At 46.5% G+C, this 71,598-nt stretch overlaps 2 protein-coding genes across 3 annotated transcripts in view; one reads left to right on the forward strand and one right to left on the reverse strand.

The window, feature by feature from the left end:
- Positions 1-26,310: 26,310 nt before the first annotated feature.
- CCDC190 (coiled-coil domain containing 190) lies at positions 26,311-33,806 on the forward strand. Its single transcript, XM_029933192.1, has 4 exons — positions 26,311-26,403; positions 27,457-27,655; positions 32,192-32,315; positions 32,568-33,806. Exons 2-4 carry the CDS (start codon positions 27,469-27,471, stop codon positions 33,097-33,099), a joined length of 843 nt encoding a protein of 280 aa, XP_029789052.1. The 5' UTR covers positions 26,311-26,403; positions 27,457-27,468; the 3' UTR covers positions 33,100-33,806.
- A 24,976-nt stretch (positions 33,807-58,782) lies between these two features.
- The window catches only part of HSD17B7 (hydroxysteroid 17-beta dehydrogenase 7), a 17,276-nt gene continuing 4,460 nt past the window's right edge, over positions 58,783-71,598 (reverse strand). The window contains exons 3-7 of one of the 2 annotated variants that reach the window (XM_029935701.1): positions 70,914-71,108; positions 66,576-66,680; positions 65,793-65,849; positions 62,359-62,457; positions 58,783-59,815 (exon numbers count right to left, since the gene is read on the reverse strand). In XM_029935701.1, the coding sequence (XP_029791561.1) occupies positions 59,714-59,815; positions 62,359-62,457; positions 65,793-65,849; positions 66,576-66,680; positions 70,914-71,108 (558 nt within the window). In that variant the 3' untranslated portion in view covers positions 58,783-59,713. The remainder of the gene's footprint in view (positions 59,816-62,358; positions 62,458-65,792; positions 65,850-66,575; positions 66,681-70,913; positions 71,109-71,598) is intronic. The other variant, XM_029935702.1, reaches the window with a different exon arrangement.

Below are 71,598 nucleotides of genomic sequence, written 5' to 3' on the forward strand. Positions count from 1 at the left end.
GTGAAGCCTGCAGGCTTTGGACCCCCTACCCCTTACCTACCAGGTGTGTGACCTTTGGGACAGTTACCTCTCTCTAGCTCAGTTTGCCCATCTGCAAGATGGGGAGAATGATAGTCCTATAGAATTAAATGAATACATAGAACATTCCTCAGTGTCTGGCACATAACAAACACTTGTAAGCATTAACTACCATCATTTAATCTGTAAAGGTGAACAGCAAGTCCAGTTTTTCATCAGAGCTCCCCAATCGCCCTATGTGCCTAGCAGCACAGAGAGCAAGATCATCAGTACCTCCTCCCCCAGCTCAAGTAGAGAGCCCAGATGCTCGCATAGTCCTTGTGGGGGAGAGGGGGTGGGTAGGAGCAATCACCCCAAAGTGGAGGCCCTGCACTACCCCCTGCCAGTGGCCTGTCGGAACCACCCCCTCCGTGCCTGTGACATCGGGGAGAGAACGCTGCTCCCACCAGACAGCACCATCCCAAATTCAGCCTACACTCACCGAGCCACAATGCCTTCCCTTCTCCAGGGCGGGGAGCGATTCCGAGACCCCCAGCGAATGCCTGAAACAGCGGTTGGTACCAAACCCTATATATGCTATGCTCTGTCCTATACATGCATACCTAGGAAGGAGTTTAATTTATAAATTAGGCACCGTAAGAGACGAACAATAATAACTAATAACTAATAATAAAATAGAACGATCACAACAATATACTGGGATAGACGTCACATGAATGTGGTCTCTCTCTCTCTCAAAATACGTTACTCTACTGGACCCACTCTTCCTCTGGTGAGGACGGGAGATGGTTAAATGCCCATGTAACGAGATGCAAGCAGGGGAGTGACATAGGAGACAGCAGTAAGCTACTATTGGTGCCACATCAGAGGGAGGAGCCTCTGGGGCGCCTGGGTGGCTTAATTGGTTAATCATCCAATTCTTGATTCAAACTCAGATCCTGATCTCACAGTCATGGGATCAAGCCCTGCATCAGGCTCTGCTTCCAGACAGTGGTTGAGCATGGGTAATCAAAACCACGGAAAGCTAACCCATGGAGAAGAGCCACAACTATAACCTACACTTAGACCTGCACAAGAATCCCTTAGTGGATTCAGCCTGTCCCTGTCCCTGTCAGCCTACCATGCAGTGGGAGCCATTACAAGCTCCCTGACACTCTCGCATCTATTTGTCTACTTCTGGCCCAGATTGAGGCAGACACCCAGCCTGCCTCTTTCCATCCTAAGACTAAACCCTGCCAGGACCGACTTCACTGGCATGTGACCCATGCAGAAGGGCTCTGTGCTTGGGACATAGAAGGCTCTGTGGTGGCCATCCCGAAATTCTTAATAATTTTACCTTTGAATTTATGTTTTATAAGTGAAGTCCAACAGGACCGTGGAGCATGTGCTATGACCTCCCCAGCTCCGTGGGACAGGCTCTTGGCCTCCCTCTCCTCACCCCTGCCCCATGGCTACTGTTGTCCTCTGCCCAGGTGACTCAGGGTCATCTGGATGGGGGCGAGGTGGGGTCCTACATATGACGTCTCGAGTATGACATCATGTGAATGAGGGTGAAAGTGGTCCAAGGTATGATGTCATCTGGATGGGGATGGGGGTGGTCCTAAGTATGACATCTGAATGAGGGTGGGGGCGGTCCAAGGTATGACATCACCTGGATGAGGGTGGGGGTGGTCCCAGGTATGACATCATCTGGATGGGGGTGGGGTGGTCCTAGTATGACAGGAGAGTAAGGGAGGGTCTCCGGGCCAGGGCAGCAGGCCTCCCTCCACACCAGACTGGCAGCACCGCAGAGCATTTGGCAGGCAGACGGGGGATAGGCAGGGCCTTGGTGGGGAGTTCTTGCCAAGTGTCTGCACCAGGTTGCAATCCCTTGGCATCCGCCTGTCCACCAGTGTTTGAGGAAGTGGGGGGCATGGAAAAGGCAGGCTGATTGCCCCACCCCTGTGCAGGGCCCGCATTTTCATTCTGCACAGGTCAGCAAATTATGTCGTGAACCCCAACACTTGGCAGGATGATTGGCCATGTAACACCAATCACCTCTCAGGAAAACTTCATTTCTTCCACAGAAATGTGGTCAGACCCCATGACCCCAACAAGCCAGGGTTCTTGGCTGTTGTCTGTGTTTACTGATAATAGATACAGTGCTGATAGGAAATCATGTTATACCACAGGATTTTGCGTATTATTAAATTCCAGAGTGTTTCCCTAAAGGTTTCCATCCTTTCAGGGCTCCTTTGGGATAATAATAATATGGGAGGCAGGCCTGAGACCCATGGACAGGCTTGATTTGCTACACAACTGGAAGCAATGAGAAGAAATAATTGTTCAGGAATGTTCTAATGAAAGCAAGGGCTGAGAATACCCAGGAAAGACCTGGTAATGCAACAAATCACACAGAGCCTTAGGAAAACAGGAGAATCATCTTCTAAACACAAAACGAACGTCATCCAAGCCGACTTTGGGGGTAATTTCTTTGGCCATGATGTGTTGGAGGCAGCCTGTAGAGCCATGAGGACATCACCTCCTATTCTGGAAAACAAACACGACTCAAGACTGTGTCTCATCTCACCTGACTCCCCAGAGCTCCCCTATAGATATTAAGGCTCCTGTTGTCAATCAGGACACCTACATCTAACAATGTCTATGACCGGGGGGGGGGGGGGGGGGGGGGGGGGGGGGGGGGGGGAGCCTAGGTGGCTCAATCAGTTGAGCATCTGACCTTGGCTCAGGTCATGATCTCACGGTTCATGAGTTCAAGCCTACCTGGAATTCTCTCTCTCCCTTCTCTCTCTCTGCCCCTCCCCCACTCATGCTTGCTCTCTCTCTCTCAAAAAAAGTAAATAAACGTAAAAAAATAAAAATGAAAATGTCTGTGAACAAAGGTAGCCGTCCCCAACAGGAGGGCACAAATGGAGACATATCTAAGGAATCTTGCTCTTTCCTAGGAGAATTATAACTCACACAAAGCCATCTCATCCCACTCATTCCCACTCATCCAAGAGGTAAATATTATTACTGGTTACATGAAAGCAAATAACTCCCTGTGATGCTTGGAATGGTCTTGCAGGTTGCTATCACGGTGTTTACGTGTTGTCCCTTTTACATGATTGTCAAGTTTTTGATGAGGTAGGGTGGCCACCTGCATTATCTACTTTTTCTGTAGCTTTTGGCCACCTTGGACTGCAGTGGCCACCCCTCCAAAAAGAAAGTTCCCAAATGCCACCTATAAAGCAGTAGAAGTCCTAAGCGTCCTCAAGAGATTGTGGTCCCAATTCACCTGTGAGTCGAACCCTGTGCCCCTCAATAGTAGGGAATGTGTCTTGTCCATCTCCATGACATGGCCCAGTGTTGAAAAACATCAGGTGCAGAAAGAATGTGCAAGGAAAGAGTGATGAATGTGGGGTTTTCCCTCCACTAGCTGTATAGAATTCTCTGGAAATGTATTTTGAGCACAGAGATAAACATGGTAATAACTGAAGGCTGTGACCCTCTTGAGGTCCAGCATGTTTAGAATTTCACTGCTGAGCGTGCCGCCAGATATGTAGTAAGGGTCAAGAATTATTAGTGAATTGAAAATATGCCACTTTTAGTGACTGCACTGAGTCAGGTCGGCCACCAGCCCCTCTTGTGGTTTTTTTTTATATATATGTAAGCTTTTTTAAAGTGTATTAATATATTTTGAGAGAGAGAGAGGAAGGGACAAAGAGAGAGAATCCCAAGCAGCAGATTCCACGCTGTCAGTGTGGAACCTGACTTGGGGCTTGAACTCAAGAACCGTGAGATCATGACCCAAACTGAAATCAAGAGTTGAATGCTTAACCGACTGAGGCACCCAGGCGCCCCCCACCAGCCCGTCTTCAGCCCGTCTTGATCACAACTGGACCTCATTGTTTGTCCAAGATCTTGGATGCAGGACAAAGACCAAATCACAGAGCCTTTGTGAAGGTCAGAGAAAACTCTGCACTGGGAGGGGCTCCGTCCGCCTACCTCGTCGGGAACTCCAGAGGGCTCCCCACGTTGGTGAATCTGGCAGACCCCTCCCTTCTTGCTAGCTGAATGACAGTGAGAAGGGCCCACGAGCCAGTCAGGACCCACCTGGTGGGGCAGGGGCCAGAGGACCCAGCAACCTCCCTCAACCACTTACTTCCCACTCTCCCCTTGCCCTGGGGCCTGAATTACAAGGTCAGAGGAAGTTAAACAGTATAATGGTGTGCTGTGCTCCATGGGAAGGACACCTGGCAACCATGCATGTCTGCAAAGCCCTAATCAGGAAAGGTTCTACTGATCAAGCTGGTAGACTCTGCCCAGCCGCTGCCTGCTTGCAGAAACTCTCCCGATCTGCACCCACGAAGGGCAGCTGCCTGGCAGAGTTTCCTTCTGGCCTGTTGGGGAAGAACACAGAGCTGACCCCCCTACATCTGGGGCTGAAATATCCCTGTCGCCCTCAGGCCATGACTGGAAGATGGATACGATCCATCTGATCTAGTCTGTTTGCAAGAAACACCAAAATAGAAACGAGAAAGGAGCAAGGGTCCAGGTGAACCTCCCCCTCGTGATCCGGGCACCAGAACAGAATTGTTGTGGATAAACTTCTATCAAACCCTGATGGAAGTCTCCTGCCGCCCACCACCATGAGAGAGAAAACCAGCTCCCACCCAGGAAAAATCCAGCCATAAGCCCTCTATGGAAAGAACTCTATCAAGATTCTCGAAAACCTAACAAGACGTCTAGTTTTAGAAAATATAAACACTTTCCTCAGCACAAACGCAACACTGTTGTGTAAGGGGCAATAAACCGGCTGTTGGAAACACCAGCCTATAACACGGACACTTGACTGATCTCTCGCCTTGAGGGGAAAATGCATGCAAGTTGGGAAAGCGCAGTTCTAAGTTTCTCAAGGTCATGCTTTTCCTCAAAGGGGCATGTGTATTTGTTACTGCCTCACAGATATAGAATAGGTAAGAGGTATGACTGATTATTTTTGGTTTTGGTTTTGGTTTTGCAAAAATATTCACCAGGCAAAAGGCATAAGGATAGGCATCAATTCAAGGTAGGGGTCATCCATCAACTTCTGATAACAACAACGTTATAAACAAAAAGCGCCTTTGCTTTTGAGGTGCAGAGTAGCTCAATGGTCCTCACACTGTGGCCCCTGGATCAACATCAGTGTCACTTGAGAGCTTGTCAGAAACACAGATTTCTGGGGACACCTGGGTGGCTCAATAGCTTACGTGTCCCATTCTTAATTCCAGTTCAGGCCACGGTCTCACAGTTTGGGTTCGAGCCCCGCATCAGGCTCTGTGCTGACAGCGTGCAGCCTGTAGGGAATTCTCTCTCTCCTCTCTCTGCCCCTCCCCTGCTCGCTCTCTCTCTCAAAAATAAACTTTAAAAAATGCAAATTTCTGGGCCTTGCCTCAAACTCACTGAGGGTGAGAAATTCCGAGGGTGAGACCCAGCTATCTGTGTTTGAACAATCCCTCTAGAGGTGCCTGCCCCTCCCCCCTAGGAATATTCAATTTAATTCATATAGGGTGTGATCGGGATTTTATAAACTCCCCCAGGATCCCATGTGCAGCAAGTTTGCGAATCACCAAGATAAGAGTCAAAAACTGATCCCTACCCAGTCCTGAGAATTCCTTTGCGTCTGGTTTTTGCAGCCACTTCAATTTTGAAGAATAACTTTTCCAGGAGTTACTTGCCTTTTCAAACGTTGATGGAGAAACTTAGGTAGGCAGGCTGCCCCCCGGGGAGAGCACATTCCGTGGCCCAGCGTTCCTCAACTGAATCTCACTTACTGAGTCAGGCAAGACCCTACGCTCAAACCCTGCAGTTAGGTTGCCATGAACTTGCAACTCCTTTTTTAAGAATAAAAACATATTTATCAAACCAGGTAAAACCGACAAATATTCAACAACCATCAGTTTTGGGTTTTTTTTAATTTTTTAAATGTTTTTATTTATTTTTGAGTGAGAGAGAGACAGCATGAGCAGGGGAGGATCAGAGAGAAAGGGAGACACAGAATCTGAGGACAGGCTCCAGGCTCTGAGCTGGCTGTCAGCACAGAGCCCGATGCGGGGCTTGAACCCATGAACCGTGAGATCGTGACCTGAGCTGAAGTTGGATGCTTCACTGACTGAGCCACACAGATGCCCCCATCAGTTTTAAAAGCAAAACTTTAGAACAAAGTTTAAAAGTCTTTTGTGTGCAACAGTAACTTCCCCACTGAGGTTTCACTCTTGTCAACCCATCCCAAATCATTTTAGGTTCAAAAACTGTCTTAGTAGTTTAACTGTAACTTCCAGGCAGCTCCGCCTGAAAGTGATACCCTATTGCTTCTCTGTAAGGATGCTTATATGCCTGGCTTCTGTGAGAGGCGGTCCAGCTCAAGCTCACAGGCCTTGAGTTCAAGGAAGGGATGTCCCACTTGGCCTTGGGCAACAAAGTGGAAGCCTCTAGGAGACGCTGGACCTGGGAGTTAGATGGTCCCGGAGAAGCAGGGGGTCATGGGATGAGTGCAGAGGCAGAAGGCGACCCCCGAGCAAGTAAGTCGGGATCAGCGTTTGGGGAACAGCGCAGCGCCAGTCAGCGATACGAATCAGGGATCTAGATGATACGCTAAATCAGAGAAAACTTAAATGGCGATGGGAGCTCAGGCCTCAGCAGACAGAATGACAGGACTCAAGAGCTCAGCAACAGGCCAAATCCAAACACCGAATGACGACAAGACATAGATGTTTGTAGTATAAACATCCCTGATCCTGATTCGGTTTGAAACCAAACGTGGCTTCTACCAGGACAAGAAGACTGCAGAGAACCGAGTCCCAGAGCCCTGGGCCACCAGGGGAGCAGAGGACTGCAGACAACAGATCTATTCAATCAGGTTTATCAAGTAAAGAGAGTTTCAAAATCATTCCGGGTTGTGCTTGCATAGTCTTCTCTACCCGTGCCCGTGGTGTGTCTACCACACTCTCTGTCAGACCTGAATCTATCACGGGGGCATCTGGGTGGCTCAGTAGGTTAAAAGTCCAACCCTTGATTTCAGCTCAGGTCATGATCTCACAGTTGTGATTTCGAGCCCTGCGCTGACAGCTCAGAGCCTGCTTGGAACTCTGTCTCCTTCCCTCTCTACCCCTCCCCCGCTCACTCTTTCTCTCTCAAAATAAATACAAATAAACTTAAAAAAAAAAAAAGAAAGAAATGAAACTATCATAGCCGCTGGGGGGCAGAAAGCAAGTTCAGGTGTGCTTTAGGGTAGAAAACACCAAGCTATGGGCCAGGAAATCTGGATTTGGACCCCAGCTCTGCTTCTAAATTTGTAGCTTCCGGCAAATTCTTTTCTGCCTCTGCCTCCCAGATCCTCTCGCAGACAAGGAGGCAAGGGGGACGGGAATATCTACTCCATGATCTCTAAAGCATGTCGCGGCTCAAACCTCTGGCTTCGCACACCAGCGACATTCCTAAAACCCCGTATCGAAGACTGATCTGTGGCATCTGCTTACATGGGGCGCCTGCCTCGTTCTGGCTCCCGGTGGCTGGTGACCTTCCACGCATTCTCAAGGCCTCCATGGTCAACGGGAAGTAAACCTGACCTCTTGGCCGGGAGGGGAGGGTGTTCATACGGCCAAAGGGCAACCCTGTGGATATCCTGACGCCAGCCTTAGAGGGCTTTGCTTGGCTGCGTTTCACTGGAAGCCCTGCAGGGTTTGCCTAAGCAAGGCCCCTGCAATCTGCCATCACAGGGCAGGGGGGCAGGAATCAGACGTCTGGTTTCAGCTCTGGTCTTTGCGCGCTGGGGTCAGAGGTCGAGGTGGGGGGCAGCAGGGCAGCGGGGGAAGCATCCCAGACGCCCGGAGGGCATTCTTCCTTCCCTCACGTCCTCCTCCGGAGGATCAAGCCCGCACCCGGGCCAGTACGTGCTCGGCCGCACTCACCGCCAGATGCGGGGCAGGGGGGGCGGGGGCAGCCATCTGGACTGGAGAGCCAATTATAGCCACAACCGGCAGCTGAATCTCGTTATACACGACAGCCTCTCCCAGCCTGCGCGTCTCAAGCTGGAAATCACACACTTAGGAAGCATCTGCTTGGGACACGAGACACCGCTCCCGTGGGGACCGAGGGGGGAGGATGTGGGGCCATGGACGCGGGCTCCCAGGCTGCCCAAGCAGGTTCTGGGCAAGGTGTACAGGCTCCTTCCCCCGCTCGCTCATCTTCTCTGGCCTCCCTGGAAGGAGCACGGACGTCCAGGACTGTCCAGCAAAGAGCACTGGGAACAGTCACATCCACAAACCTTAGACGAGAGGAGGCCGTTGTGGGGCTGCGGACGCCCTCAGAGGGGGAGCAGAGAAAACCCCGGGGTGTAACCTCCACAGCTCTTTCTCCGAGAACCTACAGAGGACCCCATGCGGTGTCCGAAGCCTGGTGGCCGTACAGGGGATGGGACGTGCAGGAGCAAATCCCACCTTCCTCTGCTCCAGGCGCCATGGGCCCCAATGGGCCTCCCTTCCCCAGGATGGGCCAGGGTTCCCCCCTCAGCCCAAGTCAGCCTGATGTCCAAAATAGAAGACCAGGACAAGCGTCCTGAGAAGCCCTGAGTGCCCCCAGCCCCCGCCTCCCATGCCTGGCTGGGTCCTGCCCCAGTTAACTGGGCTTTGGTGAAGACAACCCCCCTGCCCAGTCTGTTCTCCTGCCTCCACGACCAGCACAGCCTGAGCTCTCTTCCCAGAATGTCCTCTGCTCCACCCCACCTCTTCAGTGTGCTGGAGGCAGGAGAGGGGGCAAGAACACCACCTCTGAGTGCCAGACATCCTGGGTTCAAAACCTAGCTCGGCCACCCTGAGTGGGTGCCTCCGTGGCCTCTCTGCCCCTTCCTCTCCTTCCCCGGAGCGTGAGGATGATGACGACACAGCAGTTACTTCACACGGCTGCTTTGACGGCTAGATAAGCCAGGGCGCCTGGCCGGCTCGGTGGGTGGAGCATGCGATGCTGGATCTCACGGTTGTGAGTTCGAGTCCCACGTTGGGTGTACAGATTACTTAAAAAAACAAATCTTCAAAAAAATAAAGAATTAAATAAGCTAATACCTATAAAAGGTTGTTTTAAGTTTATTTATTTGAGAGAAAGAGAGAGCACGGACAAGCAGGGGAGTGGAAGAGAGAGAGAGAGAGAGAGAGAGAGAGAGAGAATCCCAAGCAGGCTCCATGTTGTCAGTGCAGAGCTTGATGCAGGGCTCAGTCTCAGGAACCTGGAGATCATGACCTGAGCTGAAATCAAGAGCCAGACGCTTAGCCAACAGAACACCCAGGCACCTCCTATGAAAGATTTAAAACAGCATCTGCCCCACAGGAAACACAGGATGGCTTTTTCCTGGACTTTTTCCAGGAACACCCTCCTCACGCTCTCTCGCCACCTTCCCCAACAATTCCTAAGTAGAGCGATCACACTGTTTCTCCATCATTAGTTCAGATGCCTGTCTGCTGCTCTATGAGTCTCTCCGGGAAAGAGATGGTGACTTATTTATATTCCCATCTCCAGTACAAAGGATGGGCATGAAGCAGAGATTTGAAAGGCAGCGTATTGAGTTAAATTGAATGGGAAACTACTACTAATGCCTTTCATTCAATGGGTGGTACCCACACTCAGGACATGTTGCTAACAAGTTTATTTGTATTGATATGTAGTTCCTTTCAATTTCATTTCCTATGTTCTCCTAGCTCACAAGTTCGGCTTTCAGAAGCGTGACGAAGCATTACTATTATCAACCAAAATTTGAGGACCTAAGGGGAAAGAACTAGAGAAGCAGAAATCAGGATACAAAGTGCCTGGGTGGGTGGCTCAGTTGGTTAAGCATCTGACTTTGGTCTGAGAGCAGGTCATGATCTCGCAGTTTGTGAGTCTGAGCCCCATGTTGGGCTCTGTGCTGACAGCTCAGAGCCTGCCTGCTTCGGATTCTGTGTCTCCCTCTCTCATTGCCCCTCCCCCTCCCCACTCACACTTTGTCTCTGTCTCTCAAAAGTAAACATTAAAAAAAATTTTTTTTAATAAAGATACATAGTGGCCCTCTATAGAGAGAAATATGCAGCTGAACTGTCCCCTTGGAGTCTATTAGCACGAAAGAGGAGATTCTGTGTGGCCAGAAAAGCAGACTTAAGTCGAAAAAAGACAAATAAAATAATCAGTCATATATCTAAAAAGATATAATAGAACATTGCATAGAAACAATTCAAAATAATAGAAGAATAAGTTCAGGGGATCAGCACAAGATAAACCAAAGTAGATATAATCTTATGTAATTATTAAATATTAATAGAATGATCTATTATGTGTACACATAAAACAATAACACTATAAAGTAAGGAGCCACAAAATGGAAGGCGCTCAGGCTCCTGCACGATGGCCTGGGGCTGTGAGGACAGGTGCGGCAGCGAGGCGGACTCCTGGAGGAAGCGGGAAGCCGGGGCAGGAGGAACCGGCTTAGAGACCAAAGAAGGCTCCTTTCTGAGTCGGGTGCACGGCCAGTGTTCCAACAAACAGAAAAGAGGGAGCGCAGCTTGGGAAGGGCGTGTCTGGGCGAATGATGGGGACCTGCGTGTGTCCCTCTCAAGCACTGGCCACTTAGGACCTGGGGACAAACCTCATGAAAAGAGCTGATGACCAAAAGAAGTGAAATGATAGTAACGAAGTCCTCAGCGATTTAAAAGGACCCAAACCTCTTTTCTGGGGCCAATTTTATACTGACGATCATCATTTTCTGACTTTTAAAAAGTCCTGTCTGGGGGCGCCTGGGTGGCTCAGTAGGTTAAGCCTTCGACTTCGGCTCAGGTCATAATCTCACATTCGTAGGTTCGAGTCCTGCGTCGGGCTCTGTGCAGACAGCTCAGGGCCTGGAGCCTGCTTCTGATTCTCTGTCTCCCTCTCTCTCTGCCCCTCTCCACTCATGCTCTGTCTCTGTCTCAAAAATAAAACATTAAAAAATATATTTAAAAAAATAAAAATAAAAAGTCCTGTCTGTTATTTGATGACTTTAACTTCAAAATGGCTTAAGTGGTTCAGGCTGAAGAGTTGAGGTGGCCTGTGGCCGGGGCCCTGCAGAAATAATTCTTGGTCACAGAAAAGTCGTCTTAATGTCTCTCTCACAGGAGAGTATCCAATCACGTGGCATCGATTTACCTTTTAAAACAGGTTTTTTTTTAATGTATCCCAACTTCTACCATGAAAAATAAAAACATTGCTGCAGCAGGTAGCATTAAAAAAAAAATGAACCGCACCCCAAAAAATGAAAACCATTTCACGAAACGGGATCTGGAGGACCATTCAATGCAGGGGAAAGGTGGAGGGAGAGTCCCCTGCTGGTGGGAACCCGCCCCAGCCCTGCTCCCGCCTCCCCGCACCCGCGGCGGGTCCGTAGCCCAGAACGCCGCCGAGCGAGTGGGTTAGCAGCGCCACCGCGTGTCAGATTCAGAAACCACAACAAGTTTTCACGTGAACGGCTGTCACTGGAGGCACTGGCCTGAAACTCGGAGCAAACACGAAGTTCTTGCCTGGGGTTATTTCTGGAGCCCATGCAGCCTAATTCCAACACGCACATCCGTGCAGGATGCTTGGCAGAACTGTCTGAAGGCCACATAGGGACCGGCTACCATCATCATCATCGATCATGAAGTGCTCCATCATCATCATCGATCATGAAGCGCTCCCTTGGCCACGCAGGCAGGTGGCCTAAACATCCAGGGGTCTCAGAGGAAGCCCTCTCATTTGCTGTGTTAATGTCCCTGAGCCTTGTCTCCAAACCCTCCCCAACCTTGACACCCTACACTGAGGGAACAACAAAGCCTCACCCTAAACCCTTCTTGCGTCTTGAAATTTCTGCCACCTCAGACGTCAACTGAATCTCCAAGACATTCCTTCCGGTCCAAATTTTGCTGAATTCGGAATCAGGAAAGGATGAGCCTTGGTCCTAGAGATGGAGAAAGGAAATAGAAGATGGCTTATGGGTGTGGGCGGGGATGGGGGGCACACGGCAAGGGGGGCACACAGCAGGTGGAGCAGGGCCTGGAGAGACAAACAGGTGTGTCAGCATCAAGGCACCTCTCCGTCATAATCCCCCCAGATTCACCTAAAATGTTAACCACTTGGTGCCTCAGAACTTAATTTTCTTCCAATGACCGTCTAGATCAACCACTGTATTCCTTGTAAAAAAAAAAAAAAAAAAAAAAAAAAAAAAGAGGGGCACCAATCAGTTAGCTCAATCAGTTAAGCGTCAGGCTTAGGCTCAGGTCATGATCTCACGATTGTGGGTTCGAGCCCCACGTCAGGCTCTGTGCTGACGGCTCAGAGCCTGGAGCCTGCTTCGGAATCCGTATCTCCCTATCTTTCTGACTCTCCCCTGCTCATGCTGTTTCCCTCTGTCTCTCAAAATAAATAAAAAACATAAAAAAATTTTTTTTGTAAAAACAAAGAGTCCTTAGCTCTACTTGCAAAATTGTAACCCTGACCTTATTATTGTGTCCAAAGTCTCACTTCTCCTTTTCTTGGTTTTAATTACAAATGGTCCCCGAGTTAACTCAGATGCTTTGGCTGATTCCAGAACAGATGATTCTTGATTCCCGTCATTTCTCTTTGGTCATAATTTTCCCAAACATGTGACCTGTTTTTTTCTACAAGTTCCTGGTACATAGAATACCTTAAAAACATGAACAGACTTATTTTGGAGCCTCTTCATCTTTCTACCTGCTGCTTCCTCTAACTTGATTTTCACTTCCTCAAGGCGAGATTTATTTTATGTTTCTCCACAGCTCTCCCACTACTGAGCACAGGGTAATGCTCAATGCTTGTATATGTTGAACTAACCCACAAAGAAAGACAGTTGATGTGGAAGAGACTTCTTTTTTAAATATTTTTTTAACATTTATTCATTTTTGAGAGAGACATAGAGTGTGAATGGGAGAGGGGCAGAGAGAGAGGCAGATTCTGAAGCAGGCTCCAGGCTCTGAGCCATCAGCACAGAGCCCAATGCGGGGCTCGAACCCAGAGCGGTGAGATCATGACCTGAGCCGAAGTCAGACGCCTAACTGACTGAGCCATCCAGGCGCCCCTAGAGACTTCTTGATAGTGGCAGTGACAGAACTCCAGAATGAGTGGCCAAGGGCAGGAGCAGAATGTCCCCCCGCCTCCCTGCTGCCGGTTCTGGGACTCCTTAAGAAGTAAGCAATGAGAGGGCAAGAAGTGCAACATCTCAAGAAAGGACTCTAGCTTCTCAGATGGATAGCCCAGGAATTTACAGCCTGTGAACCGCTGCCCAGTGCGGAGACGGGGGAAATGAGGAGGGGGTGGGAGTAGAGGAGGAGACGTGCAGGGAAGAACCTGGAAGGTGTGTCCATCTTCTGCATGTGGGGAGACTCTGATACACACTCTGCCATGGTCGTTTCCACTTTCCTCCGGGAGCTTCCAAGTTCAGCTGCTTGCATCCCCAAAGCCATTCCCAGGTTTCTCTTCTTAGTGAAGAAGAGGTTGAATGGGTCTTCCAAGCCAAGGACATCTTTCATTTGTCCATTTCAGGGACTAGGTCAGATGGAATCATAAAAAGAGGGACATCAGCTTCTCTGCACTGGGTAGTTGAGTTCAGAGTTGAACTCAACTTCCTAGAAGCAAGAAGGAAGGTCAGAATGTTTGGAGATGCCTGTGGGTCTCGATGGGGAGTGGCCAGAACACCTCCTCTCTCCTGCTTTTGCAGCCCATTCTGGAAGATCTCGTCTGGGAAGGTTCACAGGTGCTGCTGGTCTGTAATCACCTTACTTCCTTTCTCTCCAGCAGGTGGCGCTGGAGAGTCAAGATGGTTTGGAAAATCTTCAAAACCCCAATTCCTCTGAAGCTTGGTTTGGGAAGAAGCCTGCACTCAGCTTTTAGACAGAGAAAAGAACGTGTGGAAAACACTGAACATGGAATAAGCATGTATTGGCTAAGGAACATGGAATAGGCATGTTTGGCTAAGTTAATCCAAGACTGAACAGGTAGGGATAATAAGAGAGGGTATGGAGGTTCCGTGGCTGCCTGGATAGAGAAGCATTTGATTAGACAGTTTTCTTCCTTCAAAACTAGACAGAAGCATTTCAAAGTGTTAATACGTTGATGAGACCACAGGTTGTTTTTCCGCTCTTTTACCTACACAGAATTTTCCAAAGTTTCTTCACAAAGTACATCTTAATTTCATACCTACCAAATATTAATATTACAAAAATCTCTTTTATATCAACATTGATTCAATATCTAGGTTATACCGATTCTACGATTCAATATCTAGGTTATACCGATTCTATGATTCACTCGCTTGTACGTAGCGAGTGACAAAATCCGACTTTTCTCAGATGACCGGGCCTGTCGGAGATCGTTGTGTCCACTGCTGTGAATGCCGTGAGTGCTGGCGTCCCGTCGGCAGACCTACCGAACTTGAACCCTCTATCACCCACATGACAGAGTTGTTCCATGTCAAGCTTCTGATTCGCCCGGTTAAAGCATTTCTTTCATTTATCAAACAAAGACATAGTCTAGAAAGGTTTTAAACAATGGGGTCACATAAATACTAATCCGATTATGAGGAAAGACCAAGGCTGGGAAATCAGTCAGGAGTCTGATATCATGGATTAGGCTTAAGGAGTCAAAAGCCTGATGGCCGTGAGTGTTAAGGAAGAAATGGAAGCAAGAGATATTCCAATGGAGCAGTGCAGAGGGTTTAGTAACAAGCAGGTCAGGGAGGAAAGAGGAATCAGTGATGGTGACAAAGCCAAGCAGCTGGAAAAATTAACGTATTGGCTACAGAAATAAGTAAGTCAAACGGTGAAGATGGTGCATTAAGACACGTATCATGTTACTGGAAGTTTTAAAATAGATTAACAGGTTATGTTGGGTCATTAAAATACTGTAATTCCCAGTAGTGAATATAGTAAACATTAAAATTACAGCAATTTTGGGCGGGCGCCTGGGTGACTCAGTCGGCTAAGCATCTGACTTCAGCCCGGGTCACGATCTCACAGCTCATGAGTTCAAGTCCTGAGTCGGGCTCTGTGCTGACAGTTCAGAGCCTGGAGCCTGCTTCAGATCCCATGTCTCCCTCTCTCTCTGCCCCTCTCCCTCCCCTGCTCTGTCTCTCTCTCCTTCAAAAATAAATAAACATCAAACAAAAATTTTTAATTACAGCAATTTTTTATTTTAAAAATATACAGGGTGCCTGGATGGCTCAGTCAGTTAAGCATCCAACTCTTGATTTGAGCTCAGCTCATGATCTCACTGTTCATGAGTTCGAGCCCCACATGAGGCTCCCTGGTGAGAGTCCAGGTCCTGCTTGGGATTCTCTCTCTCTATCTCTCTGCCTCTCTCTCTCAAAAATAAATAAATAAACATTTTAAAATTATACGTTTACAACTTATCTATTTGTAAAAATTAGAAATAAAAAATTAACTAACATTGGCCCAAAAGAAAGTTCCATGGGACTCCCCTGGTCCCCATGAATGTGACCTTACTTCAAAATAGTCCCTCTGCAGATGTACTCAATTTAAGATGAGTTCATATGGCATCAGGTGGGCCCTAATCCATTGTGGCCAGAGTCCTTATAAAGAAAAGACATTTAAAAAACCCCACAGACATAGAAGAGAGCCAGCCAGCAGAGGATGGAGACAGAGATCAGCAGTATATGGCCATGAGGGATGTCCGGAGCTACTGGAAGCTGGGAGCACCCTCCTCCAGAGGCGTAGGGGCCAACAGGGCCTGTCTGCACCTTGATTTCAGACCTGTAGCCTCCAGACTATGAGAGAAGGACTTTCTGTTGCTTTAAACTGCCTGCTTTGTTATGGCCGTCCTAGAAACTAACACAGCCCCTGGAGAGCCCTCCGAGCACAGGAGGAGAGGTAGATGTTTAGCTTTGCAGGCGGGGTGGATACTCCGGGATTCTGTCACTATGGAGATCCACACACCGGGTAGAGTTACCCGTTCAACAGATGGTGAGATTAGGAGTGTGTTAGTTCAATAACTCTGTGTACTTTTTCCTTGATAAGCGTGGCCGCGGCTGTTACACTGTGTGATAACGGCTGAAGCCTCATTACCAGAAATAAAGAGGTGTTTGGCCAGCCCACGTCCCCAGCACATCCCATCCCCACCAAAGAAACATCCCAGGAGCCTCAGTGGACCCCTTCCTCCCTGGTGAAGGCTGCTGGGTTCTGGAAACCCAACAAGCTCACAAGATGTTCCAACGTAACACAGGAAGACAGAAGACAAGACGCTCAGCTGTACATCGAGAATGAGCCAGTTGTGGGAGACAGAAGGGGAAAAGGGGAAGATTTTCGATAACACGAGATGACCGTTACAAGCACAGATGTGCCCAGCAAGCTGTGATCTTCCGCACTCAAAATATTAGTAAGACATTTGGCGTTCTCCTAAAAAAAATTACTCTCACTTTTTCAGTTTGGTAAGAGAAGCCCTAACATCCTCTTGGTTATTAATTAACAGGAAAATTTGAAGTTTGAGTTGTGTACTTGTCCAGGGGAGATTATTTAACTTGCTGAGTATTTTTTTTCTAATGAAGTTTTCATTTACAAACACGCTCTGAACACGTATCATGAGTCAGGCACTGTGCTACATGCTGGAGACGCCAAGAACTTTTTTTAAGTCTCTTCTCTGGAGGAGGATGCACACCAGTGGGAGAAACAGACAAATAACTAGAGGAGACTGACGCTTTTAAAACCTTGCAGTGTAATAATGGCTCCCATTGGAAGATGTAAGAACAGTAACAATAATGATGATGTGGAATGTACTGTATGTTTTACGTGTGTTAAGGGAGCAGAGAGAAAAGTGTGCCCAGCTCCCTCTGGAGAGACAAGGGTGCCTGTCTGTTCGGGTGTCAGACTCCTATTCCTCCAAGGGGGACAAAGCCAAGGGAGGGAGAAATGGGCCAGTGAGAGGCCTGGAGTCACGAATTCATACAGCCTTTAAGGCAGAAATGCAGACAGCACAGGAGAGATGTAGGAGGATGGGACATGAGGCCGGGCCGTATCCTGAAAGTCTGTGTGTGAACCTCCTTCCCCGAGCCAGGGGTTTGCAAACTGGGGTCCCTAAACACACAGAGGAGGGGTTTTGAAACTCTGTCAGAACGCACGCGCGCATATGATCATGCTTCGTTTCAAATATAACTTAAAGAATTATATTAACATATTCTGACCATCTGGATAAACCACCTTATAAGAGAGCACTGCTGGTGATTTGAGGCTTTGCATTTGCGTTTATAACGTTTGTACCAAGTAGTGCTAATTTGATCGTAGTTTGTCACATATCAAGAGAGGCGGACATTCAGTACCTCTTGGCTGTCTGTGTCTGTGTAGTAGAATTATCTGGGGCAGAAAGCACTGGTTGTCTCCTAACGTGAGCTTCTCCTTCTTTCAAAGTAACGAAACCACAAAGACTTTGTGCACACAGCTGTCCAGAAAAAAAAAGCAAAAAACAAAAAAACAAAAACCACATTGCCCAATTCTTCTTGAAGCTAATTCAAGTTCAAGTCAACAAGTTAGTTGTAAGCAGAAGTATCTTGTGGCAGCTTCTGGGAACCTTTCTTTAAAAAATGTTTTTATGTATTTGTTTATTTGAGAGAGAGAAAGAGAGAGAGAGAGAGAGAGAGAGAGAGAGAGAGAGAGCATGTGAAGGACGTGCAAAGAGAGAGGGAGAGAGAGAACCCCAAACAGGCTTTGCACTGACAGCACAGAGCCTGACGTGGGGCTCAGTCCCACAAACAAAGAGATCATGACCTGAGCCAAAATGAGGAGTCAGCTGCTTTACCCACTGAGCCGCCCCGGCACCCTGGGGAACCCTTCTTAACAGCAACGTGATCTTCTCTCTATGTTCATAAGTTTCAGTTTACCGCTGTGTTGTTCACATGCCCCGTGCCCTTATTGATTCTTAACTGATCCTGCTAATTACGGATGCAGGTGAATTAACCTTTCCCACTGCGATTCTGGATGTCTGGTTTTTTTCTTATACTTATTTCAGTTTTTACCTTATAAATATCAGGTTCATGTTTGGGGGGGCGATATTAAAATATTTGGATCATCTCAGGAACCATCATTTAAGAGAGAAATTTCACACGATTTCCTCCTTTCCATTTGTGTTTACATTTATAACCATTTCGGTGCCAGGAGTACTTCTTAAAAAATACTCAGTCTTTTAATGAGAGCATTTAGTCCTTTATATACACAATTCCTGATAATTCCTGAAATTTCCACCTTACTTTGTACATTCTGCTTTCCCTATCTTTCTATCTCCCTTTTTAGATTGTTTTTTCCACTGTGGTTCTTATCCTGTATGTTTGTAAATCATACTCTCGTATTTAATCCTTTTAGCAGGGATTTCAGACCTGACGACATGAATCTTAGTTTACGGGCGTGTAATGTTAGTGTTTTTATTCTTCTGCTGGACAGTGGAAGAAACTCAGAAAACTTCAGCACCCTCCTCCTTTGAAAGCCCTTTATTACTGTGCATTACGTATTTTATTTTCCAAATGTGTTTCATACAGCCTGTGTTCATTCAGATGTGCCCACATATTTCTTCTCTGTCCTCCTTTCCTTCCTGCATCTTGGTCCTACACCTCAGAACATTTCCTTCTGCCTTCAGTACACCCTTTAGAATCTTATTTAGCGCAGAAAAAGTCTCTGTTTTGTTTGTCTGAAAATATCTTTATTTTACTGTGCCTAGAATTTTAGGCTGAGGGTGCCTGGATGACTCCGTCGTTAAGCATCTGACTTCGATTCAGGTCATGATCTCACAGTTGGTGAGTTTGAGTCCCACATCAGGTGAACACGATCCCTGCCCGGGTGAGCCCTGCCTCTCTCTCTCTTCCTCTCTCTCTGTCTCTCTCTGTCCCTAGCTCACTTGTGCCCTCTTTCTTAAAAAAAAAAAATGTTTTTAGGAGCGCCTGAGTGGCTCAGTGGGTTAAGCATCCGACTTCAGCTCAGGTCATGGTCTCACAGTTTGTGGGTTTGAGCCCTGCATCAGGCTCTGTGCTGTTAGCTCAGAGCCTGGAGCCTGCTTCCCATTCTATGTTTCCTTCTCCCTCTGCTCCTCCCCCACTCATGCTCTGTCTCTCAAAAATAAGTAAATATTTAAAAAAATTTTTTTTTATTTTTTAAAAGAGGATTTCCGATGGACACGTCTTCTCTTTCAGGATATTAAAGATACCCCCCCTTTCTGCCTTCCATTATTGCTGTTTAAAACTCAGCTAATGCTCTATAACGATCCCCACTTCAGACAGCTGTGAAATTAGGTGATGAACTAGTTGTTACCTAACCTTCTAATTTCTGTATAAGTCTAATTACATGAAACAGAAGTTGGGGTTTTGATTTTTTACTTTGCTTTTCTGTTTGGAGTGTCATTGCAACTACTGTATTGTAAATGTTGGAAAATAATTGCATATGTTAAAAAAATATGAAACTTTATAAAGTAAAAAAATAATAAAATTTTTAAATTAAACAAATAAATAAATAAATAATTAAAAAAATAAAACTCAGCTAGAAGTGTACCCATCACTCCTTTGAATATAATAAGTCTTCCCCTGAATCTGGCTGCCTCGAAAAAAATTGTAGCTACTTATTATGGAAAATTTAAAACATGTTCATAATTAGAAAGATTCATCTAATAAACCAAACCTTTCTGTGTTCATATCCCAGCTTCAATAATTGTCATCATTTTGCCACTTTTGTGTCATCTCTTCCCACATATTCAGACACTGAGGCACTTGTTTTAGGATTTTATTTTTACTGGCGTATTTTAGAACAGACACCAAAAATATTACCTCCCGTCTTTTCATCTGTAAACACTTCAATGCACACCTGTAACTGATGAGGACTTTATTGACATAAGAACCACACCATTATCACAACCAGTCAAATCAACAAAACACCTTAACTCTTCCAACACCCGTTTTCTGTTCAAATTTCCCACCCAAAGGTGCTTTTCAGAGCTGGTTGGTGGGAAGCAGGATCTAAAGATGCCCACACATTGCCATAAGATGGTTTTGTCAGAAGCGGCCTTCCCTTGATTGTTTTCTCCCCTCGATATACGTTTGTCAGAAGAAAAAAAAACAAAAACAGAATTCTTTAGAAGGACCCACATTATGGATTTGGTTGCCTCAGGTCATTGGTTCACTTCTTCACATTGCTATGAATTGTCAGTCAGGCCGACACGTTTGATTGGGTTCGGGTTCCGTATATTTCAGGCCAGTGAGTTTTTTCAGTGTATTCATGAAGAAAATTTTGCTTTCCCCTTGGTTTAGCGGCTCTAAGACTAAACAATGGTTTCAAAGCGCGTTAGCTGATGCCTTATGAAGTCCCCCCTGGACTTTCCATCCCAAGGTTCTCGAACCACGGAGGACTGTGGCTTAGATCCGTGACTTCAACAGAGATGAAAAGCAATGGCCTTCTCACGGCCGGCATCCCTTCTGATCAAGCAGCTGCAGGTCTTCTAAAAAGCCTTTCCTGCATCCACTCTTTCATCATCCTAGAAACATCGGTTGTGCAGGAAAAGGAGCACAGATGCTGGACCCTCTCCCTTTTAATTTTCAGGATCAGGACACAGTCGCTGCCTGAGCCATCGAACCTGGTTGGTCTCTGGAGCCTGCTCATAAGGATGCTTGGGTCTCCTTGGTTGTTGTTGAAAACTCAGCTTTACTTCAATGTTCATTCAATAAAATTCACCAGTTTGAGGAGTTCTGACAAATGAGAATATTTATGTAAACACACCACAGTCACGACAAAACATCTCAGGGCGCCTGGGTGGCTTAAGCGTCTGACTCTTCATTTTGGCTCAGGTCATGAGATCACGATTCATGGGATCGAGCCATCAGGCTCCGTACTGACAGCACAGAGCCTGCTTGGGAGTCTCTTTCTCCCTCTCTCTCTCTCTCTCTCTCTGCCCCTTCCCCACTCTCTCTTTCTATATATTTAAAAATATTTATATGTCTATATATTTTTAATATTATTATTATTATATCCATGTATTTATTTATTATTTTAAAATATTTATTATTATTTTGCTGTCTTTCTCTCTCTGCCCCTCTCTACTCTCTCTTTCTATATACTTTTTAAATATATATGTATATTATTTATTTATTTATTTATTTGTAAGTAAATACTTATTTATTTGTTTGCTTGCTTTTTAAAAGGTTAAAACATCTCCAGGAACCCCCCCCCCAAAACTTTTCTCTTGTCCTTTCAAGTCAATCCATGCTCCCCATCCCAGCTCCAAGCAGCCTCTGTCTGCTTTCTAGCACATTGTCTACCTTTTCTAGAATGTTCTGTGAGTGAAATCACCCAGATTTATCCTTTTCTATGGGCATCTTTCTCTTAGCATAACGCTTTTGAGATTAATCCACGTTGTTTTATGTATTGGTAGTTCTTTTTATATGAAGGTACCCCATTTTCTTGATTAATCCATAGTTTTGTTGGACATTTTATCCTTGCATGAGTAGATCCATACTCCATCAAAGACTCAGAGGGACCCCTCTCAGATCTCCAGACACCCTGCCCCCTACCATGTATTTACTTCCTATTTGGTACTCTGTTCTACACATCCCCCCTCCATAGACTGCCCAAGCTCCATCGTCTGGATGCCCACCTCAAGGGGACAGCTGGGCTCTGTTTTGGTTGCCCCTTCATATACCGCAGTCTGAAAACTGTTTCCAGGCACTAATCTGGGGCAGTTACAGAGTTCACCTGGTCTGTATCTGATCTCAGGGGGATCACAAACCTGCATTGCCTGTCGTCCAATGTCTGAAAACAGTGGCTTTATATATTTCATTTAGTCTTCCAGTTTCTAAGGGAGAAGAACAATTCCCATGCAAGTCAGTCCTTCATGGCAGAAGCAGAAGTCTCCTGAATCTTCTTGACAAGTTGAAATTATTTTTTCACTCAACTATACTGAGGTATAATTTATATACTTCAAAATGCACAGTTGACATCTCCAGGTTGTTGGTTTTGACAAATGTATGCAACACATAATCACCTCTGTCTCCCTCAGAAAGTTCTCTCATTCCTTTTTTTGCAATCAGTCTTCATCCACACCTCTCAGCCTAGCCAACCACATATCTAATCTCTGTCACTACAGAGTAATTGCATCTGTCCTAATATTTTAAATATGTAGAATAAGTTTCTCTTTTGTAACTGGCTTCCTTCACCAGTATCATGTCTCTAAGATTTACTCATGTCGTTGTATGTATCAATGTTTGGGTTTTGCTTCTTTTATTGTTGGGTACATGGTCTCATTTCTTTTGGTTAAATACCTAGGTGTGGACTTGCTGGGTCTTACGTAAGTATATGCTAAATTTTATGAAAAATTGCCAAACTCTTTTCCAAAATGGTTACACAATTTTACATTTCCAACAGCAATGCCTGAAACTTTCAACTGACCTGTATTATCACCAAGAATGCCATTTTTTAAAACTTCAATTTAATCTAAACACTGAATATAAGTGGTGAAGGTAGACATCTTTGCCTGTTCTGTGATCTTCTGAGAAACAATTTAATCTTTCACAATTAAGCACGATTGCTAGCTGTCGGCTTTTCCTGGATATCCTGTATGAGACTGAATAAGTTCCCTCTTGGTCTTGGTTTGCTAAGAGATTTTACCAAGAAGGAATTTTGGATTTTGTCATATCCTGTTTCTTTATCTAAGGAGCTAATTATAGACTTTTCTTTTTTAGTCTATTAATATAATGATCCACATTTATTTTTCCATGTTCATCACCCTTCCATTCATGGGGTAACCACATTTGATTTTAATGAATTATTCTTTTTATATATTTTATATATTTGATATGATAGAGCTTTACATTTATGACCATGAAGAATGTTGGGGTGCCTGGGTGACTCAGTCAGATGAGTGTCCAACTTCAACTCAGGTCATAATCCCATGGCTCATCGGGCTCTCTCCTGACAACTCAGAGCCTGGAGCCTGCTTTGGATTCTGTATGTGTGTGTCTCTCTCTCAAAAAAGGAATAAAAATTTTTTAAAGACTGTTGTTCTACAGTATTCATTTCTTATAATGTCTTTTTCTGGTTATAGTATCAAAGTTAAGCTAACCTCATAAAAATAATTGGAAAATAATGCCTTCTCTTCAATTTTCTGGAAGAGTTTCTGTAAAGTTGGTATTAGTTCTTCCTTAAATGTTTGGCAGAATTGCCCAGTTTACTTTGTGGGAAGGTTTTAACTACAAATTTAGTTTCTTTCATCTGCATAAGGGTATTTGGTTGATCTATGTCTTTATGAATAATCTTTGGCATTTTATGTCTTCCAAGGAATTATCTTTTTCATCCAATTTGTCAGGTTGTTGGTGTAAATGTGTTTAGAGTATTCTATTAGCTTTTTACGATCTATAGAGTCTGTAGTGATGTCCCCCTCTCTTTTTTCTGATATTGGTAAATGTTTTCTTCTCTCTTTCTTTATTCATTTTTTTAGCAGTTAGATTTTGTATACTTTGGAGTCAATTTATTTGTGTTTCTTTTGCTTGGGAATCATTGAACTTCTTGTATGTGCTACCCCGCCCTGCTGATCCTAACTGCCTTGTTATACTGGATTTCTAGCTCTGTCTCCTCAACTCAGGGAAGCCACTGCCTGTCTGCCCAGCCCTATGATGTGGCCTGAAACCTCTTTCCAGCAGTGGCCATGGCAATAAGGGAGATCCCTGGTTTGTTTCTGCTCCCAGGGACTGCCATTCTATCTGTCTGATGGCCAGTGTGACAATAAAAAAATTTCATGAATTTTGTCTGATTTTTAAATTGTTTTGTACAGAAGAGTAAATCTAGTTCCTGTTTCTCCATCTTTGTGGGAAACCAGGAACTAACTTTCATTGAATATTTACTATGCACAAACACTTTTTATTGATTCTTTCATTCAATTCTATTACAAGTCCCATGCTGAGCACACACTGTTAATCCTTTTCACAGAGGAAGAAACTATGGGATATGACAAATTAATGAATAAAGTCATACATCCTATTAAATGGCAGAACTAGGGGCACCTGGGTGGCTCAGTAGGTTAAGTGTCTGACTCTTCATTTCAGCTCAGGTCATGATCTCATGATTCATGGGACTGAGCCCCACGTCAGGCTCTGGGCTGACAGCAGAGAGCCTGCTTGGAGTTCTCTCTCCCTCTCTCTTGGCCCCTCCACTCCTTGTGCTTTCTCTCTCTCTCTCATAATTAATAAATAAATAAATAATAGAATTATTTGATCGCAGATGTGTTTTACTATGAAAGGATGCTACTCCATATAAAACAGAGAGACAGAACAAGTGCATGAATGCAAATAAATAAAATCCACCTTGTAAAATTTATTTTAATCATAACTGTTTAAATGATCAGTTGAAACTCCCCCTTTCCCTAGTGGGAATAGCAGAACATGATCTAAGAATGACAATTTTATATTTCCAATCATTATCTTTGTTGATTTTCCTTTCTTGTCCCTTAATGGTATCATGGGCAGATTCCCCACATTTCTGGCCAACTTGGCTATAAAAAGGCCAGTCCACTTTGAAGTTCCAATCCCATATACAATTTAAACCCTTCCCTCACTAGACTCCAAGGGACTTGGAGAGAGGGGTGGATAATGTGCTCTACGAGTCTTCCTTCTCCAACCCCTTGGGTGGCATGGGGAACATGGTCTTGTTTGTATACCTCCCTCCCTGTCTTCTCAACACCTGACCCCTCTGAGGTTGTGGGGTCAGAGGGGACAGAAGAGGCAGAGCTCTCCCATGTAAGAGCTGCTTGGGTGGTGCTGAGCCATCGCTAGTCTGCCCCTGACCTGTGATGTTCCTGTTTCCCTCTGTCCTCTGCCCTTAATGTGTATTTTCATGACGAAGTTCACCCGCAGTCAGATTTCTCTGTCTCTGCTCCTTTGGCCATGCCTGTGGTTCCACACCGATTCACGTGAAGGATTACTTTTTGTGACCTAGAGTCTTCTATGGTTTCTGCTTCCTTCTGTCACCCCTCTGCTCCCTCACATGGAGCCAGGAAGCTGCCGAGGTCCTCTTTGGCACTCTCAAAGGACCAAGGGGAGCTAGGATGGCTTTGGCCACCATTCCCTTCCATACGCACCACACTAAGGCTCATTCCCGTCCTCAGCCTTGGACCATTTCTCCAAGCCTCCCTTCTCAGCTCTGTCTCAAGATGACATGGAGTAACCAGTTTTTCTGAGAAATCCCTCCACATCCTCAGCCCTGGCTGCAGCAAGGGGACACTTCTGAGGGTCAGTGGGTCTTCTCTTCAGCTGGGAGGGGGAGCTGCCAGTTCCCCCCCCCCCCCCCAATGTTAAGCTCTAGGCTGGGATTCTTGGAACCTCACCCCTTCATTTGAATTCTGGAGGTGAGAGAATTACCTCATGGGAAGGGAGGGAAAGGAATTACCTCCTACTGAGAGAATAAGGGATTTCCCTCTCCCTCTTTCCAGTAATCTCTTCATAATAACCTGTTTGCTAGGTGATGACTGAGGTAATAGGGCTGTTTAGCTCCTCTCAGTCAGCTCTGGGGGGTTAACAGGCCCTAGTGTTGGCGGTTCTCTTTAGACCCTGGCACAGGAGTGCCTCTTGTTTTCCAGTGAAGCTCCCCCCACCCCTCCACCAGTAAAATCCCACTTAATATCCTGTTCTATAAACAGTAGTTCAACCTCCTGCTGCACCTGTCCAAACTCTGATCACACAGGTCAACATCAAGTTCAATTTGCCTAATTCTGTGGTCACAACTGAAAATCGTAATAAGCTATGAAGTGCACAACATGGGTAGAAGCCCGAGAAAAGTCAGCAAGGTGTGCAATAATGCAGAATGAAAAACTTAAATACTCCTGTCCACAAAATGTGCACAATCTGACCAAGACAAAAACAAAAACCAATACTGGGCGCCTCTCTGGAGGCGTAATTTCCAAGTAGAACGGATTATGGTGGGTAGGGGGGAGGAGTGGGTATAGTGAAGCAGGAAGAAAAAGAGAAGGGGGGTGGGGAAGAAGAGAGACTGTGAATAGGCAAGACACTCTTTGCTTTCATTCTTGGCTCCCATGGACACAACCGAGAATGAGCACTGTAGGCCCCTCTCTGGGAGGGCTGGAAGCTGGCAGCCTTCCTTAACTCACAGAGCTATTTAGAGCCCTGGGATTGGTGCCCATGTCCGAGGACTTAGCATTCCTGCCTAGGGGAGGTGGCACAGGAGAGAGCTTTCAAGTGTATTCAACATTCTCCCCCATGCCTCTCCCTCCCGACTCCTCAACACCACACTGCTAAATTTTCCGAAGGAAAACAAGCTCATTAATCCAGTCTCAGCCTGACATAGCCAAAGATACAAGCAGCATTCTCCCGGGAGCAGCCTGGCTTTGTAGGTAAGTGCCACTCACCTGTCCTTTGGATAAGGTTCAGTCTACACTTAGCCTATAAAGCAAGCTGTCTTAATATGTCTTTCCTGGGTCCTGGCCTTTTCCTCCCTTTCAAGGTTAAGCTTTTTCTCCCATTATCATCACCAAATCTCCATCGATAGCAATCCACTTATATCCTGGGTACATATTGGGCTCTAGGCACTGGTACGTATTGCGAAGTAAAATAAGTATTGTGAAGGACTCCAAGACGAGGAAAGGGTGTCCTGCCTCTGCGTGTGATCCAGTTCCCCAGAGAAGGGAGCCAGCGTGGGCTTGGTCATCAGGGGACAAGAAGGGCAGAGACCATGGAGCTCTGAAAAGACCGGCAAGGGCGTCCAACCCGACTTGTCTCACCAGTGCTGCACAGGAGGCTGGTTTGGGATGCCTGCCCTGTTTTGTGACCAGTAGGCGCCCACTCTTCCCAAATTCAAAATGTTGATGGTTCAGATTTGGGGTGCATCCTTTGACTCCACAGTCTGAAAGCCCCCTGGGGAGTGGACACTGGGACTGAGTCACCACTACCCTCAGCACTTAGCACAGCACCTAGCACGTGGTAGGCTATGGGCTTCATGGACCCATGCATGTGTGTGAATGAAGGAACAGAAGGGGCCTCAGAGTGGCTCTGCCCTAGCTCCCAGATCCTCTCCAGACCCCCGAGCAGGCTTTGTGGGGAGGCTTTAAGGAATAGAAGGGACTCTTTTATTAGGTGCATAATGCCTTATAGATGTAAAGTGTTTCTATTTTTTTCCCAAAGGGTTATTCATAGGCTTGATCTTTATGGCAGTCTGACCAGGGCCCTGTGGAGGGCCTCATCTATCACTACCTTATTGACAAGGCCACTGAACCTCAGAGCAATGACTTTGCCCTCAATCCTCTGCATCCCTCTAGGAATCCATTAGTATAGGGCAAATTTTCCCAGTGGTGTGACTTCATCAAACATTGAAACCTGATTCAAAGCCCCAGGTCTGCTCTATCAGGTGAATCGTGGGGCCTGGGAGAATCTTGTTTTATTGTCCCTAGATCGTGAAGAGGATGGAGAGGCACGTGACCAGGGGGCCTCTGTATAAACACTTTGAATGGGAGAGGAAGAGTGCCAGGCAGGCCGAAGCCAGGCTCGGCCAAAGACTGCAGAGGCTGGAGCACGTCTGCCTGTACCACCTGCAGGGGCTGAGCCGCGAACAGAGGCAGCTCCAGAAGAACCTGCAGAGGCTGCAGGAAGGTGAGGCCTCCGGCTCTGGGGGGACGCAGGACGGCCGGCCAGCTGGCTGAGGCCAGAGTGATACCCTCACCTCCTAACGAGGGTTCTTTTAAAGACCCGCATACCCAGGAAGCAGGAACCTGACCCCACCTGGATTCTGGGCTGCCCTCCTCCCGCACATACACAGCTCTCCAGAGAGGCTCACACAGGTGCCTCTCTGAGCCCACACCTCTCGGGCTTCCAGTCACTTCTGTGGCTCACGTGAGCTCTCCCTTGTTTAGCAAGTTCTTCATTTCTTCTTTCTTACGTTTCCTTCTGCTCATGTCCTTCCGCTACCTCTGAGTGGATTTGGTTTCACATCTTTTTTTAACACCTGGTTGACAACCATTGATTGAGCAACTGTTAATGTGCGAGTCACCAGGAAAAGGAAAGTAAAAACAACCCAAAAAACCCAGGTCCCCGGGATTTGTGACCATGGATGATGGCCACCTTCTGATTGGGCTGGAACAGAGCATTCGGCCATTTTCAACACTCCCCAGTGAGACCGAGGTCCTCCCGGCCTTCTGTGCAAAATGAACTTCTCAATGACCCTTATTGTATTTTAACGTGTTTTCACACTAGAGCCTGCAGATCCGACTTAGATGAGAAAATTTCAAATAAGCCATTGTAGTGTATTGACACTGGGTTTTCTTTGACTCCATAAGAGTGAATATTTTTGTCATTTTCCCAAAGAGGCCTCTTTACCCATAAGATATGTGCTGATATTCTTTATAACATTGCTCTTCCAAAACACCTCCGGTCTGCACAAAATAACCCTTTCCAAATGTATACATCACTTAGAAGGCTAGCCAGTTAAGGGAGACTAGAGAGTTAAGTAGTGATAATGAAAAGAATGTTACTAACTTCAAAAACTAGTTTCTAGATAGTAGTTACTGGTCATCACAGAATGAAGGACTACACAGCGGTGTCCAGATTCTCAGACCTTCCAAAGTTGTCTACACCATTCAGTGAAAACTGAGAAAGAAAACTCCTTTCTCAATGATCCCATTAACACACATGGTGTCTTGGGGTGCCTGGGTGGCTCAATCAGTTAGGGATCCGACTCTTGATTTTTGGCTCAGTCATGATCTCACGGTTGGTGAGTCTGAGCCCTGCATTGGGCTCTGTGCTGATGGCTCAGAGCCTGCTTGGGATTCTGTCTCTCCCTCTTTCTGCCCCTTCCCCTGCTTGCTCTCTATCGCTCTCTCAAAATAAATGAAAATAAACTTTAAAAAGATCATGGTGGCTAAGGACACAGACTCTGGACCCAGACTGTCGAGGTTGAAATCTTGACTCTATCACTGACTAGCGGTGAGGCCTTGGGTGCCTTTACTGACCTGCCTGTGCCCCCCCTTCCTCTCATGTAAAATGGGAAGGATGTCCCCACCTCGTGAGGTTATCTGAGGATTCAGCAAGCCTTGGAACAGCACCTCAACACAAAATCAGTGTCATGAATGTTTGCTATTATCCATTAATCAATCAGGCAATAAAAGACAGCTCCAGGATTAAACATTGTTACTGCTTTGTTGAAAAGTTTCACCGTTGTATAGTTCATAGAAACCACATCCATCCTTAAAATAATTAGATTTTGGTATGACTTCAAAATTCAGCATGGGAAGGATCCACCCCAGCTCGGCAAAACTACAACCCATCCTCGCTGAGAGCAGGTGCCGGAACTCGGAAGCTCTGAGAATTCTGCAGCATTTCCAGAGGAAAGGCACGTGTCACGAATCAATGTAAATGTGTTGAGGTCTACACCGCTAATATACAGACCCAGCAATGAAGAGTAATGTCCAAACGGCTGGCCTGGGGATGATTTCTAACCTCCAGCTTTGGGTCTGAAAGATGATTCTGAGCAAGCATTCCTAGTTCCCTGTCTGCAATAATGGTTACAACAAACTAGAATAATAGCTCACACACTAGAAAAGAATCTTAGAAGCCATCTGGCTGAATCTATTCTCAGAAAGGACCCTGAAGGCCATATACCTATTTTCGGGGGGTGGGGGGTGGGTGGTGGTCATGCAAAAGTCCAGGCCTGAGGTAGATAGAAGGCCGTGCTGGCTGAGTAGGGAGTTTGCCTCGTTGGCAGGTGGTGTGGAGAAAATCTGGACCAGGAGGCAGGAAACTGATTCAGGGGCCTCCATCTTTATGTCCTTTAGAAAGCTATATCCTCTCTAACTTTCAGACTTCCAGACAGTAAAATTAAGGGAAAGGGGAAGAAATAATTCACATTAAGTCTCAGTATTTCTCAGGCACTGTACTAGGCAGTATTTTCCCATGATTCACTTACCAAAATTGTTACTGAGATTCAACTATATGTTAGCGGATGGATTGTTTAAAATGCATATTCCCAGCCCTCATCTGTCGAGATCTGAATCGGCAGGTTGGGAATGAGGCTCAAAAAAATCTACATCCGTAACAGAGGTGACACAAAGGCAGATCATTCTGGGACAGGTTCTTTGTGGACCAGACTTTACAAGACACTGTGATGCTTCTCTAACAGATGAAGGAAAGTAAATGTGAAAAAACATGGTCTGTGTCCCTTAGATGCTCACATTCGATTTGGAAGGTAGCTGCGCTTGTGAAAAATTGTGATGCGAAATACTAATTGTTAAATTAGAGTTACTTGCATAGCAGGGAAGGAGCGTAAGATTTCTGTGTCCATCGAAGGGCCTGAGGTAAGGTCTCCCAAAAGAGGCAGTGTGTGAGCAGAATCTTGGAAGAGGAGGAGGAGAATCAAGGGGTGGGGGTGGGGTTTGCCATGAGCACAGGTGGCCGGAGGCCACTCCTGCAAGGAGGAAGAGCACATGCAAATGCGTGTGCCTGAGCCGGACAAATAGCCTGGCACTGAGGAGGCTAAGGGGCGGGGAGAAGATGAGGCACTGAGTAGAGGCAAAGTGGTGTAGGCAATGTCTCTGGTCACCAAGAGCATCATAGATTTCACCCTATAGGGTCTGGGAGTGGGGAGGTCACATGTTCCCTCTGTCTGCAATGTTTGGGAGAATTCCAAAGTCCACGCCTAAACTAGGGAATTGGCCAAGCGAGGAAAAGGGGTATTTTGAGATATTCACAAAGTGGAATTGCCAGAGCTTTGTGATTAATTATATGTCCGGGAGAAAATAAAACCGGAGCCAAGATTATGTTGCCTGGAGCAGACTAGGTGGCCAAACGTCCTTGTGGGGTTGGATAGCTGGATGTGGGCAGGGGCCCCGCCTCTGCAGGAGAACACGAGAGAAAGATTCAGTTCCAGAGAAAAGATACATTCACTTCTGATTCTGTTGGCGCATCAGGTCTAAACTGCAGAAGAACGGCCTGGCTGGGAGAAGAGGCTTGAAATCGTTTGGCTTATAGGAAATAGATGGAGTTCTTACGTGGATGAAACCCACACGCGGGCACACTCACACTCAGGCAGGTACCGGCAGAAGAAAGGCTCACGAAAGAGGGTGTCTTGTCTGGAATCCTCACAAGGCAAGCATCACATGAAACAGGATCAGGAGGTTAATGGGAATTCTCGTCCCCTTATCTGGACCTTATCCTCTCCGCCTGGGGCTGTCCAGCCCCAGTGCAGATGCAGGAAACTCACTCCCATTAAAGTGAACCAGCGCAAGACTTTCAGCCCCAAGCAACTGACTCGTGAGGTGTCTTGAAAACTAAGTGGGTCCCCACAGCCGCCGCGACTACAAGATGCCGAAACATTTACTCCGAGAGTGAAAACCCCACTTCATCAGAGCCAGCAGTTGCCACTCATGGTTAGGCGAGTGGGAGGCCACATAATTGAGGGAGAGAAACAACCCAACACCTTCACTGGGCATCGCTCACATCCAGCTCTCTTGCCTTGAAAACATCACGCTTTGCCAAACAAAACATTCAAAAGCAAAACCTCCATGGGACTCATGACCAGTCTAAACCTCTGATCTCAGTGTTTCTAAATCCTTGTTGACATGTTCTAGGTCACCCCACACTGGGGAACCGCTGTACGTTTTTCTGTCTTCATCCCACAGGGCAGATCAACCTCGTGTGTGTGTGCTTGGAGCGTATTCACACGCTCCTTCCTTGCCCAGCGTCCAGCATCCTTTCCCTTCTCTTACTAGGTCGGTTTTTAGGGCTTCCGTAAGACAGAACTACTAACTGGGTGGCTCATTCATTGCCACAGGGCTCTAGAGGCTACAAGTCTGAGATCAAGGTGTCTGGAGCATTGGTCCCTTCGGAGGCTGTGTGGGAAGGACTTCTCCCAGGCCTCTCTCCTTAGACTGTCGATGGCTGTCTTTCCCCTCCATCTCTTCACACTGCCTTCCTTCCCTCTGTGTCTCTGTGCCCACATTTCCCCTTTTCTTAAGGATACCAGTCCTATGGATTAGGACTCCCCCTAATGACCTCATCTTAACTTGACTATCTCTGCAATGGGCCTATTTCCCAAGAAGATCACCTTCTGAGGTGCTGGGGGGGTTGGACTTCAACATGTGACATTTGAGGAAGACACAAGTCAACCCATAACACTTATTTGTTCACTCAAAGCAGATGTTCTCAAGAAAAAGCTCTCCTCTTCTTTGGGGAATGGAATTCAGAAGAGACCAGAAGATGCCCTGGTGGCCTCACCACCAAGAGGGAAGAAGCATGGACGTCCACACACTGATAACATTCGGTGAGAAAATGCTGCCTAAACTCATGGAGATGCCATTGAATCCCTTTTCCCAACTGACCTCCCCAAATCATCCTCCCTGAGAAAATGCTTAAGGAACAAAACACCTCCCCGTAATGTGACCACCCCCACTCAGCCACTTCATTATCTCAGCCGTTAACACCTGCAGGGGACCATGGTCTAACGGGTAACTTCAAAATATGAGCCTTCTTATTGGTATTTATAGACCTTTCTTCATTTTACCTCCTTCTCCAGAGCACTGGCCACCGACATGACCCACGAAATATACAGAACCAAGTCCCAGAAGGCTCTTTTCCATCACGCTGACCTCAAAGACCCCACGAAAAGCAAAGAGCAGTCGCTACCTCAAAATTACAGAGCTCCTCACTTCCCAGCAGAGAAGCCACAAGCCCAAAAAAAAGATCTTATGAGCCCACCAGAGGGCAAAGACTCCCACAAGGGGGTCTCTATTCTATGTCAACATCAAGAAGTCTCCATCGACACCCTAGACCAAGGCCATGGCTCCAGCCCAGCTTGTGAAAGTGGAACCGCACCCATCGATGAGACCAGACCAAAGGATGCCAGCCTAACGCCAGACCCCAGCGCTGGGAGTCAAAGCCCCCCGAATCCCACAGAATGTGCAGGAAATTTGAAAGGCGAGCCCCTAACACCTACCCTCTTAGAGCTGTTTGCTAAGGTCAGAAATGCCCACTACCTTCGGCACAGGGTCCCCCCTGAGTCTGAGAGATTGCTTAGCATTGGGGAGATATTCGGGCACAAGGAATAAATCTTTACAGCCCAGAGCAGGACAGGAGTGTAAGAACAGGGTAAGTATCTAATTTCCTTCCTCTCTAACCACCTCGTATAACCTCACAATAACTTACTAAAAAGATGCAGTCCTCAAGTAACTGTATATACACATACATGTATAGGTACACACACATACACACACACGTATATCCGTAAGTATATGTCAATTTTATTTTAAACCCTCAGGTTTTCCTTGTTTTCCTTTTACAGAGATATAATCTCTCACTGAATGAGCAATACAAGTATATGAAAAAGGAGAGGAGAGATGAATCATCTGAGAACACTTTAAGAAGTGCGCATTTATTGCTGATTTTATAAAAAATATGAATCTACATTGATGACTATGCTTTTTTTGAAACAAGTTATGAAGGGGCCTGCTTACGCGGGCCACCCTTTTCCTATAGGAAGTTCTTACAGTGCCACCTGCTGGCCAAAGGACATAGCTCTCCTCTCAAGGTCACAGGTGACATCCAGGCAGGAAGAGGAACTCAGCTGGCAATAGGTACCCTCTTAACGGTCTATCATTAAAGCCTGCTCTCTCCTGCCGCAGCCCTGGGCTCTTCCGGAAGTCCTTCCCTCCCCTCCTTCCTTTCTACCTGGCTCCATTTTAGTTTTCTCGTTCTTGCTTTCCATCTGCTCATATCACACTTTTTGGATCCTAATAAAAGAATAATAAACAATTTACAACATTTCCTCTAACACCTAACATTTCTCTCCGGAAGCAAAGCACCAGAGGAAGGCGGGCCGGGCCGGGGCGCCAAAACTGAATCGTGGATACTTGTCGTATTCACACTGGCCCGCGGTCAGAGGAGGGGTGGAGACAGGGTCACGTGGTCACAGACCTGCTCTGCAAAGTGCCCCCAGGCCTTTCGTTTCTGTCCTTCCTCCGTTCCTCCTCCTTGTCTTCTGCCTCAACCCCATCTGTCTCCACTACAGCCACCTCCAAGGGTGAGTTTCCAAAAATGATTTATCCTACTCACACGTGAGCCTTCTCTCTGGCCCAGCCACTGGAGGCCGGGCCACCAGGACCACGCGGCCGGGAGCGTGGCCCCGGCCTGGGCCTTGGCTCCACACGTGACAGCAAGCCCTCCACTCCAAGTGCATACACCGCAGTCTGTGAAGTCTGTGAGCCTGAGAAATCAGCATTCCGCACTTTCCTCCTCATACTTGTGCTGATGTCTTCATAGATCTGACGGGCCCGGATCTCTCTGCGCTTCTGACGCCGGTATTTTAGACACTCTACTTCAAACGACATGTCATGCATTGCCACAAAATTGTGCATTTACAGGGGCGCCTGGGTGGCTTAGTCGGTTAAGCATCCAACTTGGGCTCAAGTCATGATCTTACGGTCTGTGAGTTCAACCCCTGTGTTGGGCTCTGTGCTGACAGCTCAGAGTCTGGAGCCAGCTTTGGATTCTGTGTCTCCCTCTCTCTCTGCCCCTCCCCTGCTCACGCTGTCTCTCTCTCAAAAATAAATAAAAAAGATTTTTTTAAAAAAGCATAATCAAAAGCCCTGTCCTTCACGAGGCAAATTGAGTTCCAGAATGGCTGGCAAGCAACCAGCTTAAAGTCATTCGTCCGGACCCCGGTCTCAGCCGGGGACACAAGTGCTCCCCAAAAGACACCCGGCAGTGTCCAGAGACAATCCTGCTTGTCACAACCCAGGCGAGGGAGCTAAATAACCCAAACCTCTATATCAACCCATTAAATCTTTGTGAAACCCTCTGAAGGGTAGGAAATCTGTGAGGTGACTGCCTCCATTTTACAGAAAAGAACACTGAGGCTCATGATAAGTCAAGCGACTCTCTCCATACGAGAGTATGAATGAGGTGCAAAGGCCGGGTCGCTGCTTTCCTGCCCTACCTTCTCTCTCAAAAAAAGAGTCAGGGAGAGGGAGGGAAGCAAATCATGAGAGACTCTTGAATCCTGAGCACAAACGGAGGACTGAAGGGGGGGGAGGGGAAGGGGATGGAGGAGGGCACTTGTGGGGAAGAGCACTGGGTGTTAAATGGAAACCAACTGGACAATAAACTATAAAAAAGGGGGGGGTTGTGACACAATTGTCCAATGGCCTGTATCCTCATCTTCACTTGGAAACACTTTCTGACCCTATAAATAAACATCTTAAACAATAAAATTAGAAAGAAATGGTGAAAAGGAAAACTCCATCCTCCAATTTTGAGGGAATGTGACACTTTGTACATTTATTTCACTTATATTTTTTATTTTCATTTATGAATGAATGAATGTCATCTCCATTTAGTCCCCCTTGAGGAAAAGGGGGCTTTCATCTTGATACCTGAACGCATCCAATGGGCAAGGGACCTATGCTTTTCCAGAGGCACCTGAAAACGCTGAGGTGGCCACTCAGCCTCTTACCCAGGGTCCCAAGGTTCTAGAGGCTATTGATAGGGACCCCAAAGGTTCCCACAACCCTCAGTGATTAAGCTGCTACCAGTAGCTCTGGGGCAACAGCCCCCCTGAGGGTGAAAGATTCCCGAAGGCAAGGCACAGGGAGGAGAATTTGGAGGGTGTCGCCCACCCCCCACACCAGGAACCCTGGGACAGTGGAGGCTCAGTCCCAACCAAACAGAAGTCAACAGTCCTACATCACCAACGACAGTCACCAGCATAGCAAGAACTGCTGAAAATCAAAGGAAAGCCAGGGTGCCTGCGTGGCTCAGTTGGTTGAGCGTCTGACCCTGGAGTTTGGCTTGGGTCATGATCCCAAGGCCGTAGGATGGAGCCCTGTGTCAGGCTCAACGCTAAGCCCAGAGCTTGCTTGAGATTCTCCCTCACCCCCATTCGTGCTCGCTCTCTCTCTAAAATAAACTTTCAAAAATTAAAACACAAAGGGAAGCCAGAGACATGTGAACCAAGTCCTCCCCTCGCCTGACCCGACCCCAGCCCTGCGAGGAGGGGAGGGAGACGGGGAGGCCCAGCTTCATGCTTGTGTTGAGCCCCAGCTGCCCTGGGGTGGGGAAGGAAGACTTTGAACTGGATAAGGACGCTAAATAATAATACCTAATATGGTTGAAGAACGTCTACCAGAAATAAAACTTGTAAAACAGAAGTCACCGGAAGTTGTTGGATCAGAGGGAGATCGTAGTAAGCCAAGTTGGTAGCAGTTACCGGGAGAAAAGCACCCCGCCCCCATCCCATGGTGACACATCATCAAGCCCGGATTTCTCCATCTAATCTACACGGAGCAGCATCGTGCTGAGAAATATTCACTACAAGGAATACAGGTGCTTACTATACAACCTCATCTCGGATGGCGCTGGGGATGCGGCTCATCTGAAATTTGTAAGAGGAGATTTGCTAATTAGATGTTATATGAACTAGACACCAGTTCTCCGTCATCCCGCCATGCCTGGGAACATGCTCTGGGTCCCAACAGTCAGCATCACTTAAAAACTGTGGATGAGGTTTAGTGTAATTAGTTCAATTACTATGAATCACTCAAGTTTATTTCCTTTCAGATTGTACCAGGAAGCAGGGCAAGGAAGAACCTTCCCAGTAAAAGGAAAACATGTATGACTCTACACGTAAAGACTCCACAAACGTGCTTAACAAGTGTTGCTTGGAATCAAACCCAGTCATAGCAAGGAGCTCCTCAACGCAAAACTGTTTGGGGTTTTTTTTGCGGGGGGGGGGTTATTTTTATTTTTTTATTTTTGAGAGACAGAGAGACAGTGTGAGCAGGGGAGGGTCAGAGAGAGAGGGAGATACAGAATCTGAAGCAGGCACCAGGCTCTGAGCGCTGTCAGCACAGAGCCTGATGCGGGGCTCGAACCCATGAACCATGAGATCATGACCTGAGCTAAAGCCGGACGCTTAACTGACTGAGCCACCCAGGTGCCCCAACACAAAACTATTTGTAATAAAATATTATTCCAAAAGTGTGGGACAAAGAGAAAATGGAGGCAAGCTATCTATAAGGATATCTAATTCTGCACTACTGGGAACTTTTTTAATGTTTATTTATTTTTTAGAGAGAGTGTGGAGGAGGAGCAGAGAGTGAGGGAGACAGAAGCTCCCAAGCAGGCTCTGGGCTGACTGCAGCGAGCCCAACATGGGGCTCGAACTCAGGAACCGTGAGATCATGACCCAAGCGGAAGTTGGAAGCTCAACCAACTGAGCCATCCTGGTGCCCCGCCACTGGAAAATTTTTGAACACTCTTGCCAACAACTATTTGTTCATGTTGAGGCAAAAGAAATGAGACAACAGACAACATGTTCAAAACAAAGGATAAAAGCTAAGACTGCTGGAGAGAGTCTGACAGTGCTGGAGAAGCCACCGGAAGTGGGAAGTAGGCTCCTCGATGGCCATCGCTGGGGCCTCCGCCTGTTCCCTGTCAGGCTAAGCCCTAGCACATAGGATAGTATGAGGAGAACAATGAGCAAGACCAACGGTTATCTTAATATTATTACATAAAAGATGAGGTAGAATGTTGTAGAATATGTGTAAGCAATCATATTTGAGAGATATTTTCTGTAAAGACTTGTCCTTCATTTTCTTAGTGGGGAACACACTCACACAAACACTCACACACAACACCCTCCTCACCTGGCCGTGAAAGCCAGGTGCGCCATGGTCTCAGGGCACCTGGGCTGGTTCACTACAAACACTCTTGCTAACAACATGGCAGCTCTGGGCATGCACGTGGGAGGCGGTGGTGGTTCAGGAAGCTTCATCCTCAGTTTGGGATATGAGATGTGAATAGTCGACCTAATAGGTTTTTCACATGCTAGCAAATTTGGTAAACGTTTTCAGCAGTGTCTTTATCTGGTCCATCTGGAAATGAAAGCAAAAATAGATGTAACGTTGGTCTTCAAATTAAAGGAAAATGAGGTTAATAAAATTTGGGTTAAAAAGGAAGGCATATAGAGGAAGAGTGGGAAGCTACGGATGGAAGAGACAAGTGAGTTGGGCTCCTTCTAGAAGTTACTGGTAAATTGAAGACCTGTGATCTCATAGTCCTAACCCTGTCCTTTACCAGACCAACCAGGACCCTCCTAAGCAGAAAAGCTGACAGATCTGAGCTTCGCTGTCCATAATGCCCTTGTTCTGGGGCAGAAGCTAACTGCTGGTGTCATGACCCAAGAAGAGACAAGCCCCTGTATTAAAAACGCAACAGGGACCTCAATTCTAAAATCAAGACTCGCTCATCATTATCTGATAAACAAACTTTTTTCCTATTACTACTGATTCTCAACAGATATTACTTGAGTATAGAAAATGAGCAATAATTGTTGGGGTGCCTAGGTGACTCAGTTGGTTAAGTGTCTGAGTCTGAATTTCGGCTCAGATCTTGATCTCTCTCTTGGATTTTATGGTTTGTGAGTTTGAGCCCTGTGTGGGGCCCTGGGCTGACAGCAAGGGACCTGCTTGGGATTCTCTCTCTCCTCTGCTCTCTGCCCCTCCTCCCCATCAGCCCCCCCAAAGTAAATAAACACTAAAAAAAGAAAAGGAGCAATAATTGTTCATCCATATCTACTATACTTCTGCCTCAGAGGCAGCCCTGCAGAGGCTGTAAATGACTCACACTCAGGAAATAATTCGCACTCTCTGAAATCCAAGCCAGTGTGATCAGAATCCCTAGGTTGAAGGGTTCCATAGCTCACTGGTACTTCACTGTTTAATCCTAAATATCACTTAAAAAAGAAAGAAAAAGAAAACAAGCCTGTATTTGACAAAATAGAAGTAACCATCTTATTTATACTCATCTTGGAGTTTTTTCATAGGATATTGGAGTTGGGAAAAGCTTCGGGCATGAACCAGTTCAAGCTCAGTCCAAAGGTGTAAGATGACTTCTTCAAAACAAACAGAAAATGAAAATACTTGCTTCAGTGAATTTCCCACCAATAACTTTGGTCTAGAGTTGTTCTAGAGTTTTGGCCTAGAGTCTGTTACAGAGTCTAGAGTCATCGAGTCTAGACTCTGTGTACCCCAATGACTTTCCCTTGTGGGAAAGATGGGAGGAGGTCTGAACACATAACCTTGAGAGCCAGAGATTTGGTTATTGGACTAATATGCTTTCCTAGAAGGTATTCCCAGAGAGGTTGCTGAGTGCTAAAGGAAAAAAGGACTCTGGGCTAAAATAAGTTTGGGGGAACATGAGATAAACAATGAAAACAAGTCTCTCTTCAATGGGATCTAAGTCTTTTTAATATGCTAAGGTTGTGATGGATGTCTGAGGGGAAATTATGTCATGTTGAATTCCCCTAAATGATACAATCATGAAATTTTTGTGCATAAATCATCTTCAGGTGCTATGATCATTCGCTAACCACACTTCAGAAATTGTCTTGGAATAATAACTAGATTCAGAGAAGAGGGTTTTTTCTCAGGTTGATCAAATAGTCAACAAAAATCTTACAAATTTCAAATGGCTGTAGCAGGAATGACACTTTTTGTAGAGACTATTTTCCTTTTAGGTATCCCTGCTTGTGCACATGTGTGCATGTGCACACACTCACACACACACACACACACACATATATGACAACAGCCTCACTCAAGAAATTTCTTCGGGGACAATGACAAAAATGGTAAGAAGGCGAGGCAATGTTTGTGGCTGTTCCAGTCACTTTATACAGGTTACATGTGTTGGGCAGTAATCTTTGCTTCATTTCACAGAGAAGAAATCTGAATTCTGGATCCTGCATAGGCAATAAATACAGAACTGGGATCAAGCCTCTTTCTGTCCACATTACAGAACCTTGCTCACTTTCATCCAAAAGTTGAACAACAATAATCACTAACTCCAAGCACTGGGCTGAGGACACCACCACTGGCACCGGTCTTGTGGAGTTTGCGGTTGAGGGGAAGGAACACACCCAAAGGCAAGTTCAATGAAAATCGGTGTTGTAGTCACAACTGGGCTCTGTTCTCCAACATCTATTCTACCCCACATGAGAAAACAAAACCAATTATGGTAATTCCATTCTGCCTGCAGGGAAGTCATTCAGGACAGGGCATGGGACTTGATTCTTGCCAATCAGACAGGGGGGGGAAGTCAGCGAGGGCTCTGGAACAGGTCTCCCCAGTCCCCAGAAATCTACACAGAGAAAACAATGATGCTCATCTTTTAGATGTTGTCATTCCTTGAACGGCTGCCATCATCCTGCTCCAGACCAAGGAGGCAGCCCGAGTGGGTAGGAGGCAGAGCATAAAAGGCTTTGTGTTTTCGGTGATTATATAAGTTACCATCCAACCTGGAGCACTTCTGAGAGTGAGCTCAGGGATGTGACTACTAAATGTGTGAGCTAAGAGACAGATCTTCTCACATCCCATGCCAAGGAGTGTGGGCTTTGCCTGGGTCTGGGCACTTCACAGTTTTTAAGGAAAGAAAGGTTGTATCGCCATCTGCAGCTTAGTCACACCTTTCTGGCCACCATGGAGAGAAAAGGTTGATGCAACAGGATGAGAATTGGAATAAAACTGGAGCCATGGTCCATAGGAGAGAGGCTGAAGGGCTGCCCAAGGGCAGGTCGTAGGGATGAAAAGGATGAAAAGTGTTCAGAAGGAAAATAATTAGGAGAACCTGGAGGCTGAGTAGCTCTGAAGGAAGAAGATGGGATTCTGAGGATGGAGTCCAGTTCTTGGCAAGGACGTCAACATGAAAGAAGGTGCAACTTCCCAGGACTGGGGCCACACGAAGGGCACAGTCCTCACATCACCCCAGGGAAAGCCTCAGTGACCAAACTATGAAGACTGGGGTAGGTTGAGCTCACCTCAACCCCCTGAATAGGCTTGTGCAAGAGACCACATCTTGATGGGAATCGTGAAAAGTAAATTAAGGGTAGAGGAAATTGTTTATCCTGACAAAGATGAAGAGTGAGAGAGAAATTTGAGAGATGAGAACCAACTAGTGGCTCATCTATGGGACCTTCAACAAGAAAAGACTGAGGGCAACACCTCTTAATGTGCCCGAGGCCCAGGACACATCAAGGAGACCAAACCTCACTTCGTGCCTGGATTTTAGATCACATGCTGTGGCTCTGCTCAAAGCATTCCCTTTGTCCCAAGAATCAATCCGTCTCTCCCTCCTTTCCCTCCTTGTTATCTTATCAGTTTTAATACAACTAGGGTGCTGGCTTTCATTAAGCATTTCAATTCCTGGCCGAGGCAACATATGCGATGTGGTGGTTACCAGCCAGGGGATAAAACATCCATTGTCCTATTGCTTGGGAATTTATCAATTCATTATTCATTCATTTAACAAATACCTCTACTGAACACCATTATATGATAGGTCTTTCCCTTCATCACAGAGAACAGAAAACAAGGCACGATTGGTGCATGAGCAGCCAACTTCCAGGCTATTTGTTCACGCTTGTAATCTAATCCAATAAAAACATATGATAGGCTGGTGTTTGTCCAGAAAACACACCCTTCTCTCTCCTCCCAATTTTCCATCCAAATTGATGACCTTATGACATACTCTACAACAGCCAAAGGGAAAACATGAAGAAGCTAACTGAAGTTGGCCTTGTGTGTGACCATGATCAAATAATACACAGTTTTTGTAGGCTAATGATGAGTTTTCTCTTTTCCTATTATAGCTCGTTTTGCAAAAGACCCTTCAGAGACTAAGAATACCTTCCCTCTTTCTGTATTCCGTCTTCAGTGCCTTCAAAACCACAGCATCTATCACAAACTATCATGGCTGGTAGTGCTCAAAGTGAGTGCGGCCTTAGGATGCCTTAAAAGTAGTTCACCTCTTATGGGAAAACTACTCTCAGCTAATCAGAGCTCTCCTTATTTGGCCATTCATTCAATGCCTTTTCTATTGTCTACTCTATATAAAGTCCCTGTCCCAAGTGTTGGGAACACAGAAAACACCCATATATAACCCTCCCTCTTGGAGCATTTACTCTGGCAGAGAACCAAACAATAAGAAAGTAATTATTCAATTAATGTTTTAATCACGATTATGATGAGGGCTAGGAAGAAGTACAGGGACTGAGAACAGCTGGAACTGGGGACCTGACCTCATCTGGAGAGATAAGGAAGGCTTCCTTGAGGGAAAGAAGAAGCTGCCAAGGTAAAAGGGGAGGTGAGTTTCTAGAAGGAAGATGAACCTGAGATAAGGTCCTTAGATGAGAAGAAGCATGGGATTAGGGGGTCCTGAAGGAAGAGCAGTGTGCCTGGAGCTTAGAGAGAAGACACAGAGAAAGGTCTAGAAAGGTGTCTGAGGAGGCAGGGGCCTTGCTACTAAAAGTTTTCAGTTGAATGATGTTCACATAACTTACAGTTGACCCTTGCACCACACAGGTTTGAGCTTCATGGGTCCACCTATAAGGGATTTTCTTCAATAAACATGTACAGTACTGTACATGGATTTCCTCTTATGATTTTCTTGACATTTCTTTTCTCTAGCTTACTTTATTGTAAGAAGACAGCATATAAAACGTATAATGTACCAAACATGTGCTAACCGACTGTTTAGTTTATGGGTAGGGCTTCCAGTCAACAGTAGGCTATTGATAATTAAGTTTTGGGGGAGTCTAGATATATGTGGAATCTCAATCGCTTGAGGGGTCAACGCCCCCAACCACCGTGTTGTTGCTCAAGGGTCAACAGTACTTTGGGGGGATTGATATCAGTGTCGTGAAGACTTGTGATATTGATGAGTGGACCAGGAGACTCAGACTTCTGCCGGTAGAGGCACAACCAGAAAAGAAATAAGAATGGGTATGACTCATACCTACCCAAGCCAAGGGAGGCTCTGGTGCTGTTCACCTAGCACCTGACACTGAACAGCCTTACAAGACCCTTATGCTTATATGTGTTATCTCTCCAGGGATCGCATATACTGGAAAGTAAGCCAGAGGAAGGAAGTAGGACAACTGATGAGCAGCATCCTCACAAATTACTTCAACGAAAAAAGTCCCATTACAGCTGTCTCCTTCCCACAGACTTATGGAGTACAACTCAGGACAGCCTGTGTCAACACAAGATACAAATCCCTAATCTCCTGGGACTTGAAAATGAGTTGGTAAGACATGGATCTAAACAGACCCTTCAACCATAACTAATTCAACATGTGTTATAGACACTGCTTGGAATAGAATTATTATTCTGCTAGTTTCCCAAATAAAAATGGAGACCAGACACATCCAAATGCAGGTTAGACAGATAATAAGGAGCTAAGCCTCCTATGTACTAGAGCAACTCATCCATTCCAAATCACCAAAGAGGACAGCAAACTACATCCCTAATACAAGCTCAAACACTGATGTGAGTATAGACATACATATGCACAAGCATGTCCATTTATACATATGGAAATATGTCCATAAATATTCATTACCATATTTCATCTGACCCAGGATCCCATATTTCATGACATGCACCATTATTTTCTAGTAAGAAAGAAAAAAACTACTGCCAATTAAACTGACATCCTGTTGACTGGAAGACCCACCACAATTTCAAAGAAGTTAAAATATGAAAATGTAAGTGTTTGAATTGAGGAAACAAGATCTATCTGAGTGTGTATATTGGGTGCATGACACACCTACTTTTTTCATGTCTGTTACCTGTCCTCAACCAAACATTATGTTAGAATGTAGTCTTGGGTGATAGTCTCCTGTTACCCAAATCCTAAGAGATCAGAAAGAGATCACATAAGCACATTTCAGGTGTGCTGAAATCCCTTGATTCCCGCTGAAGTCCCACCTGACGCATGAAGCCTTTCCCAACACATCGTCCTTCCCATCACTGCTGAAACACCTGCTTTCATACTATGTGATCCCAAACTTGATATAGAAAGTCTGATTTTCACCTCTCACCATTTCCATTTTCAGTGATGTTCCAGGATCAGGAATAAAGGTCCCTGCAAGTGTGTGTGTTTGTATGTGTGTGTGTGTGTGTGTGTGTGCATGTGTGCAGTGGTGGTGGGGGATTACTGAGGACCCCACTTTCTGTCTATCCCCTGGAGCTTTAGCCAGAACCTCCATAGATACCCATGCTCTTTTTTTTAATAGTTTATTGTCAAATTGGTTTCCATATAACACCCAGTACTTCTCCCCACAAGTGCCATCCTCCATGACCATCACCCCCTCCCCTTTTAGTCCATGGTTCATTTTCAGTATTCAGTAGTCTTCCTTGATCTGTGTCCCTCACTCTCCCCCGCTCTCTTTCCCCCTTCCTCTCCCTATGGTCCCCTGCCAGGTCTCTCCTGTTAGACCTATGAGTGCAAACATATGGTATCTATTCTCTGCCTGACTTATTTCGCTTAGCATGACACCCTCGAGGTCCATCCACTTTCCTACAAATGGCCAGATTTCATTCTTTCTCATGGCCATGTAGTACTCCATTGTATAGATAAACCACATCTTCTTGATCCATTCATCAGGTGATGGACATTTAGGCTCTTTCCATGATTTGGCTATTGTTGACAGTGCTGCTATGAGCATTGGGGTCCATGTGCTCCTATGCATCAGCACTTCTGTGTCCCCTGCATAAATACCCATGCTCTTAACTTGCTCTCCCAGCGCTCTAAAATGCAAAGTGTGAGTGCTCCCACAGGTGGCTTATTAGTATTTCTGGCTCTTTTCAAAAGGAGAGAAAGCCTCACAAGAAAATTGATATGGGCACCGGGGTGGCTCAGTCAGTTGAGCAACTGACTTTCGCTCAGGTCATGATCTCACAGTTTGTGAGTTCGAGACCCACATTGGGCTCTATGGTGACAGCTCAGAGCCTGAAACCTCCTTTCGATTCTGTGTTTCCTTCTCTCTCTGCTCTCCCCCTTTAGCATTCTCTCTCTCAAAAATAAATAAATGTTTAAAAAAAAAAAAGAAAATTGAGTACGATTTCTCACTCAGACTACAAATCTCCCTTTCAGTAAATCCTTCACTTAGTTTTAATCCAGCCACCAGTTACAAAGGATTAATTAGGAATAGGCACTACTGAGCTGCTGGCAGAGATACAAAGAGAAGAGCCAGTGCTCTTGGACCCACCCTCCTTGGGCCAGACGAGGGGCCTGGGGCCACTCACAGAGAGGCTGTGGGGGGCAGACAGCCTGTGATACAAGAGGCATATGTCATAATGCACATGACACAAGAAAAGTTTGGGCCATAATGGTAGCTGCTTCTAGGAGGTAGAAACTTCCTGAGAAGGAATTTACAAAAACCACAGCTAAGCAAAGAGTGATAAGTCACTCGCTAACAACTTGCAACATTTTGGTCATTTAGCCAGGGTCCCAGAGAAGCATCGCTGTTAATATGTGAACATGCTTCTTTCCAATTTTTTCTAAGCATCATCAAACAGGAGAAACATTACAACAACAATAAATGTATACGGTGGACAGCAGTTTCCAAAGTGTATTCATAGGGCATTCCGGCCAGGACAGGCTCTCAAAAAAGGATTCTGTGTTTAAATGCGTTCAGGATACACTGCGTGGCATCGTGGAGCGGGGGGGAGGGCCCAAGGTAACATGGTACTAGCAAAGCGAAGATCCTGGGAAGTTTCAGGGTAAAGGAATGAATTCCCATGGAAAGTTTCCTATTTTTCTTTCTGTCTTCCTTCCATCCTTCCTCCCACCTTTTCCCTCTCCTCTCTCCTCTCCTTCCTTTCTTTCCTCCTTGTTTTTGTTACCAGCCAGCATCTTGCAGCAGAATAACATGCCTACAGACCATGCTCGGGAAATAGATTCTCCGTTGACATTCCCACACTGATATGTCTCCCAGAGCCAAGCAGTGAGGGAGGCGGGCCTTTCTCATAAGGTGACAGGTGCTACAAGCCTTCCCCCGCACGTGGATCTTTGCCTCGGAAGACCCTGCGGGGCTGAACTAGACCGTCAGATAAAACCCTACCGGGCCGGACCCGCTGGAATGGGTAGAATAAAGGCAAAGTGAAGAACCAGTAAACTTCGAAAACTCTTAAAACTTTCAATTTACATAAACACCTACCATCTTCATTTCCCAGGCCTGAAATGCATCTTCTGTGATCCATTTTTATAATTAGGACATACTTCTTACTCACCAACAGTATGATAGGCCTCAACAGCATCCGCACAAAAGGAGACGGGGGGGATTCCAAATGTCACGTCGGCCATCAGTGTCCCTGCACGGGGTTGGTGAGGATCTGGAGTCATCACATACACACTCAGTCGTCAACATCTGCTAATTACCACCCTAAGTGAGTGATCTCTTAATTTTCTGTGAAACCGAAGATCGGGTTTGACCATCACATACTGAGTGTCCACTATAAGAAAGGAGTCTGCAACATGAAAGAAAGCCTCTACTCCCCAGAATCTTCTAGGACAAAAACACTGCCAGGTACCCTGTGCTTTACCTAAGAAATGGCTGGGGGATGGGCAGTGTCCCCAGAGGTGGGAACTTCTGCCCCAGAGAAGCCTCAAAATGAGAGGCTTAGCCAAGGTCCCCTCACTCCAGAAAATTCTGCCACTGTCATGAACATCTCAGTCTGCATAGCATTTTATGTGGGCTTCTACTTACCATATTTCATATAAAGGCACGATTTGGGGGCACTTTGGTGACTCAGTCAGTTAAGCGTCTGACTTCAGCTCAGGTCATGATCTCACGGTCCGTGAGTTCGAGCCCTGTGTCGGGCTCTGTGCTGACAGCTCAGAGCCTGGAGCCTGCTTCAGATTCTGTGTCTCCCTCTCTCTCTGCCTCTCCCCTGCTCACACTGTCTTTGTCTCTCAAAAATAAATAAATGTTAAAACAATCTTTTAATAATAAAAAACAATAAAGGCATGACTTGATTATCAGCAATTTTACCCACAAATTGCTCTATTTTATCTAGTTTAATTTTTTTAATGTTTATTTATTTTTGAGAGAGAGACAAACAGTCAGACAGAGCATGAGCAGGGGAGGGGCAGAGAGAGAGAAGGAGACACAGAATATGAAGCAGGCTCTAGGCTCTGAGCTGTCACCACAGAGTCCAATGTGGAGATTGAACTCACAAACTGTGAGATCATGACCTGAGCTGAAGTCACACACTTAACCAACTGAGCCGCCCAGGTGAGCCTATTTCACCTAGTTTAATTGTGGGTGATTTATCATAATTACTGATAATTTATCTTTAAAACGTATTTATTGTCATCTTAGTTTTCATTCATTTTAAACTTGAATTTTAATCTATTTTTAATAGATTAAATAAATAAATAAAAATTCTGTTATATGTTCATAGTCCATATGATTATACCTAATTACAAAGCACTATCATATATGACCTTCTAATTATTTTCAATAACAAATTATGTTAATCTTCATTTTTTTCATCTCAAGTCTATTCATTTAAGTGAGGCGTAGAAAATACTGACATCTGTGAGCTAGCCCACATTTGGCCTCCGCCCCAAATAAGAGAAATCTGTTGCCTTTCTTCCCTAATCAGCGGTTCAAAGGTCTGTCATCTCTGAAAGCCCAGCTCCTACTGAGCTCCTTCTGTGGTTAAATGAGAAGCTGCTAATGCCCTCTGGGGAAGGTCAGGTAAACAGACGCCACATCATGGCCCCTGGCATCTCATTATTTATTTATTCTTTATTTATTTTAATGAACACTAATACAGCAACAGCTACTGTACGCCAGATACTGTCCTAAGCATTTTATCAATATTGACCCAGAACTTCCCCCCAAAAGAGTAATGAGCCCCGTCCCCCAGAGCGCTCAGAGGAGCTGAGAGAGCTGTGTGGCCGTGTTATTTTTAGAACTAGCACTAAGTCCCCAGGTGAGCAAATCTCTGAACGAAAACCCAGTCTCCAACACATAGATCGGTATTAGACGAAAAAGCGTAAGAGCGGTAAGTCACAGCCCAACGGGCCCCTCCCTTGTTATAATTTCATCACACCCACTGTTCTGGTCCCTTCCAGAACCTTCTGGGAGCAAACGTTTACCTGAGGAACCTAGGGAAGACACCAAGAAGCAGAAGCTGGTGCTGGAACAAAGTTCCTGAAGTGTGATCCAGGAAACTCGTGCAGAGAGCGCACAAGGTCAAGAGTATTTCCTTTGTAATACAGGCTTGCTTGTCCACTCTTTCCTCTGGCGTGTATATACCAAAGTTCCCGAGAGCTCCGCGACATTGCCCAGAGGTCTCTGGCCCTCCGACCACCTCTGCTGGCCCTCCCCGTGGAAGGAGGGGTGACCTACAGGCGACAGCAAACAAAGGGACCGAGCAGGCGCACTCACAGCTCTGTCGGAGTGGCCTGCCCGCAGGCGTGGAAATCCTCTTCCCTGCATCCGTAAGGCGGGCCCTGCCACCACAGGCAAGGCTGAGGGCAGGCATCCAGGCAGGGTGCCCTCAGTTCACAGAGAAAGGACTAGCAAAATCCGCTTTGAGCCTCAGGTCCAGGTTGCCAGAAATAAGCGGATCTGGCAATCCCTGGGTGCCCGTGAGGCAAACCGTGCTCGCACTGGAAGGGAAAGGGCAGCGTGCCTTACCCGCCGACCTCCGGTGACTAGTGTCTTCCCCGTGCCTGTCACCCCTCTGGAATACGGAGATATCGCGGCCACCTCGCGGGCTTCTGAGCTGGTACAGGAGGCGAGTCCAGTCCCAGAACGGATAGCGAGGGCTTTGCTACCATCCACTAGACGCACGAGAGGCCCCAGAGAGCTTCAGAGCCCGCAAGAACGAGCTCCATGTAAGGCGGGGGGGGGGGGGCCACGAACGCCCACTCACTGCTCTAGAATGTTCCTTCGCGCCAACAAGTGACACTTGGATTCTACCTTGTCCTCACGGCAATCTTGCTGGAGTGGCTGTCATGGACTTTCTGAAGCGATGGTGATTATCTGGTTGCTGTTCTCATCGTCAGGAATTAAACAGTAAGAAGGAGACTCTTTCCCCCGCCGTTTCCGTGTCACTGAAGCAGGCCTCCCGCTGGCTGGAGCCGCACTCAGTCCGCGGTGTACACGGGAGAGCTGCAAGGTGCCGGCCTTTGCTGCGCTGCGCGTGCGTCCTCGACGTGAGATTTCAAGGCACCGCAGGATGACATCCATATGAGCTGCGATGGATGCGCAGGGTGACAAAGGACACACAACCGACAAAACCGCGTCCTTTTTTTGTTTTTAATGTTTATTTTTGAGAGAGAGAGATTGACAGAGTGCAAGCAGGGGAGGGGCAGGGAGAGAGGGAGACACAGAACCTGAAGCAGGCTGCAGGCCCAGAGCCTGATGTGGGGCTCGAACTCACGACCTGAAGTCAGACACTTAACTGACTAAGCCTTCCAGGTGCCCCCAAAACTGAATCTTGAAAACCAGCTCACTTGTGGACGCATTATGGTGAGACTGTAATAAATAATAGGAAATACACATTTGGTCTTTGCTCCCCATTCCTGGCGCAAAGCTCCTAAACTCCTCGGAATTTCCCAAGTGAAAGGCAAGAAACAGCAGACACCAGACTGCAAAGAGACCTGTGGCTGTGGCCTTCAGTAAAAGTAGCCTCTTCCCAACTTCAGCCCAGTGGAGGAGACCCTGGGAAGCAAATACCCCGGTCCTCCTTTTCTGCCATCTTGCCATCTCTCCTCCTCCTTCCATTGGCTAAAAACAACTGGAAGCCGGAGGGCGGGGGACCCTGGTACATCTTTTATAACAACAGCATCTCCAGCCACACAGCACAGTGGATCAAGGGGCAGTGTGGGCCTTGAGGTGTATACAAAAAACAAGGACTAAGAATTGCACCCCAGAGAACCCCAACATTTAGACGCCAAGGGAAAAAGGAACTTGAGAAGGAATAGACAGCAAGGTGGAAGGACCATCAGGAAATCACCCTGTCCTGGAGGCTAAGTGGGAAAGTGTTTCCCTTGGGTAGAAGTGATCCACTGAGTCAAATGCTACAGATCGCTCCCAAATGCCAAGAAGCAGTGAAGGTCCTTGTTGAGGGTTAAGAGCTGGTTTGGTAGCGGGGTGAGAGCCAAAGGCTGAAGTGGATTTAAGAGAGGAAGGGAGGGGCGCCTGGGTGGCTAAGTCAATTAAGCGTCTGACTTCGGCTCAGGTCATGATCTGACAGTCGTGGATTCGAGCCCTGCATTGGGCTTTGTGCTGACCACTCAGAGCCTGGAGCCTGCTTCAGATTCTGTGTCTCCCTCTCTCTCTGTCCCTTCCCCACTCACTCTCTGTCTCTCTCTCTCTCAAAATAAAATAAAAACATTAAAATGAGCTAATGTTTCGAATCATTGTTTCACTTGTTCTTTCGCTTCCTTTTGAATGTAAAAAGTGTGTCATTTTCGTGTTGACGTTCCAATCCAGCATCGCCTCTCCTTTCCCTCCATTGCCATGACACTCCCATTTGCAGTCACCTTCCAGAAAACTCTCCATGTGTCTTGATTTCCTTGATTCCAGGCTGAAGCGGCAAGTAATCTGGGCTTCCGTAAGGAACTGTGTATCCTCTGACAGGAGACGTGGTTTCATGATGTAGAAGAGGTGACCCACGTCACCAGCCTGCGGTTATACCTGAACGTCTATAAAATATTTCCATTTCATTTTTTTTTCTCTGCTACTCAGAGCCATCTTCCCAAGTATCCACCCTCAGAGAGGTGGCAAGGTCTGTGCCGGATACCTGGAGATAGATCTGAGCCAAGTGTTTATTAGTATCGTAGAGATTTTCTCTTTTTGAGTAATACATGCTGCCAATTAAAGATAAAATAAAATATATAAACTACAAAGTCAGTGGAAGAGAAAAGCAGAGCAAAGCCCCTGTCTAGTGATCTTTCCAGAACAACCAGTCACTGTCACGAAACACTGGGTTTTTTTCCGTCCTTCGAGATTCTGTGTGTGTGTGTGTGTGTGTATGCATGCGTGTGTCTCTGTGTGTGACACAAATGGAAGCAAAATATACACACTTCACAACATCTTTTTATTCACTTAACAACACCAACCCATATATACCTCCTTATGGTCTCCTTTTTACTTACTGGTTTTTAATACCTTTCTACTTTAAATATTTTTATTACAGGGCACCCGGTGGCTCAGTTGGGTAAGTGTCCGGCTTCAGCTCAAGTCATGATCTCACAGTTGGTGGGTTTGAGCCCCACATCGGGCTCTGTGCTGACACCTCGGAGCCTGGAGCCTGCTTCAGATTCTGTGTCTCCCTCTCTCTCTCTGACCCTCCCTTGCCCGCACTGTCTCTCTCTGTCTCTCAAAAATAAATTTAAAACATTTAAAAAATTTAAATATTTTTATTATTTTAATGGCTATAACATCACTCTTTACCCAGTACCCTCGTGGCTAGATAAAGAGGTTTAAGTTCTTTCTACTCTTTTGCTGTCACAGGACCCAAAAAAAAATATGCTGCAATGAATGCTCTTGTCTAAAATCCTTGTCTGCAATTCCAAAGCCCAAACAGCTTTAAAAAATGAAAGTCTTTTCAGATTTTTGGTGCACTCGTCTGGCAGCTAAACTGTAGCTTGAACGAACGGGAGGCTATTTATAGTCTTTATATTACTTAATGTGAATTCATCTATCTTTTCGCTGACACGTTACTGAGTTTTTCATTACAGGCTCTTATCCCAACTCCCACAGGAGATTTTGCAAAAACATACCGTGTTGTGTGCACAGACTTCTCTTTCTAAAATGCAAGCAAGTTTAAGTTCTGAAGCACATTCAGCACTAACAGCTTTAGAGCAGCGGTCACGGCGCTGTATCGGTATCTTTGTACATATTTATGAGTTTGCGTCTTTAGGATACATTTGCAAAAGTAGAGTTGCTAACGTTATGTGCATTTGAAACGTTGACAGATACTGTCAAACGGTTCTTCAAAGGCGTAAACGATTTACATCACAAACAGGATTAAATTAAAATGCCTGTTCATTCAGCCCCCCATACAAAAACTTTTTGATATTTGCTCATACGATCCGTGAAAAGGTAGTAACTTCTGTAGTTTTGAGTTCATTTTATGATGGGTGAGATTAGGCATCTTTAGAATTTACCTTGATTTATGTACATACTTTAAGTATGAGGTTAATTACACCATTGATTCTCAAAATGTGTTCCAAATGTTTTTTTTCCCAGTTTGCTGTTTGTGTTTTGTTTTGGTGTTTTGATAATTTATAGATACAGATATACATTTATTTTGTAACTATATTTATTCTTTTGTAGTTATACTTATTCACCATTGCTCCATCTGGAACTTAACTTGATGTAATTGTTTGCGTGCATTAACCCATTGGCAGAGAGCTAGCAGTTTAGAACAACACAAATGTACTGCTGGCTCGGCTGGGTAGACCAGAAGTCCAGCACAGCCTGTTACCGTCTGCACAGCCCAGTTCTGAGTCTCACTGCGCTAAAATCAAGGCACTGACCAAGCAGTATTCCGGCTCCCTGCACGGGAGATCTACAGTCCCTGTCTTCTTGCCGTTTTGTCAGGGAGGGGACCAACCTCGGCTTCTAGAGGATGCCTGTCCTCTCTGGTCACATGGCCCTTTCCACAATATGGTGGTTTGTTTCTTGAGAAACCACAGAGCACATCTACTACAGCTTCAGTCTCTCTGACTTGAGCTCTATTTCTCTTCTGTGTATAAAGCTCGTGTGATTACACTGGGCCCACTTCAGAATTCTAGGATAATCTCCCTCTCTGAAGGTTGACTGTGTCCAAAGGCAACACAACCATGAGAGTCCCCGGGGGCAAACCACGTGTTGAGTTCTGCCCGCCGCAAGCAATGAAGAACTCCAAAAGAACTCCAACTTCTGTGGTTTGTTAGGCGGCTGTCCCCGAGTTATTTTGGATACACCGCTGATACCGATTTGTCTGGTTGTTTGAAATTCGGAGGTCTGGACAATTCAGGAATCCGATGATCTGAGCGGAACTCAGCCCGTACCTTTCTGCCACTTCCCCTCCTCTAGGGACGAGAGAGCAGTATTTGCCAAGTCTAATCTCCCGGAAATCAGAACAGTCTCATTCTGAGGCTGGTCCCATGGACGCCATCCATATGAAAGGTCCAGGGCTCAGGGGTGCCGTGTGAGGGAAGGACACAGGGGCGTGGCTCTTCCGTAAAGAGCTCACTCCTGTAGGCACAAGGGTCTGGATCTCGTAGGCTCAGTGCTCCTTAGACTCTGGGAGTGACAGCCAGAGAAAACTGAGAATGGGGGCTTCAAGGCATTGGAGCACCGTCAGCAGCCCCCCCTCCCAGCCCCCTCCCACCTGCACCCTGCAGCAAAGACCTCGTTGCTTGTATTTCCAGAGACTTGGCTTCAACTTCACCTTGACTTCCACTGAAGTGACCTCCAAGCAGGTGCAGACTTTGAACGGCTGGCTCAGTGTTAACCATGACAGAGAAGCCAGGACAGAACTTGAGATGATCGCAATGTCATTTACTCAAGCCGTTAAGTTGTTGTATTTTGTAAAGGACGGTTGTCATCCTGTTATCCTTTTGTCACATCTCTGTGGCGCTTCCAAGGACCCCAGTGTTCCCATCTCGACTTTCGCTTTGATGGAGTGGAGAGTTTAGTTTCTGGAGGCTCAGAAGAACAGCCTGGTCGTGATAACCCTATTCCTGAACAATCTTTGATCCAGTCCCTTACTAATAATCCGCCAGCTCGCTCTCTCTCTGGCTGGTTATTTGCTATTTTCCCTCATCCATTTCTCCTCGGAACTTTAAAATCTAGCTCTGGTTCCCTTTGTGTGCCTGAATTGTCAAAAATGGCCAAGAATGAAATGACTTATCCTCAGCTCTTTGTAACAGATTTCTCTGTAAATCTCTCTGGAATGAGCTTGCTTCCAGTAGTAAGCAGGGGGAAAAAGAAGTGCTGCCTTGAAATCAAATGCTCCCTTCTTTCTTTTCCTTCCCCTCGATTCCTCAGATCTATTTTTTTCAAATCCTCATGCATCCAGCCTGTCTCCACACTAATGCATGTGATAGGATGTTTTGTATTGTTTGTTATTTACTGGGTTTAAAAAAAAATTTATAGTTTTACTCAGACCACAAATAAAAACCCACTTTTCCTTTCTAAAAGTCTCAGAAGTGAGAAAATATGTCTTTGTGAATATGCTTTCTTTTCCATCACACAATGTAAATGTTAGTTATAAATGGAAATCACTTTGTAATCAAAGACATGGAGAGAATATAGCATCAATTCAGTTGTTAAATAGAATGGGATGAGCTACTTTCCAGCCTAAGAAAGAAAGAAATCTATGCGGAGCCTATATTTAAAGTGGTACCTATGACACCTACCCACAGTTAAAGTCATTTATGAATCACTAACAACAGCAACAACAACAACGTGTTTCTTAAACATCAGGAGTCTCTGGGACTTTTCTTTCCCACTACAAACCCTCCATAAAACCTGCCCCTCCCCCAATTCCTGTCCTTGAAGCAGGAGTCAAATTAGAGAGCGAGGAATAACCCTAGGGAAAGTGAGATGGGCCCTCTCTAATCCAGTATTTTACACCCATCATCAACAGACCCTTGTCCGAACTTCATAGTGATAAAAAACAAATGATTTATCAGATAATGGAAATAACTCAGATTTTCAGGTGCCAGATAAGAAACATGGATTTTTTTCTTTTTTGGGCAGAGTTTCACTACCAGGAATAAAGCTCATTCCACTCTCAGCTTGTTCTTAGTAATGTTTCCCTCTTTGCCGTAAGAAGACACTGTATCGCACAAGGCGATTTTGAAGATAGCAGTACCAGCAGCTAGGATCTCAGTAAATTCTGGCCAGGTACTCCCCGCCCCCTTTCCACATTAAAAAGAGTGAAACCGTGGAGTGCCTGGGTGGCTCAGTCGGTTAAACGTCTGATTCTTGATTTCAGCTCAGGTCATGATCTTGCGGTTGGTGGGATCAAGCCCAGCGTCAGGCTCTGTGCTGACAGCACTGAGCCCACTTGGGATTCTCTCTCCCTCTCTCTGCCCCTCCGCCATTCATGCTCTTTCTCTCTCAAAATAAATAAAAAATATTTTAAAAATCTTTTAAAAAGAGGGTGTAATCATCATAGAGTTGGTTTCTTTTTTAATATGGCTACAATAAAACAGTCCATTAAGGCTATAAAACAGAAATATCAAGGAGCAGGATATTTTTATTCAAATACACGGCTAATCAATTGTTCATATATTTATGTGACACGTATTCATCAAGAGCCTACTATGTGCCAGGCACTGATTTAGTGTTGGAGATACAACAATGAACACAGACAAAAAGGCCCCTGATGCTCCACCCTCCGGAGCTTGATGGGGTCAAAGGCACAAACAAGACAAATAAAAAATACAAATGATCGATAGTACTGAGTGGTAAAGAAGGAAAGACGGGGAGATGAGAACTTGAGAAGGATGATGAGACTTCAGAGGAGATCAGAAAGGAGCCCATGGAGCATCAGGGCAGAAAAGGAAATGAGAAGCAAAACACATGAACTAAGAACGCTAATTACCTCCCTCCCCTGCACAACCCCAAGGAAACAACTGCAGGAGAGGAGCACACACAGCACACAACCTTGAACACAAGGTTGAACACAGTGCACACTGTCCGGCTTAGGAACACAGATACCGATGCAAAATGCGGTGCTCACTCCCTGCTTTCCCTTACCTCACTTTCAAAGTAACAAGTATCCTTGACTTGATGTAACTTTCACTTTCTACATATGAATGTATTTCTAAACTATGAGGGGAACCAAGCTGTATACGTCCTTCTGAAGTTTGTCTTTCTTCAATATTACATATTTGTAGATGTATCCCTAGTGACACAGGTATCCCCAGGTTTTTAGTTGTCCATCTGCCCTGCAGAATTTTATGATCTAACAACCTACTCTCTTGTTAATGGTCTTGTAACTGTTTCTTTCTGACAGGCAGGAATGCAAAAGACTTTTTTTAAAAAAAACTAATTTGTATCTCTCTTTTGTTGATCTTTTTGACTTCTAGGTCATCAGCCAAAAGTAGCTGCTGGCTTCTTGCTTTCTGATCCTTACAGGTTATTTCTTTGTCTTATCCTCTGGCTCAAACTTCCAGTACGATGTTGAAAAGAAATGGGGAGAGCAGACATAGGTACTTTGTGCCTGTCTTTTAAAAAATGCTCTCTATTATTCCATTGAACGTGGTATTATGGGTATTTGGTAGCTATGTCCAGTTATAGAAGTTCCCTTCTATTACTGATTACTTCAGATGTTTTTATTATGCATGAGTGTTGAATTTTATTAAATCAATTTCTGCATCTACCAAGAGGAGCATATTACTTTTCCTCTTTATTCTTTTAACATCATGAATTATTATTAACTCTTCTGGTGCTGAGCTGTCCTGTGTTCCTGGTATAAATACAACTTGGTCACATTTAGTTTTGTTTATTAATATATTGCTATATTCAGTTACAACATCTTTGTATCTAAATTAGATGAATTCAGCCTCCGATTCTCTTTTAAAGTATTGTGCTTGTCTGGGTTTAGTCAAGGTGTTATGCTGGCTTTATAAAATGATCCTGGAAAGAAGATCTAAAGTAAACCACAGTCTCTTTCTTCTGAATGGTATCTCGACCATCTGTAATCAACTCTGCTTGCCATTTTTATTATTGTTTGATAAAGTCAGTGTTTAAGGCTTTATCTACATATTTGCAAATATCTTCACTCATTTTTCCTTTTTGCAGCTCACCTGTTCCTTGTGGGATTCAATTTTCTTCTTCAAATACGCCTTCTAGGAATCTTTTCCAAAACGGGCATGTTAGAGGCAAATGCTTTCATGAAGTGTAGATATAACTCACAACGTCCGTCACAAAATATTATTTCAGCCTCACTCTGAAGTCATAGTTCAGAGCGGTTTAACTTCACTCGGCGCTTACTATCTTCCTGTCTTCTCAGTGGTAACCCTGGAAGAAATCTGTCAGTCTCATGAACCCTCACTAGTTTTTTCTCTGATTGGCAAGTCAGCTTCTCAGGTTCCCTGCAGTTTCACTGTATCTGTTTGTCTGGGTTTGAGACTTGTCATTTTTTCTCAATCTCCCGATGATCATGGCTGCCACCAATTCTGACGAATGTTGAGCTTTTCTCTTCAAATATTGCCTCTTTCTCATTTCTCAACTCCCTCCTTCTGGAACACTGTTAAACGCATTTTGGAATGCCCCATTCTATCACCCACATGCTCACTCTACGTGCTCAAAACCCAACAGGACCTGGGACAGAGCCCGCGCCCAATACATACCTGTGCAATGAATGAACCCATCATGCAAGTTGGAATAAATGCACCAGTTCAAAGAACCCTGATTAGCCATTTATAAGAGAAAACTCAGGCATCTCCTGGAGCCCAACTTCCTAGTAGTTGAATCTTCAATCTGGTAGCCAAGTTCAAATACAAAAACAGTGACATCTGGAACAATTTAATGACAAATACCAATATGTACTCAGGGTATGTACTTGGTGGGGGCGAAGGGAGCTGTGATTTGTTCTTCATTTCAAAGAAATTTGATAAAACGGCTCAGAAAATATGTCGAGCACTAACCCACCGATGCACCATAAATGGCACAATTTCATTCATGCTTCTAGTCTCCTTTAGGAAGCTTCCTGTAGAACAGAAATAAATAATTGTTTGTGCTGACTGCGCATCTACTAGGATGTAGTCTCACAATCCTTCAAGGTTGGCACTGGTAGCAATATTTTTGAAACTAAATCAAGGTATACATTGAAGTGATTGACCCTAAGTCATCCAGGTAGTTAAGAATTGAACCTAAATTTGACCCAGTGTCCGCCCAGCCCCAGAATCCATGCTCTTCCCCGGCCACCTCCTGCTGGTGCAGTTGCTGCTTCCTGAATGAAGGTCCAACATCCAGAAAACTGAACCAATTCTCAGTCAGAGGGACATGGTCACTTAGCACCTCACACCGCACCATTTGGACCAGGACATTCTGGCCTGTCCATCTCTAACATCAACTGCATGGTTGGGTGCCTGGGTGGCTCAGTAATTTGGGCGTCTGACTTCAGCTCAGGTCATGTTCTCATAGTTTGTGGGTTTGAACACTCACAAGGGCTCTGTGCTAACAGCTCAGAGCCTGGAGCCTGCTTCAGATTCTGTCTCCTTCTCTCTCTCTGCTCCCTCCCTGCTCATGCTCTGTCTCTGTCTCTCAATAATAAATAAATGTTAAAAAAAAATGTTTAACTCTATGGTTGGGGTTGCCTGGGTGCCTCAGTTGGTTGAACATCCAACTTTTGATTTCGGCTCAGGTCATGATCTCACAGTTGGTGGGATCAAGCCCCACATCAGGCTTCTCCATGACAGCATGGAGCCTGCTTGGAATTCTCTCTCTCCCTCTGCCTCTCTCCTCTGCTTGCGCTCCCTCCCTCTCTCAAAATAAATAAACATTTTTAAAAACTGTATTGTTATCATTCTCAAAAAAATGTTCTTTATTCATTCATATGTATTATTGCATTTAATGTTCCTCCACACCCAGGAACAGAGGAGGCAGAAAGGTAATTAACTGTCCCACTTTCCTGATGTGCAGCCTGAGAGCCACAATCAAGTGCTTCAGAAAACCGAGTCAAGTCTCAGTCACACGGGACATGGTCACTCAGCACCTCACACCGCACCATCTGGACCAGGACGTTCTTGCAAACCTGCAGCGGGAGTGGCTGCAGGTTCGGCCTGGCCTGCTCTCCCCTCTCCAAGCTCCGAGACGGTGGGGAGCGTGCAGAACCCTCCGCCCTCGGCTTCACAGACTGTTCGACGTCAGCAAAAATGTCTCTTGCAGCAACACTAGAGAGACCATAACCATACTCTAGAAATGATGTTTCTGTCAAATATTTAGGTTTTATTAAGTCATTCAACATTTTGCTCGCTTTACTATAATCCAGGGCGGGTGCTGGCTGCACTTAGGGTAAGAAGAGCTAGGCACTTTATAGCATTTTGTCTTTAGATCATGGCAGCTTGAGTCCTAACCACTTCCGACCGCTGCTGATGCCAGCAGGCAGCCCCCCCGCAATTACTCAATTGGAAAATTTGTCTGAAACAATGTGAGTACATCCTGTTTTGCTGCAAGTCCACATACCTTAAAATATAATCATGAACACAGGTTGGTCAGTAATGAACAAATGTGCAAATGGTGTTAAAGGTCAGGCCCGATATTAACACAGGCCACCTCAACGTCAAAGGACGCTTTCAATAGAAGAAATAATTCTAGTGGTCCAAATGCATATATATTTTTGTCCCTGTGACTAGCTACAGGGGTATTTGGATCCGGACTGTTAGGATTCTAACAACGTCAGGATTTTTAGGAGCACGTGGAGGGAGAAATCAGGTATGAGACCAAAGAAAACGGTTCATGAGAAAAGGTAGAGAGTTCGGATTACCGCCCAGAGAGTGGGCCGCACTCCCTCCAGCTCCAGCAGGCCAACCGGAAGACCAGCGACTGCCTGAGTCACAGCTACCCGGGTCCACACCTCCTTCCATGCCGTGTCGGCAGAACCAATGCGCACAAGCCTGGTTGGGTGACCCTCACACAATTTTGCTGTGACAACATTCTGGAGAATATCTGACTGACATTTTATGTGTCCATCTTCTTCTTATGTGTCTGCGCACATGCGCACATGCACAGTTTCAGAGAGGATCCTGAGAGGGAGGAAAAGAGCCGATTCTAGTTCATGGTTTCTCACAAATGCACATCATCCAACTCAACGAAAACCCGGAAGGCAGGCAGTGTTTCAGGGAAGGTAACCGTCAGCTCTGGTGATCTCTTTTTTGAATCGTGGCCCTAACGTGCTTTTCCAGTTCCAGTAAGTTTTGGTAAAATTTTTCAGCAGTGTCTTCATCTAGGTCCATCTAGAAAAGAAGCAAAGATAGGGATGACCAGAGAAGAAAAATGAAGCCCATGGTGTTTGTGTAAAAGGAAGGCGTTCGGCATACGTTAGAGAACCAGAAACAAAGGAATAAGGCCGGTAGGACCGGGCTGGGGCGTTCCCGGCTCTGGATCCTGAGGACACGTTAAGACCAAACACCAAACCTGCCGGAGCTGCCCTGGCACAGTGAGACGGGAAGGTCCGGCTCTGCTCCCTCCCCTAGCCTGTGTGCCCACTAACAGAAGACGTCAACCGACTGTCATGTGAGGACAGAAGAGAAAGATCAAAAGGTTTTGTTTTTTGAAATTAAACTGCCATCTACCTAACGTCCATCTTCTTCCATAAGGAGCCCTGGGTTGGGCTGGGTGCACTGCCCTCCAGGTAAAAACCCACGTTTCCAGGGTCCGCTGACAATGCCCAGCACCATGTGATCACGCTTCGGCCAATGAGATCTGAGCAGAAGCATGTGGTTCTGCCCTGGGGTCTCCGTTAATGGCATGGGCCGCCCTGTCTTCCTTCCTGCTTCTGTGCTGCTCTCCGTGAGCCCTAAAAGTGAGCATCACATCCTAAGGATGACAGAGGGGTGACTGAGGGACCCTGGGGACCTGACAATTTGAGGGGTGCCTTACTGGCCCAACACTCTCTCTCCAAACCTGCTTCTACAGGCAAGAAATCCAAGCTTTCGTCTTGTTTAATCCACTGTTATTTCACGTGCTTCTGTTTGAGCTGATACCCTGGATGTAAAAGCAAGCTTTTGGCCCCTATAAAATAAAGTGTTATCTCTTTTCAGGTCAGCACAGAGCCTAAACTTAAAAAAAAAAAAAAAAAAAAAAGGCTCTTTCCTCCCAAATCTGAGAGGCTGAAAACCAAAAAAACCTTTTTAACATTTTGGAAACATTTACATTCATTATGAATCTCGTCAAGCATTTTCCACGTTGGACCTGGGAGAGGGATTCGAGATCAACCCCACCTTTGAACAGAGGAGAAAGCAGACTTCCCCGAATCAATCAACATTTAAAACACTTTCTTCAATGCATTTCAATGAAATGCCAATAAAATATTTTGGTTTAGAGCATTAAACACATTCTCCCCGTTGATAAACAAATCATTCTAAGGGCCTTTTTAAAAGGAAGTTACTGGAGTGCCAGGGTGGCTCAGTCAGTTAGGCGTCCGACTTCGGCTCGGGTCATGATCTCGTGGTTTGTGGGTTCGAGCCCCGTGTGGGGCTCTCAGCTGAGCGCTCGGGGCCTGCTTTGGATTCTGTGTCTCCTCTCTCTGCCCCTCCCCCACCCACTCTGTCTCTCAAAACTGAATGTTAAAGAAAAAAACATTTTAAACAAGGAAGCTTATTCACTTACACTAGGATTCCCAAGGACGTGTTCTTCAGGATGCTATGAAGTGTTACGTAAGATTTGACGGGAAGAACAAGTCATAGAGTCAAGAAACAGAGACAGCAGGATGAGACATCACCCACACACTCACACACGCGCGGGTGAACTGCACAACTTCTCCGAGCCTGCCCCGGGCAAGTGTGCATCGTGGAAGCGTCGGAAAAAGGGGAACAAGATAGGAAGCATTTCTCAAAGTGGCTGACCAACTGCTTTTTGCGAGTCTTCTCAAGGAACTGGAATCCCACAGAACAGATCTGGGGAACGCTGGCGGTTCACTGGTTCCTTTTTAGTAAACAGGCACCGTGGGCCTCGCGCTCCTCACACGGACCAGGCCACCGCCGGGCATGTGACATCGCTAAGGGAACTGCGTTGCCTCGACCTAATTCTATTTTATGCCAGTGCCTCCCGTAGAAACGAGGCAGTGGAAAATGGGAGGCTGAAATAAGCTGTGCTTAGAGGGACAAAAATACAACAAAAATAGTTTGAGAAGTTCAGAATACACTTCCCCATTTTCTTATATGAAACTCCATATGGGACTTCTTTCTGGAAGACGACACGGAGTCTAAAAAACATAGTGTTGCCGGGTTTTTTTCCACGTTCACCTCCTGCCTCCTGAAAATACCGATGTATCGAGTTAGTAACGGTCTCAGGCCGAAGCGAACACTCAAAGGGGAGTTAACTTCACTCACACGCTTTATACTTTACCCAACTTGTGACGCGTTTATTGAGCACCTTTAGTGTGCGAGGCAACATGCTAGGGAAGGGGGTACAATCCTCCTGTTCACAGACCTTATACTCAGACAGAGAGGCCCAACGCTGAATGAATCCTACCCAGAAGAGGCGTGAGATGTCACGAGAGCCCACGATGGAGGCACGGGGCCTGGCCTCCCGGGTCACAGGGGGGCTGAGGTACAAGCCGGGGTCTCAAGCATCAGCAGAAATCAATCAGTTGGAAGAAGAGGGGCTTAAGAGCCATTCAAGTAGACAGAAGAGGACATGCAAAGGCCCAGAGGCAGGAGGGAGCGGACAGAGATGAAAACACGCCTTCAGGATGCCAGCGACCAGCGCGGGGAAACCAGGGAAGGGGAGCCGGGAAGCCGTGGGGGCCGGCTCAGCCACTGAGCCACACATGTACCTTCTGGGTCGTGACGTAATTGCTTCCAAAGCCAGTGGTGGCGCTCAGGTATTTGGTCAGGGGATTGAGAGACTCGGGCTTTTGGTGGAAAAGCCAGACCTAGGAAGGGAAGAGGGTGTCAGTGAGTCTCTTCTGCCCGAGATGAGTGAGGCTGGTGGGGATTTAGAATCAGCACTTTGCCAAGCTCCAAACTGGAAAACTGCTCTTGAATATCACCAGCTAACTGTAACGGCTTCATGAACCTCCACTATAATCTGAAGGAAGGAAGTGGGGTAATCTGCTTACTAGTGCCCTCTGAAAATTCATTTAAAGCAAAAAACCCCTTGTGTTTCAACCATCTCTCCCGTCAATCCGTAATTAAAGTTCACAGCAGAGAGACCAGCTTTGTTCAGAGTGGATTCTCAGCTCAGGCCACGGTAAGTACAGGTCACTGATGTATTACTTCATGTTCTTACTAGGCGTAACCATGCACACCGTCCAGGAGATGTAGCTGGTGAAAAGTCAGTCTCCTTACCTTCACGCTTTTCCAGCCACTTAGCTCTGGAAGCGAGCTAGTATCTTATATATTCCTCCAAAGAAAATGTATTTGCTTAAAAGCAATCCCTTTCTCTTACTCAAATGGAAGCCAAATGTATATACTATTCCATACTTTGCCTCTTTCACTAGAACAATGGGCCCTTTGAGATCCTTTCAAATCAGCAAATAGCGTGGTTTCATTCTTCTTTAAAGAAGCAGTGTTCTACCTCATGGACGGAAATGCACACGATCGATCATGGATGTGAAGGACACGGCCAGTTCCCAGAGGATGGGCGCTGTCTCCAGCCCTTGCTGGGACAAACAGGCTGCGGTGAATGATCGAAGTCTGAGCACGTCTGAATGCCGATGATGCAACTTCCGGTCAAGGGGATGGGCGTGTGTTCCTCTGAGTGATCTCGCCACAGGGTCCTTGGCCCGGCTGACGCCAGCCTGCCCTCCCCCTGGCCGCCTGGGAGCTCACGCACTCTTGACGGCCCTGCCGGGTGGCCAAGCTTTCGAGTCTTTGCTAATCAGAGCTGAGAAACCACCTACGACGGTCTTAACATGCGTGACTCCTAGTAGGAGTAAAGTTGAGCACCTTTCTGTGTGATTACAATTTAAAAACTCTGTTCATACCCTTTGTCCCCTGTTCCCATAGGTTGCTGTTTCTCTGGATTTGTTGAAGCTCCTTAGCTGGTAAGAATATGACCCCGTTACTATGATATGAGGGCCACGCACAGTGTGGTTAGTCCTTGGGGTATATTTACGGTGAGGATTTGGGTCACGCAAGACTGGATTACTTTTATTTCATCAAATTCTTCAGCCTGTTCCTGGGAGCAAGGAAGCCCCTGACTCTTAGACTATTTAAAAATGTCCCCATACTTCCTTCGAGTCACTATATATTTTAACTTTCGTGTGTAAATCTTTGAATTTATCTAGAGTTAGATTTGGGTGTGAGGTATGAAGGTCCTATTCTATTTTTTGCCCCAATTTCTAGAACAAGCCCTCTCTGCCACTAATCTGGGAGGTCATCATTGTCATACACTAAACGCCTGCAGGCTGCGGGCCTGTCCAGAACCTTCTATTCTACCCCACTGCCCTGTCCGTGCACACGCCAGAACTATACTGTTTTCGTTGATAGTTTTCTTTAAAATCGGAAATGCCGAGACACACAAAATCCTTTATAGTAAGCTCCTCTTGTTGGTGCCTGAAATTCCTGTTTCGCAGATAAAAATCAAAGGCTGAGGCAAATGAGAACATGTGCCCCAGGGGTCGCAACTAGAAACTGGAGACGGGGGATCTGAAGAGAATCAGGAGAATTGCAGAACCCACGCCCTCAATCACCATGGGCCCGGGCTCAGCCCACATGAGGAGATGAATCACGCCTGAGATCCTTACTGCGCGGGCGCTGCGCCCAAATCCTCACCCCGCCACACCCACCAGCATCTACCCCCAGCGCTGGACGGCAGTCAGAGGGATACTGACTCATCCATCCACATTATAGGAAAAAACAGCAGGGCCACAACGGATTTTTTTCAACTGCGACATGGGTCATGCTGTCCTACCCAGAGCCCAGTATCCCGCAGAGCCCAGATCAAGCCCCGCCTGGTAAGTAAGCGAAGTCGGCTTCAAGCAGCCCAGCTCCCCCTGACCCTCCATCAGTTACTCCGAGGACAGGCCACCTGATGATGGAATGTCTCATCTACTTGTCTTCTTTCCTGGCCTATTTTCTACATTCATGTTTTTTTCTAACTATGACTCTAAGTGCCTTAGCAACTGGAGATTTTGCCTTCTACGTGTTCCTCACACTACTGACACTCAGTACTTCTTGACCTCCACACCCGATTTTCAGTATCTGATATGTGAATGAGTAATCCCATTATTAATGCTTTGGCAAATATATTAAGGACTAATTGGAATTGGCCTAAAAGCACTTGCCTCTACAGTCAATTTGTGTCCCTACAATAAATCATTTCTTTCTGCAACGTTTGCCAAAGTGAGGATGGCGACCAATTCCGTTCATGTTTTCCTTAGTTGACTCCAATTCAGCCAAGATTTAAGGAGCTACTACGTAAAAGCACTAGAGGGGACAGAGGACAGGTAAGCTCCATCTTGTGTGACAATTCTGATCCATTAGCAGAGGGTACCCTTGGGACCCTGGGTTCACAAATCCTCAGAGACATCACTTGGGTAGTTAGTAATGTCTGCCACACGAATCCTCTTGTCATGTGTGATTTTAGGAGATGCGCCGGCTTTCTAATAAAGTGACAACTTGATTCTCTAATATTTAAACAGAGGAAAGAGAAGCTTCGTATGAAGAAATGGAGTTGAACTGTGTGGCCTGCGCTCTTGGCCGGCAAGATGGCCTTCTCCACAGAACCGCCGGCCTGGCCACCGTCCTGCTCTGTGCGCCCTGGAGGGTCCCACTGCTCTGCTCTCGAACTGGTGGATCTGGCTCCACAGACGTGCTGTCCCTACATCCACGGCATCCAGTGCTGTGGGGCATACAAACTTAAACTTCACGCCTAGTACTCTGCACCCAGCCTTATGGTCCCCCTTAGCCCAAAACAGGACGTTGATTATTCACTGAGCTTATCTTTTCTGTTGAGATTGTTTCCACCATCGGTGAGCTTAAATTTACATGTGTGAAGGGACACCTGTACAGCTCAGCTGGTTGAGCACGTGACTTTGGCTCAGGCCACGATCTCATCACATGTGTGCGTCTGAGCCCGTGCCCCGTCCCACATCGGGCTCTCTGCTCTCAGCACAGAACCTGCTTTGGGTCCTCTGTCCCTCTCTGCTCCTCCCTCGCTGGTACTCCTTCTCTCTTAAAAATAAGTACACAGTTAAAATCAGTAAATAAGTACATTTAGATCTGCTGAGCAACTGTACAAACTACTACAACTCTAGCAACCTACCAGGGCTTCCGTTCCGTTGTATGGTGTCAGAGTGAAGGCATTTGCAAAAAAGCGAACCTGGGGGAAAGAAAAGAACAGTCATTTTGGGGTGGTTCAGAAGAGCGTCACCAAAGCAGTAATCACGTACACACTGAAAACAGATCACCGGCATCTCATCCCATCCAACATGTTTTTGAGTATCACAAGTCTAAAAGAGAAACGTCACATAATCACTCTGAGCCAACTGCCTTTAACCAGAAGCATATTTCCTTCTCGTCTTTTCCCCAGGCCTGCTGCAGCAGAGGGACGTCTTCCCCCAGAGCCCTGCGACAGAGAAACCTTTTCCACAGTAAGCATTTTCTAACGCGTGCTGTGGGAACTCGGGTCCTACCCGATGCTCAAAACACAAAACAAAAACAAATGGGCAAAAACGTGGCTCCCTGGCCACCCAAGACACAGCCGTTCCCTTCTTGTGGAAACTTCCAGTGCGCACGGGACAGCTCAGAGAACCTCACCTGAACGTCACCTAACACAGGTGTCCCCAAATCGTGCCATCCTGGCACATCTGGGAGATACGGTGCCTGGTCAAAGACTCACTCCCTTAAAGGGAAGGGGCCACTCAGGTGGGTGGCGCGGCGGGAAATGTAGAGGTTATTTACCAAGGAACATGAGAAACCTCAGAGGAAGTGAAACTCTGCCACCTTCTGGTTCAATTGCTTAAATCATTTCCCAACCCTTAAATGCATCTGTCTGGTTTCAAGTCGAAGAGAAAGTAAGGCAGGAACGGGAGTGAACGTCACTCACCAGCCATATGATTGGCATCAGCAGTGTCCACACAAAGGGAGGGAGGATGCCACATGTCATGTTGGTGACCATCGTGCCCGGGCACACCACGCTGGAATACAGGCCCTGGGAGCACAGAGAGGGGCAGGCGTGAGAGCCAAATCCGTGCCTTCTGACTCAGCCCGTCTACACGCTCGCGAACACAGGAGAGGCGCAAGTGAGCCAGGAGGCCAGGGCACGAAGGGCTACGCTCTGAGCTGCCCTCCCCGCTGGGCAAGCCGGTTCAGCGCAGGAATCCTGTGCCGAGAACTCACTACGGAGAGGCACTCAGGAGGCAAGAGTTAGCGAAGGCAGGGTCTCTGCTCTCAAGAAACCCAGAGCAAAGAAGAGCCGCGCTGGAGGCTGGAAGAGGAAGGTAGGATCTGGTTCGCAGAGGCTGCCACGTGTTGGCGTAATCCAACACCAGCTTATCAATCACAGTAAGCCCTGAAGATGAAGAGTGTACAAGACAGCGTCTGCCTTCCAGACGTTTCTGATCGAGTGCGTGACCTGAAAGCCTGTGGCTGTGCCCCGCAGGCACACACGAAGCACACCTCTCGCTGGAGGGGGGAGCTCATGTCACGAGGGGGGAATGCAGGGCCACGTGCAAAGACGCCCCTCCCCCTGCCCAGCTCCCCATCAGCTCCTTAGCCCAGCACCTGTCATCTGAGAAAGATCTGCCCTGGAAAGAGAGCCCAGTTACCAGGAAGGGCCCTGTGTGGACGTTACTAGTCCTTGGAGCACTGGGATTTCTTTTACTAGTTTGTTTAGTTCAACTCTGACTACATTTCACCTTACGTAGCTACTGACCATTTTAACTCCTATGTTTATTACTTAAATTTTTTCTTTATTTTTTTAATGTTAATTTTTGAGAGAGGGAGAAAGAATGAGCAGGGGAGGGTCAGACAGAGGGAGACACAGAATCCAAAGCAAGCTCCAGGCTCTGAGCTGTCAGCACAGAGCCTGATGCGGGCGGGGCTCGAATTCGTGAGCTGCGAGATCATGACCTGAGCTGACGTCGGATGTATAGCCTACTGAGCCACCCAGGTGGCCCTTATTTTGTCTTTTAAAAGAAAATAGGAAGCACCCGTGTACCACCAACTGGTCAGTGGACAGAAAGTGCCCTGAGTAACAGAAGCTAGAGGGTGTTTCTTTCTTTATTCAGACCTGCGGAGGCCTGGTGGCACCTGCCACAGACAATCCCGTCCCTGGGGGTCCTGTGGTTCAGCAAAGGTCCCCTGAGGACGTTAAGAGCCCGGACTCATCAGAGACCCAAAGTTCTTCCCAAGAAAGTGACATATCCCCCCACCCCCCAAATAGCTAAGGAGGATTTCTTATTCTGGGCGCTAGCTAGGAAGTTAGGGACCATTCAGTCCCAAGTGAAGAAATCTGTGAGCTGAAACCCAGGGTCTCTGACACACGTGATGTTCTGAGCAACAAAACAAACACACACGGAGTCAGCCTCGTCCGAGAACACGGTCCCCCCGCGTGTCACAGGGAACAAGCCATGATGACCTGAGACATGTGTGAGGGGTCGTTAACGAGTGACTAAACTCCACCAGGCAGCCCGCAGGGACCCGCCAGCCTTCGAAAGGATGGCGTTCTCTCGGGGCGCGTGCGAGGCTCAGTCGGTTAAGTGGCCGACTCTTGGTTTCAGCTCAGGTCACAATCTTGTGGTTAGTGAGTTCAAGCCCCGCATCAGGCTGCACACTGCCAGGGCAGAGCCTGCTTGGGATTCTCTGTCTCTCTCTCTGCCCCTCTCCTACTCATGTCCTCTCTCCCTCAAAAATAAATAAATAAACTTAAAAAAATTACAAAAAAAAAAAGCATGGAGTTCTCTCTCCATCAAAGCCAAGGAAGAAAAGCCATGGGCTGAAAACCAATCAACGGATTTTAGAAGGCAGCAGCATTAGCTAAATCTCCCTTTCTTGTAAAAGGTGACATCCCAAAGCATACTGGACAGTTAAAACATACATAAAATCCCAGAGCATTTTATGAAAAGAGCAGCTAGTCCACTCTGACCTTGTCCCCAAAGGGAGCTGCCAGAGAATAAGCAGTTGTGAGAACTTTAAAAAATTTTTTCTAATGTTTTTTATTTATTTTTGAGAGACAGAGAGAGAGAGCGTGAGCAGGGGAGGGTCAGAGAGAGAGGGAGATATAGAATCTGAAGCAGCTCCAGGCTTTGACCTAGCTGTCAGCACAGAGCCCATTGTGGGGCTCGAACCCACGAACCGTGAGATCATGACCTGAGCCAGAGTCGGACGCTCAACCGACTGAGCCACCCAGGCGCCCCTGGAGCCACTCTTTTTTAGCAGTTCACTTTGAAATTTCATTCCATGTAGCCAGATTTTTTAAACATCTCAGGAAACCTCAGAAGGAGGTTAACAGCTGGACCGACACACGGAACTCAATAACAATAATAATAACAACACAGTAATAGTGACGACAGCGGCCAATACAAACACACGCAGGCAAAGGTGCACACACATAGACCACATGCCTTCCCCACACACAGGACGTCTACGCAGGTGCACACACCACGTATACGATCACATTCAGACACACCTGCACACACCCGCCAGCCCAGCATGTGCGTGCGGACGGGCACACCCTCCAGCGCGCACGTGTGCAGACACACATGTGCACAGGCACATTCTGAGACCACTGCGGCAACAGCATCACGCCCGCCCCCTCCTCAACCCTCCCAACAATCTGTGAAGCAGGCACTGCTTTAATCCCTGTTTTTCAGAGGCAGAAACTGAGGCACAGGGAGATTAAATAGTTTGTCCAAGGAATCCAATTCAGTTCTAGGAGAATGTTCTCAGCCACTCTTCACTGAGAGGCGTGGTTCCAGGACCCAGATCACAGGACAGAGAGCTCCATGTGATAAGCTGTCCATTCTAGAATAAACCAGGTCTAGACGATCATAGGAGGCTCAGACTACGGAGGTGTCTGGGTGGCTCAGTCGGCAAAGCGGCCGACTTCAGCTCAGGTCATGATCTCACGGTTTGTGGGTTCAAGCCCCGCGTCGGGCTCCATGCTGACAGTGCAGAGCCTGCTTCAGATCCTCTGTCTCCCTCTCTCTCTCAGAAATAAATAAATGTTTAAAAACAAAAAAAAAAGAGTCTTCAGCTGTATCTGATGTATCCTTAGAGAAGGTCTCACAAGGGCAGACAGCTTCTTGGTTACTTTTTATCACTCCTTTCTCCTCAACCCTAAGCCCGGCCCCGTGCCCTAAACACGGTAGGTCTTTTGTAAATATTAGTGGAATGAAATTTCTCTGCAGTCCCAACGCTCAAACAGCAGAGTCAAAGCAAACAAAGGAGAAGGCCACGGGAAAGCCTGGAGATTTTCAGTGAGGATTTTTTTTTTTGGCATTTATTTATTTTTAGAGAGACAGAGCATGAGCAGGGGAGGGGCAGAGAGCGAGGGAGACACAGAATCCGAAGCAGGCTCCAGGCTCTGAGCTGTCAGCTCAAAGCCTGACGCGGGGCTCGAACCCACAAACTGCGAGATCGTGACCTGAGCCAAAGGCAGGTGCTCAACCAGCTGAGCCACTCTGGCGCCCGTCAGTGAGGATTTTAGTCATGAGCAGGAGAGACATTCAGAGCAGCAGTTAGGTTCCAGACCACGACGGCCACAAGGAGCCAACACGACTTCTCCAAAGACACATCCCCAAACCCAGAGTCCTCGTAAAGACAGAGCTCTGGAGTCTCGCCGAAGGCCACCATGAAGAAGGCTTTGTCACTCCTGGCTGTCCTGTGACACGTGATATGGTAAACACTGGGACGCAGCACGGTTCAGGGGAAAATTCCAACCCACGTCACACAGCCCTGGGCTCAGCTCTGCCACCAGCTAGTCGTGCGACAGCCGCGGCAATCACCTAACGGCTCCAAACTGTTGTGTCCTCATACGAAAATGGGGGTTCCAGACCTACCTCGCTGGGACAGGAAGGGCACTGAGTGACACACACGGGTAGAGGATATGGCACCCGAAACACACGGGCGCTAAACGGTAAGCACCGGCACCATTCCCGGTGGGTTCCGCTGCGGAAGTCCGAGCTGTCGAGCTGCAGGTTAATGGACCAGAGCCGCGTCCCTAAGGTCAGGGTTGATTACCTCCGCCCTACAACTGTCACACACACCACCTGTCGATCTCCTTCGTGGCCTCCTTCTCTGGTCTGCGTGGCAATCCTGCTCAGGAAACACTACCGCACCTTCTCAACGACAACCTTTAACTGAAAGCCAAGGTTACCGGGAAATCGAGTGTAGTTCAGAAACCTGTCCCCTGCCATTTCCGCATCGCGGAGACAGGCCTCACCTGCGAGTTGAAGTTCCTGTTCAGAGCCACGCTGAGCAGGTCAAGGGCGTATTTGGAAGAGCTGTAGGGCTCCTGGCCCCCGCGGTGCTGGATGTCCTCGAGGCAGAAGTTGGACCTCCTGGCATTGCGAGACGATGTCCAGATGAGCTGAGAAGGACGCTCACCGTGACAGAGGAGAGGGGCCAGCTCCTGAATCTGAAGGAGGTTTAAAAACGAAACAAGAGGAACAAACAAGTGGATCAAAATCTGCTGGCGGCGTACAGGGTAAGGACCGGGAAGCCACCGTAAACGTGTGTGGAACTCAACAGGGAAGTAGGTCATTGCTGGGGCGGCTCTTACACACATGCCCGAGAGGAGGCTAGAAAGATCCATGCGGAAATCAGTTCGAGACATCGGATGAACTGATGTTTAGCCTCCTAAAGATACAGAGGGTTACATATGAAAATACTTATAAATACTTACATAGACAGGGGTCACTGCGCACGGATTCTCTCCCTGCTCTGATACACCATAGCAACCAGCACTTGAATCCTGGTTTCTAATACCACTGTCCAGGAAGAGGAACCAGATCTCCTCAGAGAAAAGGCTGATTCTGGGACTGGGGCAGGAAATACACCCGATGAGCCCACAGCATCTTGTCACGCCAGAAAGACATGCTCAAAACATAAACAGGAAGCCATGACAG

The sequence above is a fragment of the Suricata suricatta genome, chromosome 3, assembly GCF_006229205.1.
Source record: "Suricata suricatta isolate VVHF042 chromosome 3, meerkat_22Aug2017_6uvM2_HiC, whole genome shotgun sequence".
NCBI classification, from domain to species: Eukaryota; Metazoa; Chordata; class Mammalia; order Carnivora; family Herpestidae; genus Suricata; species Suricata suricatta.

Coding starts and splice junctions, on each gene's coding strand:
- CCDC190 (XM_029933192.1), top strand. CDS start 27,469: ATGGAGAGGCACGTGACCAGGGGGCCTCTGTATAAACACTTTGAATGG. Junction 27,656..32,191: donor CCTGCAGAGGCTGCAGGAAG/GTGAGGCCTCCG, acceptor CACTCAAAGCAG/ATGTTCTCAAGAAAAAGCTC. Junction 32,316..32,567: donor CCACACACTGATAACATTCG/GTGAGAAAATGC, acceptor CTCCTTCTCCAG/AGCACTGGCCACCGACATGA.